Source organism: Eucalyptus grandis, chromosome 10, assembly GCF_016545825.1.
Source record: "Eucalyptus grandis isolate ANBG69807.140 chromosome 10, ASM1654582v1, whole genome shotgun sequence".
Lineage (NCBI taxonomy): Eukaryota > Viridiplantae > Streptophyta > Magnoliopsida > Myrtales > Myrtaceae > Eucalyptus > Eucalyptus grandis.
The window spans coordinates 32,318,025-32,379,767 of NC_052621.1; the positions used below are offsets into that span (position 1 = coordinate 32,318,025).

At 40.3% G+C, this 61,743-nt stretch overlaps 2 protein-coding genes and 2 pseudogenes across 2 annotated transcripts; 3 read left to right on the top strand and 1 right to left on the bottom strand.

Annotated features, from left to right (window-relative positions):
- The first annotated feature begins 13,140 nt into the window (after nucleotides 1–13,140).
- Nucleotides 13,141–14,337, top strand: LOC120288836 (annotated as a pseudogene).
- A 627-nt stretch (nucleotides 14,338–14,964) lies between these two features.
- Nucleotides 14,965–17,802, top strand: LOC104442080 ((+)-neomenthol dehydrogenase). Its single transcript, XM_039302998.1, has 5 exons — nucleotides 14,965–14,977; nucleotides 15,261–15,481; nucleotides 16,276–16,344; nucleotides 16,746–16,916; nucleotides 17,148–17,802. Exons 1-5 carry the CDS (start codon nucleotides 14,965–14,967, stop codon nucleotides 17,586–17,588), a joined length of 915 nt encoding a protein of 304 aa, XP_039158932.1. The 3' UTR covers nucleotides 17,589–17,802.
- A 12,607-nt stretch (nucleotides 17,803–30,409) lies between these two features.
- On the bottom strand, nucleotides 30,410–45,208 carry LOC120288837 (annotated as a pseudogene).
- Nucleotides 45,209–45,223: 15 nt separating this feature from the next.
- Nucleotides 45,224–46,880, top strand: LOC120288838 (peroxidase 12-like). Its single transcript, XM_039303000.1, has 4 exons — nucleotides 45,224–45,260; nucleotides 45,788–45,969; nucleotides 46,037–46,231; nucleotides 46,320–46,880. Exons 1-4 carry the CDS (start codon nucleotides 45,224–45,226, stop codon nucleotides 46,878–46,880), a joined length of 975 nt encoding a protein of 324 aa, XP_039158934.1.
- Nucleotides 46,881–61,743: the final 14,863 nt, after the last annotated feature.

Consider the following 61,743-nt stretch of genomic DNA (forward strand, 5'->3'; position numbering starts at 1 on the left):
GAGTGAGCTTAGGTCCCATAAGTAGTGAGAGATTATGCTTGGCACAAAGTGTGTGGCAGAGTTCTCCCAATCAACATTGTAAAAGAGTGCCTCCATCAATAAAAGTGTGTTTTTTTTTAAAGTAAACCTTACTTGTCTTGTCCAATAATTGATACTAGAGTTGCGCTTCCGAAACTCAACAAGTTGTACTAAAGCCATGTTTCTGAAGTTCAACAGAAACATCATAGACCTATTTCAATTTCTAAAATTATCATACGACTAATATTTTTTAGATTCATTTTTAAAATGAGCTGATCAAAATAAACCTATTTCGATTGCTAAAATCGAAGCAAACTATGATTAATATTAGCAAAACATCATATAGAACCACTTTGCTACATGAGCTACATGAATGCTAATAACATTTGCACTGAAAGATTAGGTTTGAAATGACTTATGATTCTTGATTAAATAGATCCGATACATGCTGAAACTTCCAAATCGAATTGATTTGCTAATTGTCGCAACCTACCCCTCGGGAGGGGGGGCGAAATAAGTTTAGGGTATTACCTAAAAGACGGTTTACGGCCCATGATCAAGCATAAACTCTCGTAAACCCATACTTCGTGTAACATTGAGGGGTTCATAAGAATTTTGTAATAAGAAGTCATCATTAACCTATTGGAGTTGGATAGTAAACCAAGTGAAGTATGGAGTGTATCTCACTTCCTACGAAACTAGAGAATCTAGGATCAGGGATTTGATTATACTAATTAATCAATTAGGGCCTGCATGGAAACGTTTCTCGTTTCTGTTTCTAAACATTTTTTTGTTTTTTTTTGTTCATGGGAACAAAAAAGAGAAACGCAATTGCGTTTCTCTTCTTTTTTTTTTTTGTTCCCGAACAAAATTAGAGCGAAAAAAAGAAACACAAAAAAGTTACTCTTATTCCGAAACAATTTTGAAGAAACACTTCTTCTTCTCTCTCTTCTCTTTTATTTTTCTTTTTTTTTGGCCGGTCGCCGGCCTCGGCCATGGGCCGGCGACCAGCCGTCGAGGGTTGGCCGGTTGCCGGAGGCCGGGACCGGCCGAAAGAAGAAAAAATAAAAAGAAAGGAAAAAATGAAAAATAAAATAAAAATATTAAAAAATTAAAAAAAAAAAAAAAGAATAAAATTACCAAACGTGTTTCTATTCATTTTTATTCTGGAACAAACGTTACCAAACGCGTTCTTTTGTTCAAAACCTGTTCCTGAACAAAACACTTTTTTTATTATTATTTCTGTTCCACGGAACACAAAAAAAAAAAAAAAACAGGAACGTTACCATGCAGCCCCTTAGTATCATTTCGATACATAATCATGTTCATTTTCAAAAAGATTTCTGTCAAGCAATTTGAATTAATTTTATACCAATCCATTAACACCCGACCGCTCATTCCAGCGACCTCAAAGTTTAACGAAATGAATGCCTACGGATTCTAAATTTCTAAAACCAGCCATCCATCAAACAAACAAGCACGAAAATGTTAATATGAGGAAGGAATAGCCTAACTGGGGTGGCCTCAAACCACGGGGTGCGCCGGTGAGGGAATGTTTCCGACAGAGAGGAAGACTGATGGCCAACTCGAGGACAACCAATCATTTCCACAAAATTGCATAAAAAGACATAGAAAAACCCGAAAATCAAACGAGATTCAAACAATACGAAAGAAAAAGAAGTCTTAACGACGAATGTGATTCGACCCTCTCTCAAGCATTTTGTCGAACATGTGATATGCAGACTTCACAGTAGCATTCTGATTCAGCTTCTAAACGAATCCTAGCCTAAAAACGATGCATACAGACTTAAACACCATTACTAGCAGAAAAATGGCTTTGTTTCATCGAGATTTCGTCAAAAACAGCAATCGATTAGAGCGTGAACATAGGAAGTTTTCGGTCTTCTTTTAGACATTTTAGCAAACACGTGATATACATATGCAAAATTTGAGTTTTCAACTCAGAACCAACACCATTTCCAGCCAAAACGTGACCTATCAGCTCTAAACGTCATCATCCATCACTAACCCATTTCAGTTTCACATACTCAAACACTAAGTTCATCAACTGAGTTCAATATTTTTGAATCCCCAATAGCACGAAGAGAAGGATAAAAAAAAGGAATGCCCGAAGGAAGCGTAATCCCTACCTAGCTAGAAATGGTATGCTGTTGCCACTTGCTCGTCGACAAAGCTCAAGAAACAGCTGGCACTCCTCCCTTCCTCCGGTGAACTGAAGCGCTTGATGGTGCTCGTCACTCGACCATGAACAAGGGTGGGGTGACCGACGGTAACCAGGTGGGGCTTGAGATTCTCTGATGAACTCCTTTCCCAACTCCCCAGCAAACTCTCTCTCTCCCCTCCACCATTCTCTGCAATCTCCTCCTCTCTCTTTTCAAAGCCTCGTCTCTCTCTTCCCCCACAGCCAAAAGGGAAACCCCTCACTTTTAAGGGCTATCGGCAGGCACGCATGGCCTCTACCACCACCAGCTTGCCGACCGGACTGATCCCGACTCACGGATCACACCACCATCTGCCCCCTTGCGATCCCCTGTCTCCTCTGGCTCGTACTTTGCTTTTTCTTCCCTCATTTTGCAGAAGTGTGGCTGGCACGAGGATGAAGAGGACCTGCGTGCGGGCCGGGCTGACATGAAGGGAATGGGCCAGCCCAAGCGCTAAAAGGAGAGAGAGAAAAGAGAGAGGTGGGCCAGCCCACACAGAAATCAAAAGAAAAGAAGAAAGAAGAGGAGAAGGAGGAGGAGGAGGAGGGCCGAGCAAGCCCAACCTCCTACCCAGCCCCATTCGATTTTTCTTTTTCTTTTTTTTTTCGCTTTTTTTTTTTATGATTTTGAAAATAATGATATTTTTTCTTATTCACTTTTTTTACTTTTCTTTTCTTTTTATGATAGTTGTCTTTTGGAAAAATTTAAAAATTACAACTAGTGATAAGAATATTCCCAATGCTAATACGTGATGCAATTTAGTAAAAAATATTTTTTTTTTTTTTTTTGTATAGGGTGTAAAAATTAATTCTTAATTTTCTACGCTATTAAATCCTAAATAAAATCATAAAATTTAGATGTCAACACTAATATATTTTTAACCAGTGAAATTGATCACTACTTTACTAATAGTCACTCTATTGGGAGGTTACACGACAATTACGTTTCTATCTGCTTTCATGTAGGATATTGGTTAATCATCAATCAAAATTTACTTGATAAGGATTTTATGTGACATAAAAATCATTTTTTTCAACCCATTTCAAGTTCATCGTCAATGGCAAACTTCTGATAGTAGTCTTATTTTCCTTGTGAATGGATGGCCATCTTAGCTATCTCTATTGCGTGACCAACTGAACAAAGGTCCCCAACAGATTGACGGGTCTAATTTGTAAAACCTTATCCCAACAGATTGATATTTCTTACCGTACTGTCATTAGATATATTTCCCGAGTTTAATCTTAGATTGTCTCATCTTGACTTGACTTTTTTCGTATCGTGAATGGCCTCCCTCTGGCTCTCTCTCTGTGTATTGAGTCTACACAGGAATTTGCGTCATTGCATGCCTCATTCGTGAAATTTTACTGCACCTCTCGTACTCGGGGTCGAGAGAAAAAGAAGCACCAGTGACTTGCAAAAGATAACCTCAGTCTATGACCTTGCACCTCGTATGTAAACAAGCAAATTGAACAGTTCAGTCGCTTTTCCTTTTTAAACAGTGGACACTTCCCAGTAGCCACGGTTTGCAATCAAATGGCAGAATCAATGAGGAGGTATTCTAATTCTTTAAAGGGTTTTATGCATGCACGAATTCCATAATTCCATCGATTTGTTTGTTCTTCCTCTTATATAAGGACTTTCTTATCCTTCCTTTTTGGTATTTATGTACGTAGTCGTTACGGAGAATTCCCCAATAATCAAAAGAAAGAGAGGAAAAACACAATAGAAAAAGAAAGGCCTTGCCTTTGTAAGTGCAAGATTAAGAATTTAAGATTAAGGTCGTTTCCTTACGGAAAGAGGCAACTCACTCGATCGTCACGTTTTTGAAAATGCTTTCAGTTTTTGTTTTCGCTGAAAAGGAAAATGAAGATTGTTTCCACCTTTCATTATTTTGTTTTCTTAGGTCTATGTAATGCAGGGTTCTCTTTGAAACTGAAATCAGAAGAACCTGCTTGTTTGTTGCCATTTTAGAAAATCTCCTCAAAATGAACAGTCCCTAAGTAGTAAAGATGCGTACAAAAATGTTTATACATAAATTATTTATCAATAATGAATATATTTTTCATTCACAACTTAGATCAAGCGATTATTATTTATTGAGAATTGACACAAATGATACTTAAATTACGACTAAATGTGCAATATGGCCTTAAATATTTTATTTATTCAATATGATCCCTAAACTTTTTGTATATATTGAAACTAGTTGTTGGACTACATGAAAATGTTCAATACTATCTTTGAACTTAAATTGATGGAGTAATAACATTGATTATTTTTATATAGTCTCGGGACTAGTTTGAACACTTAGCAAGGATTTAGGAACCACATTGAGTTAAAGTATGTGGATCACATTGAACAAATTGAAAGTTTGGAGTCTAAATTGCATGAAATGTGAAGGTATTAGCCAACCCTCCAATAGAACCTTCCAGGCGGCTCTCTTTATTGGGTTTTAGGCAAGCTCTTTTTCACAATCACATAATGTTGATAAGGTTTGAAATTTTTTTATTTCTTTTCCATGTATAGGTTCACTATCCCTCTCTTTCTATCACAGTCACATTATTTGCTAAAGTAAAATGTTAGAAATGTGAAGGCATTTGTAATATCATGAAATTTAATCCATTTCGAAATATATGAAATAATTATATATCAATGCATTGATAGTTGAATTTACTCTAAACTAATTACTCATATAATCTATCGGGAGAGGACGTAAGGGATTAAAATGTGGATGACCAGAGAATTCAATTAAGGATAGATTGCCCAACCATAAGGATCGATAAGGGACGATACTGCGTTGTTATAAATCAATCAGTGAATGGATATAAATCAATTCAATAGAAGTACCTAGTTAATTCGCGGGTGATTCTACATGATTACGATACTCGTTGCAAACAATAGTAAACTGATTTTCTCTTAATCTTGTACTTAGGGTTAGTAATTGATTCCTCACGATTACATGACAATCGATGGTCATCCATGATTTGAAGAAGGATAAATGTGAATAAAAAATTATCAACCATGGGTCACACACATGAGAACCTCTAAAAGCCACTTGATAGTTTCAGCCGTACTAAAGGCTCATTTGATCGATTTGAACCACGCAATTTAATTCAATTTCGAATATTAAACATTTGAAGATTTCAAGACCAACCTATTAGACGTGGTCTCATTTATCCATCAATTTATTGATAAATTTAAATTTTTTGAATAAATATTAGCAGGTCAAAAATTGGAAGCCGAAAAAAGAAGACGGGCCAAGTGAAGGCCCAATGGGCCTCACACCTAGGATGGGCGGCCAAGTGGGCCCAAGCCAAGCCCACCTAAGCCCATTTCAAGAAATTGGGCTCAAGGGAAAAAGTGGAAATTCTATTTAAATTTGTGAAAAGACCATTTTGCCCCTTCTAGAAGGCTTAGCAAAAAGACAAAAGGGGGCATAAAGCATGGAGGTGAGGGTTCTAGGGGATTACTAGATGAAAAATCATGATGAGGAAGGATTTTGGAGGTATTCTCCTCACTTATACCCACCCATTCACTTATACCTCGTGCCCTCGTCGTCCACTGTCCACGCCCATCCCTCAAGCCGTGACTGCCATCACCACCAAGGTGGCCGTGAGCCTCAAGCTCACTGAGTCGTCGTTGTAGTGCCATCGTTCAAGTCGTGAACTTTATGCCCTCATCACAGTTGTGATGCCATTGCCGTGAGCTTGTCATCGCCGATAACCGTAAGTTAACCTCCTAATCCTTGATTATGGAGTAAATTACGTTTAAAGGTAGGATTAGATTATGGTAATAGTGGTTAGCATTAGTTAATGACAGTTTAGTGTTAATTGCATTTGAGGACAGATTAGATTAAGGCCAATTGTAGTTTGTTTTAATTAAGGACAATTAACGCTAATTAAGGGCGGTTTAGTATTAATTGTGCTTAAAGGTAGTTTAGATTAGGGCTAATTGCAGTTATTTTATTTAATCGTATTTAGTCTTTGATTAATGATGATTAGCTCTAATTAATGATGATTAACACTAATTAACAGTGGATTAGTGGATAAGTAGAATTTATGCTTGAATTACTAGATGAATTTATGCATAATTCATGTTGTTTGAGCTTGTTATACCATGAAAATGATTGGCCAATATATGAACCTTAAGTACTGTTTTTAAAGAAATGTTTTATTGGCATAAAAATGGCAAATTATGGGGTATCGTGTTTGGATGACATGTTTTACGTGTTAAATGAGACAATGAGGTTTTTAAATGAAAACGTGCAAAGTTTGATGAGTAAATTTTATGTACATGAACATGTGTGATTATTTTACCAAAATTTGACATGTGAAAATAGCCAAAGTCTGTTGTTTGAGCACGAATCTTGTTTGCTTTGGTCTAATTAATGACAAATAAAATCACATGAGTAATGGTGTGCTTGAATGGTCACTTAATCGAATCCGTCACCCAACGGAAGTTTATGGATAATACTCGATTTTTATATGAATGCTTGGCAGGGGCCCGGCCGTTGAGTCGTGGTTGAAACCAAACCAATGCTCCTTAAGGAAAGTTGTCTATGGTAGGGGTTCCAGACGATGCCGTGCTCGATGGGGCGGGACAATGCCTGGTCGTGCCGAAAGATTGTCAACTTTTGTGTTGGTCATGACCCGAGGGTTGTAATAATTGGAACACGTGTGGATGCATTATGCATGGAAAGTTATATCATGTGTTCAGATTATAAGTTATATGTTGCATTGCTATTGGCCTATGTTAGTTAATATTATACAAGAGTGTGCCAAGGCAAGGTAAAGATGTATAACGTCGCATGTTTAGGCTGCTTCTGAGACGAATTAGCGTCCTAATCGAGGTTTAAGTAGTTAACTTACTGAGATTTTATCTCAATCGTCGTTGTTTATTGTTTTTCAGGGCCGTAGTGTGGAAAGCTGTCGTGTGCGGTTATGGTGGGTGCGAGATGTATCACTTTTCAACTAGCCCTATCATTAGTGAAATTTAGGTTAATCCTAACCTTTGAAGGTTTTTGAGATGGTCGGTAAGAAGTGACTGTAAAATGGCTTGTAATTATTAAACTTTCTAGAGTTAACGGTAGAGTGCCGGACACTTGGAATGCCAAAATTTGGCGCGGATGAACACTTAAGTGCCAAAAATTAGGAAAGTAATACTTAAATTCCAAAATCAGAGCAAAATTAATCATTTAAATGACAATTCGGCCAAAATGCTGACGTGGCGATTTTCGAGCGAGGTAAGTGCAAAACAACATCGTTTTGCATGTTGACGTGGCTAAACAAAAGCAAAAACAACATAGTTTTGTTTTCTAATGTGGTAAATAATTAATATAAGAATTAATTTAATTAAATTATAAAAATACATAATTATTATTATTATTTCTAAAAAAATGATGTCGCCGGCCCCTAACCCCGGATGATGCTCCCCCACCATCACCGGCCCTTCCCAACGGCGAGAAGGCAACGACGGCGAGGGCTTAGCCTTCAGCCATTGCCTCCTCTACCCTTCCCCCCTCTTTTTTTTTTTAATTTTAAATAAAAATAATAATTTTTATGATTTAATTTAATTAATTTTTATTTTAAAATTCGAATCCACTCAAAAATGGCATTGTTTTTGCCTCTCTTTTTCCGGGTTAAATCAGCACTCCAATGAGCCACATAGACGGAAAAAAATAATAAAAATTACCTCATAGGAATTCGGTGGGATTATTTGAAGATGGCACTTAAATGTCCAACTTTTCAAAAAAAGTGGCATTTAAGTGTCTTCCTAACTTTTTGTACTTAATGTTCTTTCGTGCCAAGTTTTGGCACTTGAAGTATACTTCTCCCGTTAACAATATATATAAGTACTACTTTTGGAAATTTTTGTTGTATTTATACTATTCTGTTATTATGGTTGACTAGGTGTTCATAAAATACTTCCGCTTGCATTTAATCAAAAGAATAAATAGAATGGGCCAGTGACGCATTTTAGGATGTCGCGACTAAATGTCCATTGAGGGATATTCGCACGCTTGGGATTCCGAGACACGATAGTATTAGCCAACCCTTCAGCAGAACCTTCCAGGCTTCTCCTTCTATTGAGTTTCAGGCTTTTTTTTTTTTTAGCTCTCTCTCTCTCTCTTTCCCCCACACCCCCCACCTCAATAACTCACGTTTAGGGTTGCTAGAGAAGGGGCTCATCCTTTTTCCTCCTTCCCGCATGGTCCTACTCCTACATACTTCTTATATGTCTATGGTAAATAACTGGATTGAAGCTTAAAAGTCATTGACTATCCTACTCCTACAAACTTATTATATGTATACGGCAAATAACTACTCTCTCTCTCTCTCTCTCTCTCTCTCTCTCTCTCTCTCTCTCTCTCTCTCTCTCTCCGCCCCACCTCAATAACTCACGTTTAGGGTTGCTAGAGAAGGGGCTCATCCATTTTCCTCCTTCCCGCATGGTCCTACTCCTACATACTTCTTATATGTCTGTGGTAAATAACTGGATTGAAGCTTAAAAGTCATTGACTATCCTACTCCTACAAACTTCTTATATGTATACGGCAAATAACTAAGTTAAAACTCAAAAAGCTATTGATTATGTTAGGATACACATGTGAGTTATGTTAGACAAGTCCCATATCGAAGAATTGATGTGATGTAATATAGTTAATATATCAAAGTTGGCTTATAAATTATTAGCTTAAACTTTTGAGTGAATGTGAGTCACAAACTCGGACTTTGGCTCCCTCTTGGCAATCATCATAGGTGAAGGTATCGAATTTTTGCCGCATGCTCCCAACAAATGATATCAAAGCCAATGGTAGATTAGTGAGCCTCTAGTTTGTTTTGGTGATTGATTCCTACTCCAACAAACTTCTTATACGTATAGGGTAAATAACTAGATTGGAGCTTAAAAGTCATTGACTGTCTTACTTCATTGGTGGGACTCCAGTCTATTTCGGTGTTTGGTTTGTCCTTGAACAGACTTTTTATTCCTATATGCTAAATAACTAGGTTGAAGCTTAAAAGTCAATTGTCCTACTCCAACGTACTTTTGTTGCCCAAGATAGCTGTATCTTTGCTTTTGTATAAGATGTTGGTTAATCATCATCAAACGTATTTGATGACAATTTTCTATCACCAACAATCACTTCCTTTTCCGCCTTCTCCAAATCTAAGAGGTAATACACCCACTAACCCTCATACCTCTTTTTTTTTCCTTTTAATTCCTTCCAATTTCGTTTTCTTCTGCTAAGTATTTTTTCCCCATTTTCGCTGTGCTCCTTTTTTTTTTTCCTTAGCAGGTATGCAGTTGTTACCTATGAAGCACGGGCACGCTCGGGAACCTTCCGTGTCGTGTCGGACACGCGGTCAACACGTGTCGGATTTTCCGACATGTGGTCAACTTTTCTCGACACGCGAGTCGGAGCGTGTCCGAGCAAGAGGCTGGGTTTCTAGAGCGGATCTGCAAGCGTGAAGGGAGAGTGAATCATTGGCGATGGAGGGTGAAGACGAGGCGAGGGAGAGGAAGCAAGGCTACGGAGGCGAGGCAGCAGCAGTGAGGCCGCGACGGTGAGAGAAGGCTGGAGGAAGAGAGAACCAGGCGACTGAGATGGCCGCGACTGAGGACCGGAGACAAGGCTACGATCGCAAAAGAGAGAGGACCAGAGGCAAGGCAACGATCAACCGCAACGAGGTAACCAAGAGAGAGTAGGGATTGAGAGGAAGAGGATCGTGCAATGGAGGAGGGAGCGGCCGTTTCCGAGAGTTTTCAAGCCTGCTCTTGAAGGGTTTCTAAAAGATAAAGAATGGGTGCCGTGCAAGGAGGATGAGCACGAGAAAGAGGAGGAGGCTACGATTTAGGGCCTGCATGGTTGCACCCTATTTCTGTTCCCAGAACAGAAATTTCTGTTTTTTTTTTCTGGGAACAAAAAGGAACAAACGCGTTTGTGTGCGTTTCTGTTCCTTTTTGTTCTTTTGTTCCCTGGAACAAAAAAAACAAAACAAGAAACACAAATTTTGTGTTTCTTGTTTCTAACACAAATCGAAACACTTTTTTTCTTTTTCTTTTTCTCTTATTTTTTGTTCTTCTTTCTTTTGGCCGGTCGCCGGCCTCGGCCATGGCCGGCGACCGGCCGACGAGGGCCGGCGGCCTCGCCCAGCCACGGCGAGGCTCGCCGGCCCCGGCGAGGCCGACGCTCGCCGTCCCACGGCGAGCCGACCTCGCCCGGCGGCGGCGAGCCTCGGCCTCGTCGAGCCACCGCCGGCGACGCCGACTTGGCGGTGGCTCGGCGAGGCCGAGGCTCGTCGACCGCTGGGCGAGGTCGGCCTCGCCGGATCTGGGCGAGCTCGAGCTCGCCCAGCCATGGCGAGGCCGACCTCGCGCCGGCCGGGCGAGCTCGATCTCGCCCGATCCGCCTCGAGCTCGCCCGAGGCCGGCGAGGCCGAGCTCGCCCGGCCCGCGAGCCTCGGCCTCGCCTGGCGGTGGCCCGGCGGGCCGTGCCTCGCCCGCCGGGCGAGCTCGGCCCTCGCCGGCCGGTCGCCGGCCAAAAGAAGAAAAAAATGAAAAAGAAAAAAAAAAAAAAATAGAAAAAAATAGAAAAAATAAAAGAAATAAAAAATTACCAAACATGTTTCTGTTTATTTTTTATTCCCGGAACAAGTTTACCAAACGCGTATTTTGTTCAAAAATTGTTCCCCGGAACAGAAATACTTTTTTCTATTTCTGTTCCCAGAATCAATTTTTAAACAGAAACGTTACCAAACGCGCCCTTAGTTTCCAAGGAGGGGGTGCCGTAAAGGAGAAGGAGGATGAGGCAGCTAGGTTTGGGTTCCAAGGAGGGCAGAAAAAAAATTTAAAAATGAGGTACCGTGTGCAAGGAGGACACGCCTAGGAGAAATAATAGGTAGATAGCGTTTGGGTTTTCAAGGAAGAGCAGGAAAAAAAAAAAAATGATGGTGTCATGAAGAGCCAAAAAAATTAAAATGGGATGCTCTGGGCGGGATTTGTTCTTTTTTTCTTTTCTGTTTTGGAGGGAGAGGGTGGAGGGTGATTTCAAAAAAAAAAATGAATAATATTGAATAATAATAAATTATGATCATCATAAAAAATTATGAATTTATTTAAATAAATTGACTCTACTCTTTATTTTTAAAATAATCATATGTATATATAAAAATATTTATTTAATATTTAACGTGTCGGAAATCTCTATTTTTTGAGAAATGATGTATCGCGTGTCGTGTCGTGTCGTGTCGCGTGTCGCGTGTCGCGTGTCGGTGCTACATAGGTTGTTACACAATCAAACAAAGGCATTGGATTTGCCATATGCAACCTTCTGGCTTGCGAAGGGATTGTGGTGGTATTGATTGCAAGAGATGAGAAGAGAGGACTTGAAGCCGTGGACAAGCTTGAACTAGAGTTTGGTCCACCAGCTCGATGTCTCCAATCCTGCCAGTGTTTCATCGCTTGCAGACTTCATTAAGCGCCAATTTGGAAAGCTAGATATTCTGGTACGTCCCTTGAAATCATAATACTGACCTCGGTGTTTCTTTTAGAACCAACGAAGATACAGAATGTTGTTTCCCCAACATCCATGCAGAGTGAATGAAGAATTGCAGATAATCTCACTGTAGTACTATAAACATTTTATCATGCTATTAAGAGTACATTGGTGTAGCTGCGAGAATGTGCAATATCAAGAGGAGAATTCTTGATGTACCTCGGATTGTGGTATAGATATGTATATGAGGTTAAGCGTTGGGATGCTGTCATACAGCTGTGACTAGCGGGGACCATGAGACCAGCCAATTCTGAGACCTTTGATTGTCCTTCCTAACATTCTGCATTGAATGATGCAGGAAAGACTTAGGGTGCGTTTGGAATTAGCATTTCCAAGCCACTTTAGGCCTCCAAAGCTCTTTGGACTAAAAATGAGTGTTTGGCAAAATGTTTTGTAAAGATACTTGGTTGAAAGTCTACCTTGTGAAGGCTGAAAGCCCAAGGTAGGTTGGGGGATGCCTTAGGCTTTCAGCATGCCGAAAATGCTGAGCTAAGGGAGAAAAAAAATTCTTCCCATATTATCCTTCATGATTTTTCGTTTTCCAGTTTTGCCCTCTCGTCATCTTCTTCTTTCGCAAGTGGGTATTGTTCATCTTCTTCGCGGATACAACCTTGCCCGCGCCGGCGCGGTGCCCGCACCGGCCACTGTGCCGGCAACCCTCGACTGCACTAGCACCACCTGCACCGGCGACCCACGAGCCCTTTTTGCTCCACCGCTATTCCGCCGGCCCCGCTAGCCACCATCGCTGTGCCTCCACCAGATCTAAACTCGAGCGGACCGCTGCCCCTTCGAACCGAAGCCCCTCCAGTAGATCGTGAAGCTTGCCGTGCCAATCTCACTCGACGACCGCGTCACTACTAACTGCTGCTCGCCTTCGCCCGACGCTGTCGTCGCTCAGCAACTCGCGACCCAGCGCCTGAGGCCCTCACCGCTCGACTGCTGCTGTCCCAATCTCGCTGTTTAGTGCCCCGACACCTGTAGATCTAAGCTCGCCTCCGCCCGACGCCATCGCCGCCTAGCAGCCCGCGACCCGGCACTGACTCCGCCACGCCGGCCGATGCTTCCACTCGCCGTTTGCGGACTCCGCCTCAACAACTCGCTTATGTCGCGCCTCTGCCCACCGTCCTTCGCTCAATCACCGACCCTTGCGCTCTGCTGTGATGCTAGTTTTCCCCCTTCGCCGGAGCCCAACGCCACCGTGCCTTGGCACCACCGCCCACAAGCGGTCATCGGCGAGGTCCTCCCGCAACCTCGATGCCCTAGATCTAGGTCACGGTGGAGTCGCCAGAGGTCGAGGCGGCGTCGCGCAACCTCGCCGCCCCAAATCCGGGGTCGCCGTAGGTCATGGTGGCGTCGTGTGACCTCGGGTGGCCTTTGCCGATGGTCTTCGGGGGTCGGTGGGGTCGTTGGAGGTCACAACGGCGTCGTGGGACCTCGGGCGGCCTTTGCCAGTGGTCTTCGAGAGTCGCTCGACCCCGAGCGGCCCTCCCTAGTCGTCTTCGGGGCTGCCTAAGTCAGATGTCGACTACCGGTGACAAATTTCGATCATCAACGGCCGCTTGCCGGTCAATTTTTTTTATTTTTTTTTATCACAAAAGCCCTTTGTAAATGTAATTCTCCCAAACAGCATTTTGCTCAAAGGTACTTCACAAAGAGCTTCACAAAGAGCTTTCAAACTACAATTTACCAAACACAATTTGCATTTTGAAAAACACCTTAACTCAAAGGTCTTTGCATTTTCCTAAAGAATTTTCCCAAAAGCCTTCCCAAACGCACCCTTAAATGGAGTGAAATCTCAATAGAGACCTATGAGTTAACTGAAGTGTGCATTAACATCAACTATTACGGTGCCAAAAGGATGGTTGATGCACTCATTGGCCTCCACCAACTATCACTCTCCAAGGATTGTTAATATCTCCTCCGGTGGCGGGAAATCAGCAGTAAGAAGAGTCAAAGCACATTATTCCAGAGTTAGTTCCCTGTAACTTAAGAATGGAAATTCACCCTTGAGTTATCACATTGAACACAAACCCCATTTTTGCAAGTGAGTACAAAGATGTCACCTCGAGGTCTTCTCTTGAAATCAAATCACATGGAGCTTTAAGAAAAGCTAGACTAGTTTTCCTTGAGAATGAATAACAGTTTGATCATTGAATGAATAACAGTTTGATCATCTTTCTAACCTTGTGATCAGTTTTTCCCGGATGACTGGGCTAAGAACGTCTTTAGCGATGCCGAACACCTCACGGAAGAAAAGGTGGACGATGTATCGAAGGAGTTTCTAAAAGGGAAGGTTCTCATGAGACCAAAGGCTGGCCTGCTTCTCATTCTGCTTAAATAGTTTCTAAAGCGGCGTTAAACGCTTACACGAGGATCTTAGCAGCCAAGTGCCCCAGGTTTCGTATAAATTGCATCTGCCCTGGATTCGTCTAGACGGATATATTGCACAACACCGGTTTCTTGAACCCGGAAGAAGGCGCGAAGGGTCCCATGACTCTGTCCTTGCTGCCCGATGACGGCCCAACTGGCGGATTCTTTTGAGGGACGAAAGAATGGTCCTCCGTCTTGTATGAAGATGGTTTTGAACTTCCAAATGGCGAAAAATTTACGATTCCTGATTTTAATTGAAGATGTTTCGTCTTCAGACGAGGGAATGAAGACATTTGCAATATGTTGCTAGTCTTCTCCAATAATTGATATTAGAGCCGCGCTTCCACAACTCAACAAGTTGTATCATAGCTATGCTTCTTAAGTTTAACAAAGTCATCATAAAGTAATTACATAACTTCATGTTGACAAAAAACCATCGTACGGCTAATTTTTTTTAGATACATCTTTCAAATGAGCTGATCAAAATAAAACTATTTTGATTTTTAAAATCCAAGCAAACAGTGACTAATACTAGCAAGACATCATATAGAACCACTTTGCTACATGAGCTACATGAATGCTAATAACATTTGCATTGAAAGATTAGGTTTGAAATGATTTATGATTCTTGATTAAATAGGCCTGATACGTGTGGAAACTTCCGAATCAATTGGTTTGCTGACCTATCTTTAACCAGTGAAACTAATCATTGCTTCACTAGTAGTCACTTTATTAAGAGGTTACATGATAATTATGTTTCTGTTTGCTTTCATATAAGATGCTGATTAATCAACAACGATGAGGATTATAGGTGACATAAAAATCACTTCTTTCGACCCATTTCCATGTCCATTTCAAGTTCATCATCAATGGCAGACTTATAATAGTAGTCTTGTCTTCCTTGCAAACGGATGGCCATCTCAGCTATCTCTATCGTATGACGAACTGAACAAAGGTCCCCAACAAATTGACAGGTCTAATTTGTAAATTGTGGTCCCAACAAATTGATATTTCTTATGGTACCGTCATTAGATATTTTCCCCAAGTTCGATCTTAGATTGTCTCATCTTGACTTGACTTCTTTCAATTAAAAGGCGTTGGATTTGCCATATGCAAGCTTCTGGCTTCCGAAGGGATTGTGGTGGTATTGACTGCAAGAGATGAGAAGAGAGGACTCGAAGCCGTGGACAAGCTTAAACTAGAGTCTGGCCTCTCTGACCATGTCTTCTTCCACCAGCTCGATGTCTCCAATCCTGCCAGTGTTTCATCGCTTGCAGACTTCATTAAGCGCCAATTTGGAAAGCTAGATATTCTGGTACGTCCCTTGAAATCATAATACTGGCGTCGGTGTTTCTTTTAGACTCAACGAAGATACAGAATGTTGTTTTCCCAACATCTATGCAGAGTGAATGAAGAATTGCAGATAATCTCACTGTAGTACTATGAACATTTTATCATGCTATTTAGAGTGCATTAGTGTAGCTGCGAGGTGCAATATCAAGAGGAGAATTCTTGATGTACCTCGGATTGTGGTATAGATATGTATATGAGGTTAAGCGTTGGGATAGCCGTGACTAGTGGGGACTGAGACAAGCCAAAAGCTCTAATTTGGACACCACCACCATAGACCAGGAATATCTTCGATTTTCCCTTATCTATTCGAGGCGCATTTGTTTCAATAAAAAGAAATGTGATTGACTGGGGGAATTTTGGTGTTTAATTTGATAAATAAGAGAACTTCCCATTTTCATAAAATCCAAGGCGCAGTACTCAAAATCACCAACAACTTGTGCTTTGTCTACATATTTTATAGAACATATAGTTTTGATCCGTGCATATGACACATAAGATATATAGCAACATCATATTATATTCATCCACATGTTCTATAATATATAGATGTATGTCAGGCTTATATCCGGACGACAAATGTTTCACCTCATCTATTAACCTTCAATCTAGTCAGTTTAAGATTGATTTTGATGGCTAGATTTGAAGGCTGACTTATGAGACTATCATAGGGCAAAAGTTGTCTTCCCTAGCGCTTTTTGCATGCTCCTTTGCGATTGGCTTTGTGCTATTATCGCGATGATAAAATCTCTTTTCCAGGTGAACAACGCTGGCGTCTTGGGATGCATTGTGGATTATGATGGGTTAAGAGCAGCTGGCGTGGGAAAGGTATGATCTTCATTCCTCTGATCATGGTGGTCAAATAGAAACTGGGAATAGTATAAAGAATGTCATAAACCTATTACATTGGTACCAACTCAGTCTTAAACTTTTCAATTAGACCAATTTAGTTCTAAACACTTTCACATTGATGTCAATTTAGTCTATATGGGCCAATTTAGACTAGAAATTGGTGATGTAGTGCTGGCAATCCTACATGGCATCATTGGCGCTGACTTGGACATTTAAAAAAAAAATTACAGATTTTTCGATTTTTTGTTATTTAAAAAAAAATCCTTTTTTTCTTCTTTTTCCTTCTTTTTTTCCCCTTTCTTTGGACTGTGGCTGGTACCAGCCAATTCTGAGACCTCTCATTGTCCTTCCTAACATTTCTGTGTTGAATGATACAGAAGCGATTTAAGTGGAGTGAAATCGCAACATCAACCTACGAGTTAACTGAAGAGTGCATTAACATCAACTACTATGGTGCCAAAAGGATGGTTGATGCACTCATCGGCCTCCTCCAACTATCAGACTCGCCGAGGATTGTTAATGTTTCCTCCACCTCCGGGAAGCTAGCGGTAAGAAGTGTAAAGTACATAAATCCAGAGTTTTTTTCCTGGTAACTTAAGAACGGATTGTCACCCTTGAGTTATCACATCGAATGCAAAATCCATTTTCGCAAGTGAGTACAAAGATATCACTTCAAGATCTTATCTTGAAATCGAATCACATGGAACTTTAAGAAAAGCTAGACTAGTTTTCCTAGAGAAGGAATAACATTTCAATCGTCTTTCTAACCATGTGATCAGCATTTCCCGGATGGCTGGGCTAAGAACGTCTTTAGCGATGCCGAATGCCTCACAGAAGAAAAGGTGGACGAGGTATTGAAGGAGTTTCTAAAAGATTTTAGGCAAGGTTCTCATGGGACCAAAGGCTGGCCTGCTTCTCATTCTGCTTATATAGTTTCTAAAGCGGCGTTAAACGCTTACACGAGGATTTTAGCAGCCAAGTACCCCACGTTTCGTGTAAATTGCGTCTGCCCTGGATTCGTCAAGACGGATATAGTGCACAACACAGGTTTCTTGACTCCGGAAGAAGGCGCGAAGGGTCCCGTCAGTCTGTCCTTGCTGCCCGATGACGGCCCAACTGGCCGATTCTTTCAAGGGACGAAGGAATGGTCCTTCGTCTCGTATGAAGATGGTTTTGAATTTCTTAATGGCGAAAAAATGATATTTCCTGATTTTAATTGAAGATGTTCCGTCTTTGGAATGTAGACATTTGCAATATATTGCTTTTGCGTGAGATATAGACGTGTGGAATAGCTACTGACAAAAGAGAGAGAGAGAGAGGTAGCAAAAAATAAGAAATTCACTTTCTACTCTTAAAAGGATTTGAATATGTTGTTCGATGGACCATTCATGTAAGGTTTACACATAAATAATGGTATGGAACTCTTTGTATTGACTTCTACTTTCCAATGAAAATCATAACTAAAAGTTTTGATTACTCAAATAATTTTAAGACTCGAGATGCGCAAGCGTTAAATCTAAGCAGGAGACATGCAAATCATGGATTCATTCCCCAGATTGTAACAAAAAAAACCTCCCTGATTTGGTTTTGAGGTTTTGCTTGGTTTTATTTCTAAGGTAACTAAAATAATAAAGTTGCTAAGAAAAGCAAAAGTTGCTTTATATTGTGTTGTTGCCAGCAGGATTATTAAGACTCCTGTTGATATCGTAGTATACTCGAATCATCAAAATGTGTCCTACCAGGCATACTAAATAGATGTTTCACTACGAACATGATGAAATATCTTTTAAGAATGTAGATGGATTTCCACAATGGTTGTGAATGGTCCTTTTTTTTTTTTTGGATAGGAAAGCGAATGATAAGGAATTCAAAGTACAACAATGAAGACAATTGAAGCCGGTGATATAAAGGGTAGAAAAGTAAAGATAGAATATAAATTTACAGGAGAATGTTGAATTCTCTGGGCACTTATAATAGATACACCTGGTTTAGTTATAAACCTCCACCAGCACTAACATACAATGGTTACTGAATTTATTATATAAAAAAATAGCTTTCATGATCTTATCGGTTCATTATAAGAAGTTATATGATCTCTTACTACCTAACAATGATTATTCACAAGAAGTTATAAAAATCCTATACTGTAACTACCTAGCAATTATGTTTTGTGCGTTCATCATCATTGAATTTGAGTTCCAACATTTTAGATCCGTTTGTTTCACAAAAAATCATTTCCGAAAAAATGTTTTCCTTATTTTCTAGCATTTAGTTTCCTTAGGAAATTGAGTCAACGGAAAAAAGTTTCCTATCAAAGCTTAAATTTAAGAAAATAATTTCCTCTTTGAAAGAACCGAAAATTGTTTTCTAAAATACAACTAGATTGTCGCGACCAAATTTTCACTAGTGATCCACCTAGTGTTTAGCTAACAGATTACTAAGCCTAAACTTAGCTCGCGCTCTCCCAAGCCCATATCAATTCGCGACTTAGGTTCAAGTTCTTAACATGCAAATGATTTTCAATCAGAAATTGTCACTAATCTATTTTCGGTAGGTCGATTAGACACCTAAATAAAATAATGGGAGAATTATTTCACTTCTACAAACCGAGACTTTGGGTACAGGGACTTCGTTACGTTAGATTTCTCTAACGCCATTTCGGTACCTTTCTCTTTTATTTTGAAAATTTGTTTTTGCAGGCAATTTGGATTAATTTTAATTCACTTCCTTAACATATGAGGTGATCATGTGGGTGCGCAAACCACTAACTTAACACTCAGATAAAGCAATGAATAAATTGCAAGACTTACTTCATAACAACGAAAACATCTGTAATGTTATATCAGAATTCACATCAACAGTTCTAGATATGATTTCTAATTAACACGCGATCATTTAATTTTTTTTAAGATTTTATTTTATATAAATGAAGTCTAGAAAACTATGTGCAGTGCAATGCAATGACGTACACAAATTTTAACTACAATTACATGCAACGTGCAACCTAAATTAACCTAATGCCGAGCAATTTCTAATTAAATGGACCTAATAACAATCACTAAATGACATGCATTTCATAAACCTAAATCTATATGACGTGCACAAAGTATTTTCTTTTGTATTTTCTTAATAAGTATGCCATCTATCCTAGAAAAGGAAATTAATTTATTCTAAGATGATTTTTGGTATTTTGCATGAAATTCAAGATTAGAAAAATGCAAAAATTATCTATCTAGATTAAGATATCATCCAATTTTTATTAAGAATTAGGTTGAGCCAAATCTTAATTTAAACTAGGATGTCATCCCTAACCTAAAATGCAATCTATCTAGGAAATCAATTCTAATCTACATGATATGCAAATGCAACTTTTCTGTATTTTTGGGATAAATAAAGCAATTAAAGAATAAGCACAAAATCATTCACGATCACCAAGGATAATATCCGTCATTCAAATTTGGAAACAATATCTAATCAACTTGATTATTTCGCTAATAAAATCAATAAATTGATCTTAAGCCTTAAAGATCAAAATATTAATTTTATTCCCATGTGATTAATTATTACATCTAAAGTCTTATAGATGGAATAAAAAATCGGTGTGCGGTTGCGAATTAGGCAATAAATCTTAATTGGGAACACGCCGATAATTCAAATATGCACGTAAGATATCGAAAAGCATATTTGAGGAAAAGAGAGAGGTGGGCCAGCCCACACAGAAATCAAAAGAAAAGAAGAAAGAAGAGGAGAAGGAGGGCCGAGCAAGCCCAACCTCCTACCTAGGCCCATTCAATTTTTCTTTTTCATTTTTTTTATCTTTTTTTATGATCTTGAAAATAATGATATTTTTTCTTATTCTCTTTTTACTTTTCTTTTATATGATAGTTTTCTTTTGGAAAAATTTAAAAATTACAACTAGTGATGCAAATATTCACAATGCTAATACGTGATGCAATTTAGTGAAAAATATTTTTTTGCATAGGGTTTAAAGATAATTCCTAATTTTCTATGCTATTAAGTCCTAAATAAAATCATAAAATTTAGGCGTCAACATTAATATATTTTTTACTAGTGAAATTGATCTCTACTTTACTAGTAGTCACTCTATTGGGAGGTTACATGACAATTACGTTTCTATCTGCTTTCGTGTAGGATATTGGTTAATCATCAATCAAAATTTACTTGATGAGGATTTTACGTGACATAAAAATCATTTTTTTCTACCCATTTCCATGTCCATTTCAAGTTCATCATCAATGGCAAACTTCTGATAGGAGTCTTATCTTCCTTGTGAATGGATGGCCATCTCAGCTATCTCTATTGCATGACCAACTGAACAAAGGTCCCCAACAGATTGACGGGTCTAATTTGTAAAACCTTATCCCAACATATTGATATTTCTTACCGTACTGTCATTAGATGTTTTCCCCGAGTTCAATCTTAGATTATCTCATCTTGACTTGACTTTTTAGTATCGTGAATGTCCTCTCTCTGTCTCTTTGTGTGTATTGAGTCTATATTGAACTTTTGAATGTTTCAAGACCAACCTATTAGACGTCATCTCATTTATCCATCAATTTATCGATAAGTTTAAATTTTTCGAATAAAGATTAACAGGTTGAGAATTGGAAGCTGAAAAAAGAAGACGGGCCAAGCGAAGGCCCAATGGGCCTCACGCCTAGGATAGGCGGCCAAGTGGGCCCAAGCCAAGCCCACCTAAGCCCATTTCAAGAAATTGGGCTCAAGGGCAAAAGTGGAAATTCTGTTTAAAATTGTGAAAAGACCATTTTGCCCCTTCTAGAATGCTTAGCAAAAAGACAAAAGGGGGCATAAAGCATGGAGGAGAGGGTTCTAGGGGATACTAGATGAAAAGTCATGATGAGGAAGGATTTTTGGAGGGAAATGTGTCATTATCTCTTTCTCTCTTTCTCTCTCTCTTGCTTCCCCCTCCTCCCTCACTTTGGCTAACGACCTCCTCCCTCCATCCTCTCTCAATTTTCTCTCTTCTTTTTCTTCTTCTTCTTCTTCTCACTTATAGCCGCCCCTTGCTACCATTCACTACCGCCGTCCATTGCCTTTTTGCCGTTGTCCTTCGTGCCGCGTGCCCCTATTGTCCGTTGTCCACGCCGTCGTCCCTCAAGCCGTGACTACCATGACCACCAAGGTGGCCATGAGCCTCAAGCTCACTGAGTCGTCGTTGTAGTGCCATCGTTCAAGTCGTGAACTTTATGCCCTCATCACAGTTGTGCTGCCATTGCCGTGAGCTCGTCATGCCGATAACCATGAGTTAACCTCATAATCCTTTATTAGGGAGTAAATTACGTTTAGGGGTAGGATTAGATTATGGTAATAGTGGTTAGCATTAGTTACTGACAGTTTAGTGTTAATCGCATTTGAGGACAGATTAGATTAAGACCATTGTAGTTAGTTTTAATTAAGGACGATTAACGCTAATTAAGGGCGGTTTAGTATTAACTTTGCTTAAAGGTAGTTTAGATTAGGGCTAATTGCAGTTAGTTTATTTAATTGTATTTAGTCTTTAGTTAATGATGATTAGCTCTAATTAATGATGATTAACACTAATTAACAATGGATTAGTCGATAAGTAGAATTTATGCTTGAATTATTGGATGAATTTATGCATAATTCATGTTTTTTTGAGCTTGTTATACCATGAAAATGATTGTCCAATATATGAACCTTAAGTACTGTTTTTAAAGAAAGGTTTTATTGGCATAAAAATGGCAAATTATGGGGTATCGTGTTTGGATGTCATGTTTTATGTGTTAAACAAGGCAATGAGGTTTTTAAATGAAAACATGCAAAGTTTGATGAGTAAATTTTATGTACGTGAACATGTGTGATTATTTTACCATAATTTTACATGTGAAAAATAGCTGAAGTTTGTTGTTTGAGCACGAATCATGTTTGCTTTGGTCTAATTAATGACAAATAAAATTGGCATGAGTAATGGCGTGCTTGAAAGGTCACTTAATCGAATCCGTCAACCAACGGAAGTTCATGGATAATGCTCGATTTTTATATGAATGCTTGGCAAGGCCCGACCTTCGAGTCGGGGTTGAGACCAAACCAATGCTCCTTAAGGGATGTTGTCTATGGTGGGGGTTCTAGACGATGCCGTGCCCGATGAAGTGGGACAATACCCGATAGTACCAAAAGATCGTCAACTCTCGTGTTGGTCATGATCCGAGGGGTTGTAATAATTGGAACACGTGTGGATGCATTATGCATAGAAAGTTATGTCATGTGTTCAAATTATAAGTTATATGTGTCGCATTGTTATTGGTCTGTGTTAACTGATATTATACAAGAGTATGCCAAGGCGAGGTAAAGATATATAACATCACATGTTTAGGCTGCTTCCGAGACAAATTAGCGTCCTAATTGAGATTTAAGTAGTTAACTCACTGAGATTTTATCTCAATCGTCGTTTATTGTTTTTCAGGGCCATAATGTGGAAAGTTGTCATGTGCGGTTATGGTGGCGCGAGATGTATCACTTTTCAACTGACACTGTCATTAGTGAAATTTAGGTTAATCCTAACCTTTGAAGGTTTTAGGAAGTGACCGTAAAACGGCTTGTAATTATTAAACTTCCTAAAGTTAACAATAGAGTGCCAGACACTTGGAATGCCAAAATTTGGTACGGAGGGACACTTAAGTGCCAAAAGTTAGAAAAGTAACACTTAAATGCCAAAATTAGAGCAAAATTGATCACACCAATCCGGCCAAAATGCTGACGTTGCGATTTTCTGGCGAGGTAAGCACAAAACGACATCGTTTTGCATGTTGACATGACTAAACAAAAGCAAAAATGAAATAGTTTTGTTTTCTGACTTGGTAAATAATTAATATAAAAATTAATTTAATTTAATTATAAAAATAAATTATCATTATTCCTTCTCGGCGACAGCGGGAGGCAGCGACAACGAGGGCTCAACCTCGCCACTGCCTCCTCTCCCCTCCCCCTCCTTCTTTTATTTCAAATAATAATTATTATTATTTATTTTTATAGTTTAATTTAATTAATTTTTATATTAAAATTCCAATCCGCTCAAAAACAACGTTATTTTTGCCTCTTTTTTTTTGTTAAGTCAGCACTTCGGCGAGCCACGTAGACGAAAAAAAATAATAAAAATTGTCAAGTAGGATTTTTGATGGGGTTCGCGAGAGATGACACTTAAATGTCCCACTTTTCAAAAAAATGGTATTTAAGTGTCATTTTCCTAACTTTTGGTACTTAACTAAATGTACTTCTCATGTTAACAATATATATATATATATATATATATATATATATATATATATAAGTACTGCTTTTGGAAATGTTTGTTGTATTTGTACTATCATGTTATCATGTTTGACTAGGTGTTCATAAAATACTTCCACTTGCATTTAATCAAAAGAATAAATAGAATGGGCCAGTGACGCATTTTAGGATGTCACAACTAAATGTCCGTTGAGGGATGTTCGCATGCTCGGGGTTCCAAGACATGACAATATTAGCCAACCCTTCAGCAGAACCTTCCAAGCTGCTCCTTCTATTGAGTTTCAGGCAAATTTTTTTTTTTTTTACAATCACATAATGTTAATAAAGTCTGATTAGCTCTCTCCTTCTATTGAGTTTCAAGCAAGTTTTTTTTCCCCACAATCACATAATGTTAATAAAGTCTGATTAGCTCTCTCCTTCTATTGAGTTTCAAGCAAGTTTTTTTTTTCCCCACAATCACATAATGTTAATAAAGTCTTATTAGCTCTCTCTCTCTCTCTCTCTCTCTCTCTCTCTCTCTCTCTCTCTCTCTCTCTCTCTCTCTCTCTCTCTCTCTCTCTCTCTCTCTCTCTCTCTCTCTCTCTCTCTCTCTCTCTCTCTCTCTCTCAATAACTCGCGTTTAGGGTTGCTAGAGAAGGGGCTCATCCTTTTTCCTCCTTCCCGTATGGTCCTACTCCTACATACTTCTTATATGTATATGGTAAATAACTGGATTGAAGCTTAAAAGTCATCGACTATCCTACTCCTACAAACTTCTTATATGTATACGGCAAATAACTAAGTTAAAACTCCAAAAGCTATTGATCATGTTAGGATACACGTGTGAGTTATGTTAGACAAGTCCCATATCGAAGAATTGATGTGATGTAATATAGTTAATATATCAAAGTTGGCTTATAAATTATTAGCTTAAAATTTTGAGTGAATGTGGGTCACAAACTCGGACTTTGGCTCCCTCTTGGCAATCATCATAGGTGAAGGTATCGAATTTTTGCCGCATGCTCCTAACAAATGATATCAAAGCCAATGGTAGATTAGTGAACCTCTCCGAGATGTACCGTACGATCGGCACGAAATTACGAGCAACTAGGGTCAAAAATAATTTTCTGATTTTTTTAAATAATAATATTTTAATAATTTCGGATTATAATATAATATAATATTTTCCAGAATTTCAAACACTTAAATAATTCAAAACTAAAATCATTTTGTGTCACATCAAGGCTTAACTTTAAATAAACTCTCTTAGCATTTAATTAAACATACTTTAGATTAAACAAACATCTTAATCTAAATCATAATTAAATCAACTAAATTAACCACCTAAGCTTAATCAACATAAGCTAAGCACACCTAAAGCATAATTAACCCTCTAAGCGGTTTAGTGAGCTAAACTCACCGGATTAGCGAGCCGAGCGAACCAAAACGACAAGGACGAAGCGAGGATCGACTTTCCTCAGCGGGCCGAGCATCCGGGCTTCGGGAAGGCGGCCAAAACGGGCCAAGAAGGGCTGCCATACCCATTTTCTACAGCTGCTGTCCATGGCGGTTTAAGGCCGAGAATGGGCGGATCACGGCGCCTGGCCGAGGCGGCCAAGGCGGCGGAGGCAAGGCGAAGCTCCCGGCGGGCTAAGGCGGGGCACGGTGGCAGGAATGAAGCTGGACGGCTCACGCCGGCTTCCCAGATCTGAGTCGCTTCTGGACTCGGAATGCGGGGGCCGAGCAGTGTGACATCCCGATTTTCCAATTCTATTTTCAATAAATTGATACGGGCATTTCGTTGGCACGCATATAGTAATAAGAGAATGGTTTCTGTTTCAGTATGTAGGATGAATAGAGAAGGATCAGTGGAGCTGCAGAAGAATCCATATTCGAGTAAAAAGCTACTAAACCTATCAAACCAGGCTCGAGGAGCTTGGCGCAGACCATAGAGTGACTTTCGAAGAAGACAAACATGGTGAGGCTTTTGTGATTCTTTAAACCCTGGAGGCTGCTCCATATAGACTGTTTCACTTAAGGTTCCATGTAAAAGGCATTTTTAACATCTAATTGATGAATTCTCCTTTGTTTCGTTATAGCTCGTGATAGAATTATTCGAATTGTTGCATGCTTCACTACGGGGCTGAAGGTTTCGTGAAATCAAGTCCTTCTTCTTGATGGAAGCCTTTAGCAACAAGCCTAGCTTTGAGTCGATCTAGGCTCCCATCAGGTGCAAGTTTTGTCTTAAACACCCATTTGCAACCAATTACATTCATATGATCATTTCTAGGAACCAATTCCCAAGTTCTATTATGATATAAAAAAAGCATCTATTTCATCCTTCATTGCTTGATGCCATCCTGCTCCGTCTAAAAGCAAAAGAGACTTTGCCGATTTTGGTTCTACGGGAATGATACTCAACTAGACATGCATATTTAGGGATTTGCTTTAACAATTCCGGATCGAAGTCTAGTTTGCATAGGATGAGTTGAAGAAGTACCTTGTACATTTCAAAGTGTGAGAACCAATTTGGATTTGTTCTATATTAGTAGTTGATGTTGAAACAGGCTCTGGATTTGTAGGCACTTGTTCTTCTATGCTTGGAGATGTCTGATGAGATTCAATACAACTGGGAGCATTATTAACATCCATCTGCATCTCTGTATCAGGTTATGTATTTGTGATATATTTGCAGGATTAACTGTACTGATCTCATTGTCCTATATTTCTGGAGTTGTTGGAGTTAATCTGGTAGGCTGCAAATATTCCCTCGATATGTTGTCTTGTGACTGAGCCTGTTTAATAGAGTTTGAAGTAGAAGACAATACTTCTTTTATCCACTGTTTGTATAGTTCAGATCCCTGCCGATACTCAGTATTTATTGTATGAGTAAAAGGTAAGAATTTCTCATCAAATATTACATGTCTGCTGATGTATACTCTTCCATTAGTCGGTAAGAGACACCTGTATCATTTATGCTTCTCACTATATCCAAGAAAGATACATGTAAGAGATCTAGGATCAAATTTATGATGTGTGTAGTGCCTGAGACATGGATAACAAGCTGATCCAAAAACTCGAAGATGAGAATAATGCGTGTCTTATTGTAGAGCTCATAGTGAGGTGAATGCATATGCAATTTTGTGATGGGAAGAAGATTGATAACATAAACTGCTGTTTTGAATGCATCTACCCAGTATTTCAGTGGTACTTTAGCATGATACATCATTGCTAGTCCCAATTCAGTCACATGTCGATGTTTCCTCTCAGCAACACCATTTTGCTCTGGTGTATGAGGACATGAGATAGTTAACCGGCAATTCCACACTTTTGTAGATGGTTTTGGAACTTATTACTAGTGAACTCCCCTCCTCCATCACTCTGGAAAACTTTAATCTTGTGATTAAGCTGATTTTCTATAAATCTCTGAAACATAATGAACACGTCATAAACTTCTGACTTTTGTCTCATTGGATATATCCAGCTATATCGAGAAAAATCATCCACAAAGATGACATAGTAGGAGAATTTCTGAATAGATTGAATTGGTGATGGTCCCCATACATCACAATTTATTCTCTCTAGAGGAACATTAGAGATATGGTCTGAGCAAGAAAAAGACAGTGCTGAACTCTTAGCAATTTGATAGCTACTACATATATTCTGAGCTTTAGAACTATACTGGATGAGATGTTGTTTCTGTAGAATCTTCACTATTTTTAGATTGGTGTGAGCGAGTCTTTGATGCCAGACATCTTCTCCTATTTCCTGTTGAGTCTGGGTGAAGAAGACTTCACGCAGCTTAGGCTCCACTGGTATAGCCCCTTGACCTTCTTTCCCAGCTTTACTGTTGTATGATTGTGATTGTCCTTCACATATACCCCATGTTTATCAAAAATAAAAGAGCAGGGATAGTCATCATTGGTTTTGATACGAGATAGAAGATTCTTTTTTATTGCAGGAACTATTAGTACATCATTCGTGGTAATTTGCTATTTTAAGTATTCAATATTCCATTGCCAATGCATGAAATCGATAAATGAGATCCATCTCCTATCATGACAGGTGTCATTACCACTATATGTATTGTAGTTTGAATCATACCCGGTTACGAGGTAATATGTGAAGTGGCCTGTGATCTGGATACCATTATGAACCATAGGGTCCTTCAATGTGAGCATTTTGCCAATGCGGTTGGTATTTCATCTCGCCTGGTACGAGTTATCAAATCTATACCAACATCGATATATGACCTGACTTCTTACGGATCCTGCATTGCGAGGACCATTACTTATAGGCTTTGTAATCTGTGTTTGTCTATCACCATTTGAACCTTGTAATGGATAAGACCTAACACTTTGATACCTCTGTGAAGAACTTGAATATGGTCTAAATCCTTGTCCATAGTTAGACCAGCTTATCCTTATTAACTTTGTCCTTGTTGAGTTGAATTCGGGTTATTCATTTTATTTTGTTGATTTCTTCCTGCTTCGGAAAATTGATTCCATATTCCCTTCTATTGAAAAGACTGACCTCTGCCATAGCTAAATTCCCCTTGAATATTTTCTCTTTGATTTCTGGAGTTAACTTTCTGCAGATTCGTTCCAGTTCTTCTTTGACCATAATAAGCCAGGTTAGTATTATGCTCATTCACGAGAATATGCACCGCAATCTGGTTTCAAATCTCTCAAGTTGTGAGATAACCTCATCGTATTCTGGCTGAGGTTTAAGACAATACATGGTTGTCCTGAAAGTTTCATATTCAGAACCTAACCCTTCAAGTATGCCAAACATTCTGGTTATATCATCAACAGGCTTTCCAATTGCATTTAATTGATCACGGATGGTTTTGAATTCTCGAAGATATTCGCTTAATGATCTGTTTCTTTTTCTGCAAGCCTGTAATTTCCCTCTTAACTCAAATTCCTTTGCAACAGACTTCTGTGTAAATCTATTTATGAGAGCCTGCCATACTTCGAATGAGGTTTCTAAGCCAATTATCAGACTTAGAATATTTTCTGATACTGCACCACTTATCCAGGATGATATAAGCTTATCAGTTTTTATCCAATCCAGGTGATCAGGATTCATTACTTCCCCTGTTTCAGTCTGTATCGTTTGATTAGGAGGTATTGTTTCACCATTAATAAAGTCAATCGATCTTGGCTTTTCAGAAATCTGTTGAATTGTGCTTGCCACAACAAATTTTCTTCATTCAACTTTATGGTAACGAAGTTAGCTATATTCACATGGATAGGAAATGGATACTTCTGCACTCTGGTTGCCATTCTTCTCTGTTCAGAGACTTCAAAGATTCGAAGAAACAATCCAGTAAACTCTGAAGGTAAGCTAACTAAGAAACAACAAGATATTTATAGTGTCTTGCAGTAAGAACATATCAGATCTATTATTCCCAGGATTACATGCTCTGATACCATGAGAAGAATCGAGAGATAGAACAAGACCTGTTTATATGAAGGAATTTTGCTTCTGAACAATCAATGAAGATACCTCAACTCTATTACTTCTTCTTCAGAACTTCTGGTTCATCTTTACATGACTTCTGCCATTGTTGAATACAGAAGTTGCGGAGAAAGCTACAGATGAATCGAGGAAAATCAGAAGTGAAAAGGAAGAACGAACAAGAGCCTATTCCTCTCTTCTTCACTTACCCTTTTTATACTCACTATTTGTTTAACAACCTCTAGTACAAAACCGTTACAACAGAACAACTAATATGAAAACCACGTTCATTTCTGCTGATTGTGCAGCTCCTTTAGTTAGCTTGATCGACTTCTTTGATCCAGGTTTTGATGTCATGGATCGCCAGCTCATCAGTTCAGCCGGATCGCCAGCTCATCTTTCCTCCTATGAATTCAACTGTACTTTTGAACTCTGTTTTATTCCTCTGCTTCAGTAACTTCCTCAGGTTTAACTCTTCTACTGTCATCGACCGATGAATTCAACTGTACTTTTGAACTCTGTTTTATTCCTTTAACAGTACCAACCTTTATATGCTAAAGATAATGGTCCAATCTATCAACAGACCACGACGAGCATAGAAGTACATCTATTCTAACCAAACAACGATCTGAAATCCCCATGAATACCTGAATCAAACAAAATAACTGTACCAATACCAATTCAAACTCACTAAAACCCACAAACTATTATCCATGGGGGAGGGGCCAAAGCAGTCCCTAAAACTTCACATAACATACACAGACAATCCCCAACATCCCTTCTTGTCTGGGACACCTGTTCTCATACTTAAATTTCTTCTCTCGTAAATCCCCTTCATATGCTTTTGACAATTTCATTTTGTTTATCAGCAAAAGAATATAAACGAAGCCAAAAATGGGTAATGTGCATAACCTCATGTAGCAAGCAGACCAAGTTTCAAAAGAGAAAAAGACATTTCTTAAAGTACACTTAAACACAAACTTGCAATGACTTAGGACTAACAAATAAAGTCGATACTTCAAAACATTCACCGCCTCGTGATGACAGGTATCTCCCTGGTTAATTTTAGAATATTGCAGGAAGACCAAAGATTTTCCCCATATCATCAAAGACAAATGCTTGGAGAAAGTGAATTCACCACTGAACAGTGGTACTCGGGAAATTTCTTTTCCGTTCATGAAACTGGACATCAGTGATCCTCATGATGATTGCTCTTACTTCAGACGTGTACTGGTAAAAACCATTTAAGACACGAGATTAAGTGCCAAGCAGAACAGTCAAGCCACAGTCCACCCAAATCTATGTATGGTAAAAGCTAAAATTTCACCGTCAGGTGTCATACTTCTGTTCCCAGATCCTCAATGGCCAAGGAACCTTTCCACAATGCAGCAACCAAAAACATATGTACACTAAGAGAGTCAATTAAAACCAGAAAAGTGGAAAACTTGATAAAGTACTCAACCGCAGAAAGACACAAACCACCGCATTGTCATGTTGTACTTCTACACACAGATAACAAATTAAGGAATGCATCGTTCGATCTCTCTGGCACTGTTCTCTTCATAAAGCTTTCAGCTAGTTGAGCGTAACGCTTAAGTAAACAAATTATATTCTTCTAGCTGCCGAAATGAAGCAAAGACATACCCTTTTCTACTGGGATAAAATTCATTCACACAACAAGAATGCGAGTCAAATATGACCAACCTGTCCCCGCGGCACTAACAGCCTGCCGATACTTCTTATCCTGAACATCCCCGGCGGCAAAAACTCCTCGTACGCTCGTGTGCGTGGTCCCAGGCTTCGTCACGACATAACCATCGGAATCAAGCTCCAACTGTCCGCCTAAAAACTTGGTAGCAGGCTCGTGCCCGATGGCGAAGAACAATCAGAGACCTTCAAATCGGAAACCTCTCCAGTAACAACATTCTTGACCTTCAACCTCCCAAAGACCCTCTCTCCTTCCCCATACGCCTCCTCCACTACAGAGTTCCACACAACCTCGATCTTAGGATTACTCATTGCCCTGTTCTGCATAATCTTCGAGGCCCTGAACGTGTCTCTCCTGTGAATGATGTAAACCTTGGACCCGTACTTGGTCAGAAAGTTCGCCTCCTCCATCGCCGAGTTGCCGCGTCCGATCACCGCCAGCGGCTTGTTCCTGAATATCGGAGCGGCACCATCGCACACCACACACGCCGATATGCCGCAGTTCCAGAAACCATCGGGGCCGTCGCCGGAGCCAGGGAAGCTGAGCCACTTCACAACGGCTCCGGTGGCGACGATCACGGCGTTGGCGACCACAGCCCTCGTTTCGGTGAAGACCTCGAAGGGGTGGGTGGAGAAGTCGACCTTGGTGACCGTCTCGGTGAAGATCTGCGTGCCGAACCGGAGCGACTGGTTGTGGCAGCGCCCCATGAGCTCCATGCCGAGGATCCCCTCGTGCCATACGGAAGTTATTACACTCCTAATATACTTACCCCAATCTTGACCTTTATCCTCCTCAGTCGCAAGCGCAGATAGACGAAGCTAATAATTACAAGAGTTTTCTCGTATGACGTACACTAAATATAAACCTAAAGGATGCGAGGGTATCACCAAAATATGATTGGCCTCGAATATGTTGAATCCGAAGGTTGTAAAAGAAGAGATGTACATCACCGACATATGAAATGAATCTTAGGAGTGCTCGCATTAATAAATTGCCAACAAATCTCAATGCAAAATATGATGAATTTAACAAAAGATCAATTCAATAATGACACCTAAAGTCATAGAAGTTAGCTATTAACTTGAATAGTGATTCCATGTATCCCTAAATGTGATAATTTCACATATTCAACTTTTATCAGATACTAAAAACCAAATGGGAACATGATAAACCTATGTAATGATGTATATGCAATTATGCATGCACATTATCATAGTAGCACTTTGCCGCAAAAATATGATAAATTTTTCCCTAAACTATCAACAACTCGGTATTCTCTGGATGTGAATCTCTATCCTTCCAGATGAATCACCTTCTGTTAAATGGTGCGAATTTTTTTATCCTCTTCCGGGACTCGTGATAATTTCATAAACAGTAGTTGACTTGAGCGAATAGAAGTAGGAAAAATTTTAGTTGATACAGTGCATGTGAACTCAATTCACATGCCCTACTAAATGAGGTGAGCTGCACGCACACGTGATCTCGGTAGATGTGAGCCAGGCTCACATGATCTAAGTGCTCCCAATAATTGCTGATAGATTGTTTCAAAAGCAATTGAAAATCCCTCAGTAAAATGGATTTTTTTATTTATTGAATCGCATGAAATTGGAGAAGAGAATCAAATCCTTTTATCTCCTTTGGGGCATTGTGATAGTGTTCTAGTAGGAGGCACTCTAACGAATAAGGAAGAAAAGATAGAAAAAGAGGACTCATGAGTTGTGCAACGTGGTGTAGTTTAGTGTGTGTTCCAAAAAGTCCAAAATCTATTGTATGACGGCAGATTTAGTCATAAACTTTTCAATTGTCAAATTGACAAAAGATTTGGACTAAATTTGCACAATTGAAATTCTTAGGATTGAATTAGCTGGTATACAATAGGTTTAAGGTTTTTTAGACAATTTTTCTGTGAATTAGTTTTTTTCTATATGGGAAAAAGGGAAAAGAACAGAAACAAAGCCTTAGAAAGCTGTGTAAGAACTAACTAAAGAAACAACCAATGAACTAGCTGAACACCGAAGCATGGTTTTAACGATAGATTCTACAAGTACTTGCTGCTGTTGATTGCACCATCTGTCATATCATGTCTTTCTCAATCCATAACAGAGGCATAAAGATTCAAATGTCTTCTTCAAGTTAGTTGTTACTTCTCAAATTCAAGACGGAGATTACCATGCTAATTATTTGGAGTATGTCTGTGGCCCAGTAATCTAATTAGGTTCTAGGTACTGCATTTCTTGGTGGTGGTTGATCCTCTAACTTGCAGGCCTCGGCAATGCTTTGCATCCTTTCATGTGGTTTGCTTGATACCCAGTTTCCTTAGATGCGATGGTGCTCTTGTGTGACGAGCCACATCCCTTAGGATTAGTTTCTTTACTTTTATTTTTTTCTTTTCTCTATGAAACCACGTAACTAAGTTCACCACTGAAAGTTCTATTGACAACAACTGCTGACAATTTGTTGTGTCAATTAAAGTTTTTTTATCAAGCTTGCTGCTGAATTTGAGGGAAGTGATCTCGCTGATTGCTTGTTAGCAATGACAGTTGGTCCACATTCATCCGCGATCATTTAGATCTGTCTCTTGTTGGCAGAAACACATCGCGATTCAATTAGACAGTTGAAGGAAACTGTATCTGTCTCTTGGTGACATCCAACGACTTTAGAACGCTGTAGAGGATCCTATTTGTTGTCCCGATTTCAGTACATCGTATTATCTTCCCGCGCCCATGAGTCAAAATGCTTGAGTTGACCATAACTGATTAGCAAATTGCTAACCCATTTCAGTGTAAATGAAGTCATCTGCTCGAGAACTCTCTAAGGATAGGATTATTATACGCGTGAAATATGTTGATCCATTCTTGAAAGAAGCATTGGAGATTGCAAGGAGTACAGAATAAGGGTTAGAAATTCTTTAATCGTGCCTAATCCTTTTGTCATGCCTTTTACTCTTGATCGTAGGAGTCCAGTTGTTATTTATATGTAGAGTTTTCTTGTAAATAACGCACTCATGATGAACTCCATCCAATAAGATGCAAAATTGCCCATATCACCAATTTCACATAGGATGCATTTTGAGAAACAGGTTCCCGTCCAATGGCAGCTACTTCCTTGCTTTAAGAAGATGAACCGCTCAGATAAATTTAAGAAAATTGGCCTGATTGATTGAATAAGCTTTCTTTTTTATAATGTAGAGGGAAGAGTGTAAGACCCAACTACTTAAAAATTCATGGAACACTTTACAAGTCGGTTATGTCTCAACTTTTTGCTTGTCCAGATAATCATGATTAAAGCAATTTCATCGAAAAGGCCAGTATGATTAGACCAAAGAGTCAATAATGGTCGTGGAAATATGAATCAGTTTTCCGTTTGGGTCTGGTCTTGTCGTAGCGCATGTTTGAATGAATCTCTTTTAACTCTTATCCCCGGCCACACGAATTTGAGGGAAGTGATCTCTGCCTGCGGCGGATTTGCAAGACTTCAATATTCTATTAATATATTAGATACATACGACGATGACCAACTCGTGGACGACATATTTTATTATTTCCCGCACTCATGATATGATTTTTTTTTTTTTAATTTATCTTACAATTAAATGTTACACCCAAATCTAGCAGAATGACATAGCCGTCTTTCCACCCGAAAGACAGCTATTAACCACCCAGAATCCAACTTTCAAAGTCCCCTCGTCGCTATGCTCTTATAGCACTCATTGCTAGCTAAAAAACATGAAAAGATTAGAAAATAGATGAGTGAATAACGACAACTCAGTGAGTAATGCATCTTTTCCAAGTGGATCGAACATTCACTCTGCACATTTACAAACACAATATCACCATTATCAAACCCCAAACCTCGAATACTATATACGCAAAATATCAAAAGTAGATAACATCTTTCCAACAAACCCTTTTATGTATAAATCAATTACAATATTAGTTTACAATACCCAGTTTCCTTAGATGCGATGGTGCTCTTGTGTGACGAGCCACATCCCTTAGGATTAGTTTCTTTACTTTTATTTTTTTCTTTTCTCTATGAAACCACGTAACTAAGTTCACCACTGAAAGTTCTATTGACAACAACTGCTGACAATTTGTTGTGTCGAATTAAAGTTTTTTTTATCAAGCTTGCTGCTGAATTTGAGGGAAGTGATCTCGCTGATTGCTTGTTAGCAATGACAATTGGTCCACATTCATCCGCGATCATTTAGATCTGTCTCTTGTTGGCAGAAACACATCGCGATTCAATTAGACAGTTGAAGGAAACTGTATCTGTCTCTTGGTGACATCCAACGACTTTAGAACGCTGTAGAGGATCCTATTTGTTGTCCCGATTTCAGTACATCGTATTATCTTCCCGCGCCCATGAGTCAAAATGCTTGAGTTGACCATAACTGATTAGCAAATTGCTAACCCATTTCAGTGTAAATGAAGTCATCTGCTCGAGAACTCTCTAAGGATAGGATTATTATACGCGTGAAATATGTTGATCCATTCTTGAAAGAAGCATTGGAGATTGCAAGGAGTACAGAATAAGGGTTAGAAATTCTTTAATCGTGCCTAATCCTTTTGTCATGCCTGTTACTCTTGATCGTAGGAGTCCAGTTGTTATTTATATGAAGAGTTTTCTTGTAAATAACGCACTCATGATGAACTCCATCCAATAAGATGCAAAATTGTCCATATCACCAATTTCACATAGGATGCATTTTGAGAAACAGGTTCCCGTCCAATGGCAGCTACTTCCTTGCTTTAAGATGATGAACCGCTCAGATAAATTTAAGAAAATTGGCCTGATTGATTGAATAAGCTTTCTTTTTTATAATGTAGAGGGAAGAGTGTAAGACCCAACTACTTAAAAATTCATGGAACACTTTACAAGTCGGTTATGTCTCAACTTTTTGCTTGTCCAGATAATCATGATTAAAAGCAATTTCATCGAAAAGGCCAGTATGATTAGACCAAAGAGTCAATAATGGTCGTCGGAAATATGAATCAGTTTTCCGTTTGGGTCTGGTCTTGTCGTAGCGCATGTTTGAATGAATCTCTTTTAACTCTTATCCCCGGCCACACGAATTTGAGGGAAGTGATCTCTGCCTGCGTCGGATTTGCAAGACTTCAATATTCTATTAATATATTAGATACATACGACGATGACCAACTCGTGGACGACATATTTTATTATTTCCCGCACTCATGATATGATTTTTTTTTTCTTTTTAATTTATCTTACAATTAAATGTTACACCCCAAATCCTAGCAGAATGACATAGCCGTCTTTCCACCCCAAAGACAGCTATTAACCACCCAGAATCCAACTTTCAAAAGTCCCCTCGTCGCTATGCTCTTATAGCACTCATTGCTAGCTAAAAAACATGAAAAGATTAGAAAATAGATGAGTGAATAACGACAACTCAGTGAGTAATGCATCTTTTCCAAGTGGATCGAACATTCACTCTGCACATTTACAAACACAATATCACCATTATCAAACCCCAAACCTCGAATACTATATACGCAAAATATCAAAAGTAGATAACATCTTTCCAACAAACCCCTTTTACGTATAAATCAATTACAATATTAGTTTACAATAACAAACTAACTATCAATGGTCCATTCCATCGACCTAACTCAAATCATATATTAATGGTTCACTCCATTGACCAAACTTATGCTCAAGTATCTACTCATGGTAATATATAATACTGTGACAAGACAACCAAGATTCTCCCATAGTTAGGTTTCCACCTATTATTAGTTGGTGACTCGATTTACAAAAATAACGTAAACTAATATGTGCATACCCACAAGCCCTTTACTGGGCTCATAGCAATATTCAGCATTCAACCGTCATCCTCAAATATGAAAAATCAAATCCATAAACAATTCTACATATCAAAATGCATTTCACAAATTAATCGCGAATAGCTTTTATAACTCAACTCATCCACCAGAGATACTTTTCATAAAACATTCTTAAATTATTTCTAGATTCGTCTCATAAACTAGTTTTACAAATCGAATCAGATCAATTCATGTCATAAAGCATTTCACAAACTATATATATAACATTCTAGGAACCATACTTAAAAAGCTTTTTGTAAAAAGGTTTCGCAAACCCAAAATATATGATATTTCTCAACTTCATTCGTCAAACATAATATATATTTTCACTGAACAGTTCTCATGCCATTCACAAATACTAAAACATAGTAAATGCCCGATCTAAATTTTATCAATAAATATGCATATTCATAACTTATAATATATCAAATATATATTATTTTGAAAGCATAAGTTTATAAATTCTTAGAAGAGATAGCACCACTCATCTAGGAAAATTGAAAATCGGCCTATAGCGGTTACTCGAGCCAATGCCCTCATATTCCTATCAATTAATCGACAACAATATCACCAACAAGTAATATGTTACTCTAACTAACGATTCGACTAAACTATACTTATTCGTCAATACAACGATACCTACGTGCTAAAAAAAATCGCATATCCAAAGTAATTATTCAAGTCGTCCGCAATGGAAAACTTGAGCATGGAATTTGGTCACCCCATAACACTTTCCATTGAAAGCCGTTTCAAACGTTTTTATAGTCAATAGAAAGCTCTTTCAAATACTCCAAGAAACCCAATTTAGCCATCCCAAAATTAAGCCGAAAATCAATGAAATACGGCCCCAAAATTGCTAGATGCACACTGTTCATCACGCTTGAAAAACTTCAAAAATTTTGTTTTGTCAAACCGCAAAATCAAATCAAGTTCCATAAAATCCTATGGCTCCATAATTCCCTATCATCATTTCTAAATATATATATACACACACGTAACTCAATGACTCAAAAATCGAATTTCACCACTCGAATCAGCTTGGCGAGACCCCTGGGGCGTGTGTAGACGACAACCCCACCCCCATCCCCCCCTTCCCTTCTTCTTTCTTCCTTCTTCCTTCCTTTCTTCTTTTTCCCTCTCCGCGCAAGCTCCCTGTCCAAAATGTACGCAGCCCTCGCTTCCCCTCTTTGACTTTTCAACACTTGAGTTTTATCTTCTTCTTTTTTCTTTTTTTTTTTCTTTTGTCTTTCACTTTTGACCGAGTCAAGATCCAGATATTCCTTAAATGCCGTTTAGAATACGTTGATTAGTGATCTTACGTGTATTTCCTCATACCTCAGTTCACCCTTTTCCCGGATACAAATACAATTTGCAAAGAAGCACATTGGATTCGATTTCACTGAGCTCTAACTAAGTTATCTGCATTCATGTTGTATTTGTGCTCTCTCTCCTGCTACAAATGTCATTCTTAAGAAAATTATTCAAAAAATCCTAAACCTATTATACTTTTATCAATTCAATCATAAACCTTTCAATTTTATCAATTGAGTATATCCGGCCAATTTTGGTTAGAAATTGCTAATGTGGATAACCAGCGCTGATGTGGCATTTTTTAAATAATATTTTGAAATTATATGAGTTTTTTTTTTTTTTTTTTTTTTTTAATGGTTTTGGAGTTTGAGCCATTGAGGGTGGCCGGCCGACCCTTGCCAACCTTGGGCAAGGGCCTCACACCCCTTGCTAGCTCTAGGCGAGGGCTGCGACACCCTAATCTGATCTAGCCAAGTAACGCCCTCGCCAAATCTAGCTAGGCAAGGGGCGCGCCTCGCTTTGGGTCAACAAGTGCTGCCAAGCCCTTGTCGATTCTAGGGAAGGGCTCGCAAGGGCCGACAAAGGGTGCAACGCCCTCACCCAAGGCTGGCAAGGATCGATCAGCCACCCTTCGTAGCCCTCTCTTCAAAAGCCTAAGAAAAAAAAAAAAAAGAAAAGGAAAAAAATCATAAAAAGAAAATATTATTTAAAAAGTGTAATGTCAAAATGGCAATCATCCACGTCAGCAATTTCTACTCAAAATTGGTTGGATAGACTCAATTAACAAAATGTGAAAAGATTTAGGATTCAATTAACAAAATTGAAATGCTTATGACTGAATTGGTAAAAGTATAATAGGTTTAAGACTTTTTGGATATTTTCCCATCATTCTCTAGCTAATCTATATTATCTTAATCGATTCTATGGTTCTCGAAATTGCAACAAGCTCCTTCGCTGCTTAAGATTTTTAGTCATTTAATAGTGTCATGCTACTTAATTGGTATTGGGAGTTTGGGTTGAGAGAGGTGAGAGCAAGACTGAAATGAGCTCCTTTGCTCATTTGCTCATTGCTGTTTTCCGTTTTCCTTGATTTGCACCGTATAATCATGACAAAAACTTTTACTTGTACACATGATGATTTCATAACAATCTTTCCTTTCTATTCCAAACTGGGCTTCTCTTCCTTGCGGTATATATAATATGAATATTATTTAGGGAAAATTTCAAATAAAGTTCTGAAGTTTTATCATTTTCTCAAATAGGGGCTTAAAATATATATTTTTTCAAATAAGGGTCTCAAGTGGTCATATCGTCTCAATTAAGAGCTTAAAGTGAAACTTGTTTCAAATAAAGGCCTGAAGTAGCCATATTGGTTTCAAAAAAGAGCCTGACCTCTCTTGTCGAAGAGCATTTTTATCTTTTATTTTTTTAATTTGTTTCCGTTTTTCTTTCTTCAATTTTTTTTTTTTTTTATTTTTTCTTTTTTTCCTCTTCCCCCTACTGGCCATGTCAGAGGGAAGCTAACTTAGGCGAGGGTCACCTGCACCTGAGCAGGCGAGGGCGAGAACGCCCAGTGTTGGGCAAGGGCATTCCTCACCAAATTTGACAATGGCAACTGTCACCTACCCAAGCAAGGGCAACCCTTGCCTGCCCCTAGCGAGGGCTACCCTTGCTGCCCAAGTGAGCCAACAGAAGGGGAAAAAAGAATTTAAAAAGAGAGGAAAAAAAGCAACTAAAAATAAAGTAGGTAAAAGTTTCGAGAGAGATTTTTACTATCTTTATTTGTGAACTTTTATATTCATTTATGCTAATTTTCTGTTCATACTAAACAATGTACGTGACATAATATGAATATATCTAACTTTATTACTGCGATTTACCAGACACTAAATAGGATATAAATCGTTGGATTTAATAATATTCTATCAAATCCTATTTTGGTTAAAAATCCGTACGACCAAAGGCTGCCTAAGTAAATTGACAATTTACGGAAACAAAGAATAACGAAATTGTTGGATTTAATCATATCCTATATATTTTGGTTAGAAATCCGTTTAATCAAAAGTTACCTAAGTAGATTTACAAATGAGGGAAATAAAGAATCCGAAACAAGCAAAGTTATATTGTAGCAAGTGGTAACCTAATCCTCTCGACAATAATTACTCCATTTGCCGATTTGTAGTTGGCTCCAGATTTCTCTGCAATGATTTTTCCCTATATAGAGAGCACAACATTGCCTTTCCTTCAACACAAATTACAGAACGAACAGAACCCCCCAAGAGAAAAAGAGAGAAAATGGGAAGCAAAACGTCGAATCGCCGATTGGCTCCTAAAGTTCTCTTCTTCTTGTTCATCATGTTCATGAGTTCGAACCCAGTGAGCTCAATAACATGTCAGGAGGCCTTGGGATATGCAGCTCCCTGTAAAAAATATGCTGTGGGCGCGGCTCCGTTTCCACCTAGTCCCGAGTGTTGTTTGGGTGTGCACTCCTTGGCGCAAGACGTGGTCTATGACAACAATGCACGCAGGGTTCTGTGCAAATGTTACCAGGACATTCCGCCTTCTGTAGGGGTCAAGTCCGAGCTTACCCAAAAGGTCATTCGGGATTGCGGATTTTATCTTAACTTCCCAACAGACCCTGGTGTTGATTGCAACAGGTGAAACTTCTTTATCTCTATATGATAACTCTTAATTGCCTCCTTCACGTTACCTAGCCACCAGTTTTCTCTATATGAGATGAGATGATATTGATTTGATATGATATCCCAACCCAAGATTTATCTACATAACATTCCATATTTGTGCGTCGCCTCCTTCTTGTACATACAGAATGATCTAACTCTGAAATTTACTCCACTGAAGCAACAAACAAATCCTACGCTTCAATTGTAATTGACAATAGGACCGTCTATCTTGTCCTCCTTTCTAGCATGGATTTATTTGGTAATGACATGAATGCTCTATTAGCTGTTCGTATCATTTTTTTTTTAATCTAAGAATAAGAACACAAGTTCTTCTTTGGCAAATTCTAGGGAGCGAAACGAGGCTTATGACTGTATGTACCTAATCAACTTCCGAGCATTTTCTGAGGAGCCTATTTATGACGACCGCGTCATCGCTTGTAAAATGCATGTTTTCCATAAAAGCCATATATTTGCAGATGCAGACATGTTTTAGCATGTCGTGCCATATGTGTTTACATGCTATGATTCGATGCTTGTCCATTCCTTAGTTATGGAAGACCTTCAATTCATTATGTATTAAGGGATGTATTCTTGGTATAATAATCGATCAATTGATGCTTGGATATACACTCATATTTCCTTTCTTTGGTTCCTTGATTGAAGCGTCTGAAGGAGTAAATCGTCAGATGGGTCCTGATTTTCAGATCAAGGCGTTTGAGGAGACAGCAGAGTTTGATACATTGCCAATGTCCTCACTATATTTTCCTGTAATATTCAAATAAGCAATGTGAATGAACGTTTCGAAAATTTCTCACTTTTTTGGCATTGTAATTTGTTTCTGATAATTAATCCGCAAATTTTATCAGCGGACTTCCCCTTGTTAAAGGAACACAAACTAGATGTCAGAAACTTGTTTGGTGAGCAACGTAGTAAAATGGGAAGCTTATAAAATAGAAAGGGATTAGTGTATCGGTCTAATAATTTATTACAAAAATATAATTGAATTATAAATTTTTCAGAAAGTGCAACTGAGTTTGTAAACTTATGAAATTTATTTAATTTCGTCCGATTTAACTAACAAAAAATGATGACATTACTTTCTTATCACTTTCTCAATACACGTGCCACTGATGTGGCGCCTACTCAGTGCCAAATCAGGAAAAAAAATTAAAAGAAAAAGATAACAAGATAAATTACATAAAAAAAAAGAGCAAGAAAAAGACGTTAGGATTTCAGGCCGCATGCATATCTCCGTCGATCGCATGCTTTTCTTCGAATTCGAGCCGTATTCTTCACTCCCTCCGTCAATCCTTACTACCGGAACAATTCCCGCTGCAATAGGACTGGTTGAAGTCGACCAATAACATTCGAAAGACTCCATTAATTTTTCTCCATCTTCCCGGCTGAACAATTCGCGGGAAAACTCTCTCTATGCCACCAAGCTGAAGAACTCTTGCCCCGAAGCTCAATTAGCCCCTCACTGTCGCTGTGATTCTGGCAAACTAAAACTACAGTACGGCGCACCCCATGGAACAACCCATTTTGGTTCATCTGAGCAGACAGAATCCGAAAAGCTCAAGAGAAGATTTCTAGGTTGAAATGCAGAGGAAAACGAAAAGAGAAGATGGCGAAGAAAAGCACATGACGGGACAAGGTCTCGGAGACTCCCCTTCACCGGAGCAGCGCCTGTCACCGGAGGAACCTAGGCGATTGGATGTAATCACACCGATAATGCAGGAAATCCGTACGTTCTTTTTTGCAAGGGTGACAATAGCCAGCCGACCATTTTTTCAATATCTTTGTTCCTAATTTACAAACCAAACAGGTTTTTCGTCAAAATGAAAAATTATGAAATAGAAAAACTGTAGACAAACTGCAAGTAAATTATAATCTAAAAGGCACCAACGTCAAATTGCTTGCCATATCAACCCTCAACTCAAATTCAAAAGAATTTCAATCCCAAATCATAATTTGATTGACCCAAATTTAAATATGGGATAATGACACCAATGATCCCTAAATTTTGACTTAATGTGCAAGGTGGTCTACAAACTTCTAATTTCTTAAATGTGGTCCATGAACTTTAGCTTAATATGTAATGCGGTCCCTAAACTTTTTACTTTTTCTTTTTGATCCCCCGATGTTTGTTGTCTATCCAACATAGTCCCTAAACTATATGAGAACGTTGAATATTGACATTCAATTAATTCAATACCAAAGACGATATTGAATATTCTCATATAATTTTGGGACTAAATTGAAATATACTAAAAATCTAGAGATTATATTAGTTAAATAAAAAATTCAAGGAACACATTGCCCATTGAGCTAAAATTCATGAATCACATTAAATAAATTTAAAGTTTATGGACCACATTACGTATTGAGCCAAAATTCATGGACCGTTTATATCTTTTTCCCTTTAAATAAACATCGTACGAATTCATTTTATAGACAAAATAGTCAATGGAACCACTTAGCGGAAAGGAAACCCAATTAAAAGAACAATTTTTTTTTTAGTAGCATTGCAACTTTCAATCAAAACTATAATAAATATGTGAAGATCCATATATATTTTTGCAATTTCCCCAATTAAGTAATCAGTCGTCAAAACGAAAAAAAGAAAATGGAATATTAGATATGCTGGACCGACATCCGATTCCGAGATCTTTGACTCGGGTTTTGGTCGCAAACCGGAACCGACCTGAAAAACACGATTCGACTTTCATCAGGCACCTTGTGGTGAGAACACTGATTCCAATCTCCGCAAAGAAACCACAACCATCCAACACATTGGCTGCAAAATCTTTATCCATGCCCACAAAGAAGCAAGCAATGTCAAGGAATATATCCCTTCTCTTGGTCGTCATCAAGTGCATCAAACTTACTCGGACTTGTGCCTGTATGTGGAAGTGTGGAATTCTTCTTATTTTCTCCAGTGCACTTTTCCATTCAACCTTACTCCGATCGAGCAGAAACGAGCCGAGGACTTCCAAGAGCTAATGGTATTCCTTTGGAATAACTCGCGATTTCTTTTCAGAGTACGATGAATTCTTCTTTAGGATGAGGATTACCAAATCCGCGCCAACTAAAAAGCTGAAGAGAATCCTCATTATTCGGTTCCCCTACCATATATGTGTCATCCGCATTTATCGCCTTCAGCAAACTTTCGTCTGTCTGGTGGCTATTACAATTCAACTGCCTAAACCGAACCAATCACCTTCTCTCGCTAATGTCTCTAGTTGGGTAAGACTGGTCACATCGTCAAGCACAATAAGTACCCTTCCGTTGCGTAATATTTCCTTAATGACGCTGATTCCCCCACCAGTGTCGCTTAGTTTTATTTTTTCATGCTTCAGAATATCAAAGAGAAGTTGCTCTCGCAACCGAACTCGGTCATTAGATTGCTTGGAATTTTCTCCCACGTAAGTGAGAAGGTTTTTCACCTTCGAAACAGTGAAAGAACCGGTTATAGACGGCTTTAGCCATCATCATCTTACCATTCCCTCCCATCCGCCAAATTCCTATGAAGAGCACATCATTGGAGCCGACCTGTAGCCATGACACAACTTCCTCTAAGCATGGATCAAGCCCCACTAGGAATTTTGCGACATTTAGGTAAGCGTCCTTCAATTAATTAAATACCACGCCAATGATTTTCCTGATAAACTTCCTTTCATGCCTGTAATGTCAAAACTTGTTATAGGATTGAACGCACAAGACTGTATGGGCATGTAATAGATTATTGACAAGTTCATCAAAATCTCTCTAGCCATTACTTTTGACAACAAAAGCATAAAAATGCCTAAAGTGAATTTCTAGCGATTAGGTAGTCTAGATTTCATGTACCTTGCTTTCTTTGATCTTGGTCTGAAGATATCAAGGCTAATTACGCCAAATCAAGGACTGCCGTAGTCCCTCGTTCTACATTATGCCTCTGAAAGTTCTGTCAAAATCACATCAACTGATGATTCCAAAAATGTATTGGATATTACTTTCTTGACGTTATATAAGAATCAATTCTAATCCCAAACTCTAGTCAAATTCTTATGTGATTGAGAGACTAGGATATAATATTCTTGAACCAAATTTACAAAGGCCATACCCATCTGCAAACTTTCTGAGATCCCAGCCTGACAAATTTCCTGCTTGTGTGAGAGCCGCCTTCCACCGAGCAACTTTGTCCTTCTCAGCCTCGAATCGCTCTCCGTGATAAGCAAATGCCTCCGCCAAACTGCCTGTCTGTTTCCGCACGTCCGAAGGATTGATGTCATAAATCTGGACGTGGGAAGCACTCAAACGTATGAGCAATTCTAGCTATGATAAACCGCATAAATCTTTGGTGTACAGTCCTTTAATATTCCCCATTCATTTTCCTAGCAATTTCGCATCAATTTGATTTGCAAGGTCCCCGTCAGCTTCCGCTTCTGTTGATTTCAATATCCATATTTGTAAACGCGATTGCGTAGTCCTAGGCCAAAACAACGTTTCAGGATTGCTTTTGCACCTATAAATAATGACCTTGCTTAGTCCTTTTATTTCACCGCTCCCCTCTCCATTGCGTTTTGCAACTGATGAATCGCCACTCCAAGGATGCTTTAGTGCTTTATGGTAATTGAAGAATCCTGATAACCAAAATTGGGATGACCACATAAATAATCGGGGCCATGGATAATAATAAATCTGGACGTTGGAAGCTATCAAACGTATGAACAATTCTAGCTATGATAAACCGCGTAAATCTTTGGTGTACAGTCCTTTATTATTCCCCATTCATTTTCCTAGCAATTTCGCATCAATTTGATTTGCAAGGTCCCGTCAGCTTCCGCTTCTGTTGATTTCGATATCCATATTTGTAAACGCGGTTGCGTAGTCCTAGGCCAAAACAACGTTTCAGGATTGCTTTTGCACCTATAAATAATGACCTTGCTCAGTCCTTTTATTTCACCGCTTTCCTCTCCAACCAGTCGAGTTACTTGCGTACCTTTCAGTCTTCAAACTTCTTGCTCAGTCCTTTTATTTCACCGCTCCCCTCTCCGACCAGTCGAGTTCCTTGCGTACCTTTCAGTCTTCAAACCTCTACCCCGATAATATGGCTTTCCATTTTACTTTCGTTTATATGTGTTTTCTTGTGATAGGTTCACAAGTTGGTATTTCAAACTCCCTTCAACTCGTGAAGGGCCTCTCATGGTCTTTCTACGAGAAGACCTGCCCAGAGGCTGAGTCCATCATCAGAGAACATCTCAAGCAGGTGTTTCAGGAGGACATTGGCCAAGCTGCTGGGCTATTACGTCTCCATTTCCACGACTGTTTCGTTCAGGTAGGTTTTTAATGATTTAAATTTACATCGGTTCCCGCTCGTTTCTTACATGCAATGACTGATGCAGGGATGCGATGCTTCGGTGTTGCTGGATGGATCAGCAAGCGAACCGAGCGAGCAGGACGCCCCACCGAATCGGAGCTTGAGACGCGCAGCGCTCCAAATCATCGATGACCTCCGCGGCCTCGTGGAGAAGAAGTGTGGTCGGGTAGTGTCGTGTGCTGATATCGCCGCCGTCGCCGCTCGTGATTCCATTTTCCTGGTAAACTCCTTATGTTCATTCAAGTTGGATTTCTTTTATCGGGGATAAATTGTAAATAATGTGACCATCCATAATTCACTGTGTGCAGTCGGGCGGACCTGAGTATGACGTGCCATTGGGAAGGCGGGACGGACTCACTTCTGCGTCTATAAACGAGACCAAAGATAATTTACCTTCACCAGCTCATAGGGCCAGCCAAATTCTCGCTGCCCTAGCCAAGAAAAGCTTCGACGCCACCGATGTAGTGGCACTCTCTGGAGCCCACACCATCGGGCTCGGGCACTGCGGCGCCTTCACCGACCGGCTCTACCCGACCCCAGACCCCACCATGGAGAAAAGCTTCGCCCGTGATCTCAAGGGCGTGTGCCCCACTACAAACTCCACGAACACCACAGTCCTGGACATCCGATCACCCAACCGATTCGACAACAGGTACTTTGTCGATTTGGTGAACCGCCAAGGCCTGTTCACGTCGGACCAAGATCTGTATGAGGACCCGACAACGAGGGACATCGTTACTAGCTTCGCCGAGGACCTGGAGTTGTTCTTCGAGAGGTTTGTCCTCGCTATGACCAAGATGGGGCAGCTTGGCGTGTTGACTGGGACGAAGGGAGAAATCCGAGCCCGCTGCTCGGTCAGGAATTCCTAGAAACGCTTTCTCTTGATGGCCCCGAATATGTATGTCCTAAATAATTTAAGAAGCTATTGAAAGTAGGTTGTATGGTCCGAGAATACATTTGAATACAAGTATATATCTTTCTATTAATTGTTCCACACTTATTCAAATTATGAGCACGAGCGCAAGCATACAGCTCAAGGCAAAATGAACATTAAGAATCCGATAGCTGAAATTTGTTGAATCTGATGTCGTCGATATCATTAATTTGAACCGCACTTTTGTATCACTTTTTGCTCTTATAATAACTCTTGGAAGGACACGTTAGTATTGGTCGCCCCTCCCTATTCCATCATCAATCAAACTTAATAAGAAAAGCAAAAGAAGATGCTTGGAAAAAAAAATGAATTTGATTAATAGGAACGAATCTGCAAACATCAAACGTTCTGTGAAGTACGGCAATCTGAATATTCCGTTATAGTTGTGATGCGAAACCCTTATAATAACTCTTGGAAGGGGACGTTAGTGTTGGTCGCCACTCCGTATCCCATCATCAATCAAACTTAAAAGAAAAGCAAAAGAAGATGCAAATAAATGCCGGAGTAGATTGTAATATTCCAAGGGTATTTTAGATAAAAAGTTGCTAGGAATGTCGAAATAATAACATTATTTATGACACTAAATGCCTTAACAACGATTATAATCATTACCTATTGAAGGGCCATGCTATGAAAATGTGTGACTTATGAATTGTCATGTTGATGGATACCTAGTTCTTCTAGGAATACAATTCTACGTAAAAAAAAATTTAAAATTTGAAGTATATGAAAAATTAAATCACGGTCGATCTTAAATCGTACTAATAAGAGGCTAATACACAACGAAGCACTTGCCCGTGAACGGAGCAAGGAGCATAACCAATGTTAATTTTGCCACATCCACACCATGCTTGTGTACATATTCGTTGGTTAAACAATTGCACAACTTGGGGGGTCTATAAATAGGTTTATTTTTTATACATTAAATTTAACAACTCGAATATATAAAACATCCTCGGCTTTAATCGTGAAAGTCATATCTTTTTTAATAGTACTTCGAAAAGCTACAAACAAAGATATGAATACGCTATTTTCAAGCAACGTAATTTTGTTTACAGAGCTCGAGTTCCTTAAAAGCAAGAAAATGCAATACGTCATCATTGATGACTCATCAATCAAGGCTATCTGTGCCGTACCGTTCTATTCCATGCGATGGTAACTTTTAAAAGAGCAAAAAGTGATACAAAAGTGTGGTTCGAATTAATGATACCGACGACATCAGATTCAACAAAATTCAGCTATCGGATTCTTAATGTTCATTTTGAGCATCAAAGCTCGTCAACACTTACAAACACAACGGCACACTTTGATTCAAAATCACACTCACTTTCAATGTCATGACAAATAATTTCATAGCTCATAGCTCATAGGTTACACTACTTAATTCAATTAGTATCGCACGAAACCAATTCAATTCTAGAGAAACATAGCGTTCAATTCAGGGACGGACTGTAAGAGCCATTTATTGCTCAAAAAGGCCACAAGAGCCCTCCGTGGGAATTCCTACGTCCAAAAGGTGCGTAGACATAGGCACCAATACAAGCTCGAGCGCAAGCAGACATGTCACGCCCCGGACCCCGAGCGCGCGCACATCCCACTGCGGTCGATCAAAAATGCGACATCCCAGGATATGTCGCCGACCCATTCATTTCTTTACGCATGCGGAAGCGAAACAAATCCCCTGACAACATTTAACTTGGGATAGAAAAGCAGGCAATCAATCACAATACCAAACACTCATTTACAAACACAAAGGGGGTTTAAATACAACACTGGACTTTCTACAAAATAGACCAGCTCGACAAAATGGGGATTATCCTACAACCAACTAGCAGGACACGCTCTCCAACCCTTATGACTTCACCTCTGCAACTCCTCAAGGCCAACCAAAGCTATCTGGCCGCTCCGTCCACCAGGGACCTGAAATTTTAATCCCACAACCGGGATGAGACGATGTCTCAGCAAGTTCGACCCCCTAAACCCCTATTAGAAAGGAAATACGCCCCGGGTGGCATAGCCACATCACACAGAAGACTTACCTCGCCTCAGCCTTTATCTGCAGGTTAGCACAATTTATATAAACCAACCACGTGCAATTATGATAACCAAACAACCATGGCACAATCACATTATCAAACCGTTCAACCACTTGGATCGTCTCAACGATCAATCGACTCGGCCGATTACATGTCATTCTAGCAAATCAATCATTGCTCTCAACTACGGCCCTACTCGGCAAATTTAAATCAATGGCATCACGGCCCCACTCGGCACGACCTGTAATCAGGTGGTAATTCACGGCCTCATCGGGCACGACCTCTTGTAGGTGGTTTTTCACGGCCTCATCGGGCACGACCTCTTGTAGGTGGTTTTTCACGGCCTCATCGGGCACGACCTCTAGTAGGTGGTTTATCACGGCCTCTCTGGGCACGACCTCTAGTAGGTGGTTTATCACGGCCTCTCTGGGCACGACCTCTCATAGGTGGTTTATCACGGCCTCTCTGGGCACGACCTCTAATAGGTGGTATTTCACGGCCTCATCGGGCACGACCTCTTGTAGGTGGTTTTTCACGGCCTCATCGGGCACGACCTTTCCAAGGTGGTATTTCACGGCCTCACTGGGCACGACCTCTAATAGGTGGTCAATCACAGCCAATCTCCCATCAATTTCTACACTTAGGATTTCATAAATAATCCCTATAAATCACAATCACACTCAATTCATCACAACCAATCATCAATTTCAAATTCTAAATGCACAGCAACGATCGGCACGAAATTCTGAGCAAATAAGGTCCCAATGAAGATTTTCGGAATTTAATAAATAATTAAATTTATTCCGAAAATAATTAAATAATAATATTCATATTTTTCATGATCCACGATCAATTTATAATATCCAATCATCAATTTCAAAATCCGAATGTACCGTGGCGATCGGCACGAAATTATGAGCAACTAGGGTCAAAAATAATTTTTCTGATTTTTTTTTAATAATAATATTTTAATAATTTCGGATTATAATATAATATAATATTTTCCAGAATTTCGAAGCACTTAAATAATTCAAAACTAAAATCATTTTGTGTCACATCAAGGCTTAACTTTAAATAAACTCTCTTAGCATTTAATTAAACATACTTTAGATTAAACAAACATCTTAATCTAAATCATAATTAAATCAACTAAATTAACCACCTAAGCTTAATCAACTTAAGCTAAGCACACCTAAAGCATAATTAACCCTCTAAGCGAGGTTTAGTGAGCTAAACTCACCGGATTAGCGAGCCGAGCGAACCAAAACGACGAGGACGACGCGAGGATCGACTTTCCTCAAAGCGGGCCGAGCATCCGGGCTCGGGAAGGCGGCCAAAACGGGCCAAGAAGGGGCTGCCATACCCATTTTCTGCAGCTGCTGTCCATGGCGGTTTAAGGCCGAGAATGGGCGGATCCGGCGCCGGTCGAGGCGGCCAAGGGCGGCGGAGGCAAGGCGAAGCTCCGGCGGGCTAAGGCGGGGCGCACGGTGGCCGGAGGTGAGCTGGACGGCTCCGGCTGAGCTTCCCCAGATCTGGAGTCGCTGCTGGACTCGCGGAACAGCAGGGACGAGCAGTGTGACATCCCGATTTTCCAATTCTATTTTCAATAAATTGATACGGGCATTTCGTTGGCACGCATATAGTTCTTTTCCTTGAGTTGGCCACTCATGTGGAAACTAGTCTATCGGGAGAAAGCTATTAAGAGTTTCTAATGCATCAGACTCGAGAATTTCACCAGGAAGCGACATTTCGACCGAGCTAGTCTGCAAGGGTCATTACGGCACAATTAAAATCGATTAGAGATTGGAAATAGGTCGACTCGACAGAGGCATGTGATCAGGTGTGGGTGATTCCACCAGATCGCACAATTCTTGTCGATCGATACTGGACCGATTTTTCTATCGATTGGGTACCATGTGTTCGTATTTGAAACCTTGAGATTACCCCGACAACCGAAAGTCGCCAATGTTTCAAAGATGTACATTGTGGCTTGAGATGATCAACCACATGTCAAATGCATGAAAATTTCTAAAGGCTACCCGGTAGGTTGGGCCGCGCTAGTATCGTGCCAAAGTGAAATTAACCGTGGAATTGAGATCGAATCCAGAAATTGGAAGTCTGGGTGTGTCACAAATCATTTTAGGATCATTGACTTATTTTTGGAAGATTTTTCATGCAAGCCGAGCTTTTCAGCAAAATAATCAAGAAATGGCTAATTTGGCTCGAGAAATTAGTAGGCCGCTTTTGGTCGTGCTTTTGGGACTCGAGTTGGTTCTATAGACAAGTGAAGATGTAAATTGAAGTGTGGTGACATTGGATTAATTTTATGGACTTCAATTTAACTCAATTGGAAGAGAATTGAATGGAATTGGAGAAATTAGCGTACAAGAATTGGACCCCGGCGGAAAATAAAATGCACCCATTGGAAGAGGTTGTGGGAGATAGTGGAGTGTGATGTCATCCTAGGTCATGGTGGGCCATTTGGTGGGATTAAAGAAAAAGAAAAAGAAAATAAAAATGGTCACATCTCTCTCTCTCCTTCCTCTCTCTCCTCCCTCTCCTTGCCGTTTCGAAAACCCAGCAGACCAGCGAACCAGAGCAGCTCCGCCCGTCGCCGTTCGTCCTAGCCGGAGGCCGTCGCTCGTCCAGCCGCACGCAGCTCCGCCTCTCTCTCCCCCTTCTGCTGGTGTCGGCTTCTTCTCCTTCTTCCTTGTGTTTTTCGAAACCCAGCATATCTAGGAAGACGACAGAGCAGCCATCTAGCTATTGGACCGCCGTCTCGCGCCTCCGCCCTCCGCCGTTCGCCGCCGGATCAGCTGATTCGCCCATCGTGCTCAGTGGCCAGCCCCGCGAGCTTCCTACTCGTCTCGCGCCCGTCTTGAGTCCAGCAACGTCTCGAGCTTCCCTGGCCGCTGTTCCTAGTCGTCCTCCAGTCATGAGCCGACGTCTTGCCGCCGTGCAGCAGCCGGAACCATCGCCCGGACCGCCGAAGCCCGCTTTGCCCGTTTCCGCAAGCGGAGTCGCTGGTTCTTCTTCTCTCGTTCCAGCGGCCATTTCGATCTCTGCTGGAGCTCCGCCGGAGTCGTCCAGCCCACCTCCGGCCACCGTGAAGCCCCGCCTAGGTCCGATTTGGTCTCCTCTATCCATCTTGGCCCTTGTGCGCCTCAATCGGTGTCGGATCCGCCCTCAACCAGCAACGAGCAGAAGGTTGCAGAAATGGGTGTGGCAGCCCATGTTTGGCCCGTTTTGGCCGCCTTCCCGAGCCCGAATGCTCGGCCCGCTTTGAGGAAAGTCGATCCTCGCGTCGTCCCGTCGTTTTGGTTCGCTCGGCACGCTAATCCGGTGAGTTTAGCTCACTAAACCTCGCTTAGAGGGTTAATTATGCTTTAGGTGTGCTTAGCTTAAGTTGATTAAACTTATGTGGTTAATTTGGTTGATTTAATTATGATTTAGATTAAGATGTTTATTTAATCTAAAGTATGTTTAATTAAATGCTAAGAGGTTTATTTAAAGTTAAGCCTTGATGTGACACAAAATGATTTTAGTTTTGAATTATTTAAGTGCTTCGAAATTCTGGAAAATATTATATTATATTATCATCCGAAATTATTAAAATATTATTATTTAAAAAAAAAAAACAGAAAAATTATTTTTGACCCCGGTTGCTCGAATTTGGTGCCGATCGCGCTGTGCATTTAGAATTTGATATTTATGATTGGTTGTGGTGAATTGAATGTGATTTCGATTTATGAGGATTCTTTATAAAATTCTAAGTGTGGAAATTGATGGGCGATAGGCCGTTATATGCCACCTACTAGAGGTCGCGCCCGATGGGGCCGTTATATGCCACCTACTAGAGGTCGCGCCCGGTGGGGCCGTTATATGCCACCTACTAGAGGTCGCGCCCGATGGGGCCGTTATATGCCACCTGATAAAGGTCGCGCCCGATGGGGCCGTTATATGCCACCTACTAGAGGTCGCGCCCGATGAGGCCGTTATATGCCACCTGATAAAGGTCGCGCCCGATGGGGCCGTTATATGCCACCTGTTAAAGGTCGCGCCGAGTGGGGCCGTGATGCCACTGATTCTAATTTTGCCGAGTGGGCCATGATTGTGAGCAATGATTGATTTGCTAGAATGACATGTAATCGGCCGAGTCGATTGATCGCCGAGACGATCCAAGTGGTTGAATTGTTGTGATAATGTGATTGAGTCATGGTTGTTTGGTTATCATAATTGTACGTGGTTGAATTATATAAATTGTGCTAACCTCGCATGAAGGCCGAGGCGAGGTAAGTCTTCGTGTGATGTGGCTAGGCCACCCTTTGGCGTATTTTCTTTCTAATAGGGGTTTAGGGGTTGAACTTGCCGAGACGTTGTCTCAAAGGGTTATTGAATAACCATTTCAGGTCCCCGGTGGACGGAGCGGCCGGATAGCTTTGGTTGGCCTTGAGGAGTTGCAGAGGTGAAGTCATAAGATTGGAGAACGTGTCCGACTTGTAGGTCGTAGGACAATTCATTTTTAAGAGCCGGTCTTTTGTAGACTTTTGGCCGTAGACCTCTGTTTGTAATTCTGTTGAATTATGGAAGTGTTATGTTGTGGTTTTGCTTTCTACTTTTCTATCCCGTATTTTATTGTCGGGGGATTTGTTTTGCTTCCGCATGCGTAAAGAAATAAATGGGTCGGCGACATATCCTGGGATGTCGCATTTTTGATCGACCGTAGTGGGATGTGCGCGCGCTCGAGGTTCGGGGCGTGACAAGCAGACGCACGGTTGCTGGCTTCGCTTGCTTGCGACGGCGACTTCGGCCGCTCCGAGGACAAGACGGCGGACGGTGACGGACGAGGCTTCTCTGGTTCGCTGTTGGGTCCTTCGAGCAACAAGGAGGTGGGGGAGAAAGGCAGCGACGGGAAAAGGGAGACGGGAGACGGAGCCGTGCGGGTTGAACGAGCGACGGCCTCCGGCTTCGGTGAGTGACGACGGCGGCGAGAAGCGGCGTCGAGCGGGCGAAGGGGTGTGCGGGTTGCTGGCCACGCACGAGCAGCTCCCTTCCTTCCCCTTTCTTTCTCCCTCTCTCTTTCTTCCCAAGGTTGAAGATGAAGTGGTGGGACCTCCTCACTTTTTGAGGACCAATTAGCATTTGCCACTTGTCAAGCTCTCCTTCAATATGGCCGAACCACAATGACATCACATGATGTCATACTCCACTATCCCAAATCTTCCATAACCTTTCTCCAATGGGTCCATTTTATTTTTCTGCTGGGGTCCCATTCTTGTACATCCAATTTCTTCAATTCCAATCAATTCTCTCCCAATTGAGTCCAATTGAAGTCCATAAAATTAACCCAATGTCACCGCACTTCAATTTACATTTTCACTTGTCCATAGAACCAACTTAAGTCCCAAAAGCGCGACCAAAATCGGCATACTAATTTCTCGAGCCAAATTAGCCATTTCTTGATTATTTTGCTAAAAAGCTCGGCTTGCATGAAAATTCTTCCAAAGATGATTCAATGATCTTGAAATGATTTGTGACACACCCAGACTTCCAATTTCTGAATTCGATCTCAATTCCACGGTTAATTTCACTTTGGCACGATACTAGCGCGGCCCAACCTACCGGGTAGCCTTTAGAAACTTTCATGCATTTGACCTGTGGTTGATCATCTCAAGCCACAATGTACATCTTTGAAACATTGGCGACTTTCGATTGTCGGGGTAATCTCAAGGTTTCAAATACGAACACAGGTACCCAATCGATAGAAAAGTCGGTCCAGTGCCGATCGACATGAATTGTGCGATCTAGTGGAATCACCCACACCTGATCACATGCCTCTGTCGAGTCGACCTATCTCCGATCTTTAATCGATTTTAATTGTGCTGTAATGACCCTTGCAGACTAGCTCGGTCGAAAGGTCGCTTCCTGGTCAAATTCTCGAGTCTGATGCATTAGAAATTCTTAAGAGTTTCACCCGATAGACTAGTTTTCACATGAGTGGCCGACTCAAGGAAAAGAACTATATGCGTGCCAATGAAATGCCCGTCTCAATTTATTGAAAATAGATTTGGAAAAATCGGGATGTCACAACTCTTTCCCCCTTATAAAAATTTCGTCCTCGAAATTTAAACCTTTGCCAATTCTTAAACAGAAAGGTGGGGGTACAATTGTCTCATTGAATCTTCGGTTTCTTTAGTTGCTCCTTCAGTAACCTTAAGTACCAATACTGCCAAATCACTGCTATCTTGCCCAAACCACTTTGAGTTCCAAAATAGTAAATGCTTGCCCACTGAAAATTCCAAAGGTATTCAACACAAAATCTGCGATTTTCTAATCTCTGATCTCATCTCAACCGACTGAAATCCTGTACACTTTGCTCTGCGCTGATTAAAGAGAAACTATCTGACTCACTCGCTGAAACTGAGAACCTCTGGCCGAGATTTGATATAATTCTGACACCGATCTCGGCAATTGCAATCACTGACTACTGTTCTGACCTTGGCCTGTGATCTTTCTTTCCCCGATTTCATCTCAAAGAATCGAAATTCTGCACTCTCTCGCTATGCACTTTGCTTAAGAAGGAATCATCCGAAAGCTCGCAAACTTGGAACATCTCGATCTAGATTTGAAATACAATTTATCCTCGGCACTCCATGCCGGTGATTTATATGATATACACACACTTCGGTATACCTATTCCAATCGAGATCTTTTCGTGCATTAAGGTGAGTTGACTCTAATCACCTGTCGACTACAACCTCATAAGGAATCAATGCTCTTCCTGACTCCTTAATAACCTGTCATAACATTCCATCATGTTATACTTTCATTCTCACACAAACCTCTCTCCAGTACTTGAAAAAGCTTTCCTAGCTTACATTACCAAATTCTCACTTACTGGCGCATCCAACACTTACAACTTGTTCGGCGATATCTATCGTCATACCGATCTACCAATCCCAATGATGTAGATTTTGACTCATCTTCTTACTGTCTGGACAACGCTGAAGTTGCTATGATGAGCTTCCCATAAGATTTATTCTTTAATCTCAGCATTCTCAATTACATACAATCGTCCTCAGAACCTTAGCGTTCTGTCATCAAAAATCTGAAAATCAACCTCTCTCTCAATTGCATTCTCTTATAGAATCTTCTGAATTTCTGAATCTGTCCACTGAAGCGCTTTGATTCTGATCTGTACTCTCGGCTCAATTATGAGGATAGTCATAACACTCAAAAGGTGGCCTACCTTAGATTTGAAAACCGAACTTCGAACTTTCTCAATTAAGATCAAATCCTTGAGTACCAACTATGCAACTAAGGACTCTCGACTCAGTGCATCTGCGACTTTGCTCACCTTTCCAGAGTGATACAAAATATCATGGTCATAATCCTTAATGAGTTCCATCCAGTGACGTCATCTCATATTCAACTCCTAAGGCCTCAACTGACAGGACGCATATGCAACAACTCTATCATGCTGCATCAACAAGCAACCAAATCCTTTAAACGACACATCATTGCAGACCTCATAACTTTCAGGACCAGATGGAATGGTCAACACAGGTGCGGTAGTCTGCTTCTACTTAAGCTCTTGAAACTACGCTCGCACCTACATGTCCATATGAACTTCTCTTCCTTTCTCAGTAGTTGAATCAACTACAACGCTGACGCTGAAAACCCTTCCATAAAACTTTTATAATATCCTGTTAATTCCCATAAACTTCCAATCTCTGTCACTGTAGTCAATCTCGGCCAACTATTCACTACTTCAATATTGGACAGGGTCTACAGAGATTTCTTCACCTGAAATCACGTGACCTAGGAAAGCAATACGAGTCATCCAAAACTCACATTTGCTAAACCTATCGTAAAATCCAAAAGTACTCAAAGTCTGAAGTATCATCCCCAAATGTCTCTCGTGCTCCTCAGCACTCTTTAAACACATTAGGATAACTTCAATGAACATGATCACAACTGATTCAAGTACCCTTAAACATTCTGCTCATAAGACCCAAACAAACAACTAAGGTGTTCATCACACCACTCGGTATTACAATGAACTCATAACTGCCGTATCGAGTGCGAGATGCTAACTTCAGTGTGTCCTTCTTCCTGATCCTCAATTGATAATACCCTGACCTCCAGTCGATCTTGAGGAACATCGATACACAACAACAACGAACCACATTTCTCCTTCATGTACCGAACTGGTGCTCCCCAAGGTTATGCACTGGAAAGTATGAATCCCCTATTCAACACTTCCTGCATCTGCACCTTCAGTCCTTTTAACTCGGGTAACACCATCCGGTAAGGAGCCTTAGGGACTGGCTCTGTTTCGGGTGCTAATTCAATCGCAAACTCTATGTCTCTTTCTGACAGCAGACTTAGCAATTCTTCCTGACACACCTCAGAAAACTTCTGTACCATGGCTAAGTTTCTCATATCTGGCTTCTCAACTGACGCATCTATTACAAACTTGCCATGCATATTTGGTAACCAACAACTGAACCAGGTCACCTTCAGTGACAAACAACAAGGGTTGAAGTTCCTCTTCAACTTTCAGTGATTCAAAACTTTCACATGCTAACTGAACAAACTAAATTATATCACTGCCACGATTCATAATAGTAGAAAGCTCCTCGAGCCAAACCTTTTTATAAATGACTTCCAAGTCATACATAAGCAAACCCATCAGATACAATTATAGCCAGAGATCCATCTTTCTATCACTTTATTACCGCAACAAAGATCCTACAACTTTCATCGAAAATTCTGCTACACTACTACTATGATAGAATTCCCTCAAGAACATTTTTCCCTTTGACTAATGCATAGTCAATCCATTATTATTCTTTTTGCCATCCTAGTGGCGTTCTATCTACAGTAGTAGTGCTTACACTCTCCTGAACTTACACGAACAGTTCTTAACCTGACGGCTATGTTGGCCACACTCGAAGCATGTTTCCCTTTTTACTTTAACACTGGGCTGACTCAAGCCTCCTTTCCACAATCTCGGCACACAATCAGGGAGTCATTTACCTCCTATCGAGGAATATCATGCAACCTTCTTTGCACTGGGGTCTGTTCCAAGTACCCCATTAAATGTCCCGAAGCATGTTTCCTCTATTCTGTCTCATCAAAGGCGGTGTAGAAACAACTATGGTTCCATCCATCTATACGAGCCATCTATGATCAAATGGCTTTACTGGCGACACCTATAACAAGTCCTTTCCCTCTTACAAAGACGGAATGCATCCATGTCTTTTCTTACAGACACGACACACATCGATCGAGTTGAGCACTGACCTTCCAACTCTACTCTTCCGATTGGGTGAAACAGAGCATCTTTCTTCTGACATTGGCCCTTCTCCCCAATCAATTTTCATCTCTATCTAAACTTAACTTTGACTCAGATCGGAGGCTTGATCCTCGATCACAACTCCATATTGGGCCTCAACAAGCGCAGCAACAACAACAACAGTCACAACACCGGAAACAGTAGAAACAACGGCAACAGCGACGGCTCGATCCTGAGCTTACAAACACAAAATATTTCCCAAAGACTTTAGCGCCTGAACAATCCCGATGAACCTAGGATCATTCGGTGCTACTACACTCTAAGTACCGACTTGCAACGGTACTCTCACACTTGCGCTGGTCTAAGCTTGCGCTCTACCTTGGGTACCGACTCTTGTCAGCATCCTACCCCGAGGTATAGGTCCTACCGACCTCTTCCAAGGAGTCCTCCGCTCCTGGTCACTCATCCTACAGGCTCTTTATAGAAACCCGTTTTCCGATTCCAACATCAGGTTAGAATTTGAGTGACCCCACAAACAAGTTACCAAACAGCTATCAACCACATGCATCAGCATATTAAAAGCCTTTCCTACTAACTATCCCATGACTCATCGCACCTTATCACTCCATATACGACCATGCTCGATACCACTTAAACGGGATGTCACGCCCGGACCCCGAGCGCGCGCACATCCCACTTGCGGTCGATCAAAATGCGACATCCCGATATGTCGCCGACCCATTCATTTCTTTACGCATGCGGAAGCGAAACAAATCCCCGACAACATTTAACTTGGGATAGAAAACCAGGCAATCAATCACCATACCAAACACTCATTTACAAACACAAAGGGGGTTTAAATACAACACTGGACTTTCTACAAAATAGACCAGCTCGACAAAATGGGGATTATCTTACAACCAACTAGCAGGACACGCTCTCCAACCCTTATGACTTCACATCTGCAACTCCTCAAGGTCAACCAAAGCTATCCGGCCGCTCCGTCCACTAGGGACCTGAAATTTTAATCCCACAACCGGGATGAGACGATGTCTCAAAGCAAGTTCGACCCCTAAACCCCTATTAGAAAGGAAATACGCCCGGTGGCATAGCCACATCACACGTAAGACTTACCTCGCCTCGGCCTTTATCTCGCAGGTTAGCACAATTTATATAAACCAACCACGTGCAATTATGATAACCAAACAACCATGGCACAATCACATTATCAAACCGTTCAACCACTTGGATCGTCTCGCGATCAATCGACTCGGCCGATTACATGTCATTCTAGCAAATCAATCATTGCTCTCAACTACGGCCCTACTCGGCAAATTTAAATCAATGGCATCACGGCCCCACTCGGCACGACCTCGTAATCGTGGTAATTCACGGCCTCATCGGGCACGACCTCTTGTAGGTGGTTTTTCACGGCCTCATCGGGCACGACCTCTTGTAGGTGGTTTTTCACGGCCTCATCGGGCACGACCTCTAGTAGGTGGTTTATCACGGCCTCTCTGGGCACGACCTCTAGTAGGTGGTTTATCACGGCCTCTCTGGGCACGACCTCTCATAGGTGGTTTATCACGGCCTCTCTGGGCACGACCCCTAATAGGTGGTATTTCACGGCCTCATCGGGCACGACCTCTTGTAGGTGGTTTTTCACGGCCTCATCGGGCACGACCTTTCCAAGGTGGTATTTCACGGCCTCACTGGGCACGACCTCTAATAGGTGGTCAATCACAGCCAATCTCCCATCAATTTCTACACTTAGATTTCATAAATAATCCCTATAAATCACAATCACACTCAATTCATCACAACCAATCATCAATTTCAAATTCTAAATGCACAGCAACGATCGGCACGAAATTCGAGCAAATAAGGTCCCAATGAAGATTTTCGAATTTAATAAATAATTAAATTTATTCCGAAAATAATTAAATAATAATATTCATATTTTTCATGATCCACGATCAATTTATAATATCCAATCATCAATTTCAAAATCCGAATGTACCGTGGCGATCGGCACGAAATTATGAGCAACTAGGGTCAAAAATAATTTTTCTGATTTTTTTAAATAATAATATTTTAATAATTTCGGATTATAATATAATATAATATTTTCCAGAATTTCGAAGCACTTAAATAATTCAAAACTAAAATCATTTTGTGTCACATCAAGGCTTAACTTTAAATAAACTCTCTTAGCATTTAATTAAACATACTTTAGATTAAACAAACATCTTAATCTAAATCATAATTAAATCAACTAAATTAACCACCTAAGCTTAATCAACTTAAGCTAAGCACACCTAAAGCATAATTAACCCTCTAAGCGAGGTTTAGTGAGCTAAACTCACCGGATTAGCGAGCCGAGCGAACCAAAACGACGAGGACGAAGCGAGGATCGACTTTCCTCAAAGCGGGCCGAGCATCCGGGCTCGGGAAGGCGGCCAAAACGGGCCAAGAAGGGGCTGCCATACCCATTTTCTGCAGCTGCTGTCCATGGCGGTTTAAGGCCGAGAATGGGCGGATCCGCACGCGCCGGTCGAGGCGGCCAAGGGCGGCGGAGGCAAGGCGAAAGCTCCGGCGGCTAAGCAACAAGGAGGTGGGGGAGAAAGGCGGGGCGCACGGTGGCCGGAGATGAGCGTGGCGGGCCAAGGGGCGGCTCCGCCGAGCTTCCTTCATTCTTCCAAAGATGATTCAATGATCTTGAAATGATTTGTGACACACCCCGGACTTCCAATTTCTGAATTCGATCTCAATTCCACGGTTAATTTCACTTTGGCACGATACTAGCGCGGCCCAACCTACCGGGTAGCCTTTAGAAACTTTCATGCATTTGACCTGTGGTTGATCATCTCAAGCCACAATGTACATCTTTGAAACATTGGCGACTTTCGATTGTCGGGGTAATCTCAAGGTTTCAAATACGAACACAGGGTACCCAATCGATAGAAAAGTCGGTCCAGTGCCGATCGACATGAATTGTGCGATCTAGTGGAATCACCCACACCTGATCACATGCCTCTGTCGAGTCGACCTATCTCCGATCTTTAATCGATTTTAATTGTGCTGTAATGACCCTTGCGGACTAGCTCGGTCGAAAGGTCGCTTCAGGTCAAATTCTCGAGTCGATGCATTAGAAATTCTTAACGCATTTCACCCGATAGACTAGTTTTCACATGAGTGGCCGACTCAAGGAAAAGAACTATATGCGTGCCAACGAAATGCCCGTCTCAATTTATTGAAAATATGATTTGGAAAAATCGGGATGTCACAAGACAGCTCGCGGCAAATCTTGAACGGTTAAATCCAATAGTATAATACTCATGGTGAGCATAACTCGCACCAAAATATTAGTCTAATGATCGTTGCAATTCAAAACACAAGATAAATAATATAATGCCTTGAGACTTAGAGAGCCTTCTTTGTATTCCCAAAGATTTCAACTC

Excerpts from the sequence above, each read along its gene's own strand:
- LOC120288838 (XM_039303000.1), top strand. The coding sequence starts at position 45,224 with ATGAATCGCCACTCCAAGGATGCTTTAGTGCTTTATG. Across the intron at positions 45,970-46,036 it reads TCCACGACTGTTTCGTTCAG|GGATGCGATGCTTCGGTGTT; the intron begins GTAGGTTTTTAA and ends TGACTGATGCAG. Across the intron at positions 46,232-46,319 it reads CTCGTGATTCCATTTTCCTG|TCGGGCGGACCTGAGTATGA; the intron begins GTAAACTCCTTA and ends CACTGTGTGCAG.
- LOC104442080 (XM_039302998.1), top strand. Across the intron at positions 16,345-16,745 it reads GAGCAGCTGGCGTGGGAAAG|AAGCGATTTAAGTGGAGTGA; the intron begins GTATGATCTTCA and ends TGAATGATACAG. Across the intron at positions 16,917-17,147 it reads CCACCTCCGGGAAGCTAGCG|CATTTCCCGGATGGCTGGGC; the intron begins GTAAGAAGTGTA and ends CCATGTGATCAG.